The sequence below is a fragment of the Physcomitrium patens genome, chromosome 20, assembly GCF_059467195.1.
Source record: "Physcomitrium patens ecotype Gransden chromosome 20, ASM5946719v1, whole genome shotgun sequence".
In the NCBI taxonomy this organism is placed as follows: Eukaryota; Viridiplantae; Streptophyta; class Bryopsida; order Funariales; family Funariaceae; genus Physcomitrium; species Physcomitrium patens.
Window position 1 is genome coordinate 8,750,806 of NC_143429.1, and position 70,665 is coordinate 8,821,470.

Sequence of the window (70,665 nt, forward strand, 5' to 3'; positions counted from 1 at the left end):
TAGATAAGCTTTGTAGTTTGTAGAAGCTACTTGAGAAGCTTCTTAATTTATGGAAGTTAATTGAGAAGCTTCCTAGCTTATAGTATATATAGGAGCCAAGATTGAGGAGATCCTCAGTCTCGACAACACATCTCTTGGAGCTCTAGCTCACTTCTCTAGCGTTGTTGTTATACTCATCTGATTAATCTAGTTCTTGTCAATTCTTTTTGAGCTTCTTGTTTACATTTTCAGTCAGCATTCTAAATTTCTGACATTTAGTTGATCAAAAAGTCTTAAAATCAAAAGTAGAGGATATCTATTCTTGATGGTGATCTTATTAAATCCTTAATAATCCAAACATGTTTGCAAAGATTTGTCTTTTTTCTTCAAAAATAAGATAGGAGCATGGTATGTAGATTTAGAATGGCATATAAAGTTCTTAGCCAACTTCTTATCAATGTACTCTTTGAGTGCAATTAACTCATTTCGTGATAGGTTATAGATTGGTCCAAATAATAGTTGAGTTCTTTCTTGAAGATCAATGGTACAATCATAAAGATGATGTCCACAAAAAATATCTACATTATTCTTTTCAAAAATGTCTTGATAATCTTGATACTAGTGTCACGGACATACTCATGTAAGCTAGTAATTACATATATAAATACGGAGAAGTAAGAAAAAGTAGATAAAAGTAAGTTAATTCTATAGTATTTAATATAAAAGCTTCCTAGAAGCTTCATAGATGCTACTTTGACTTCATAGGTGTCTTTAATTGACTTTTTGGGTTAAAAACATGGTCAACAAGTTGGCCATGTACCACACATGTTGTTAGCTTGAAGATCAAGCTAACTATATGGCCCACACGTAGAAAAACTTGCCTTATAAGTCAAGGCATGTGTCCTATAAAGTCAACACATATTGGAGGTCCTATAGAACGTCGCCACGGAGCCTCTAGTTAGATAGTATATATAGAGACAAGAATGAAGCCTTCTTCACTCTTGTCAACTCCTTTCTTGCTTCCAATCTAGTCTCAAGGGTCTCTAATTTTCTTGTCTTTTGGCAATAGCCATTCCAGTTTCTCTTTCAATATATATACTTGTTTATTTATATTTTGTTACCTTTCATTAAGTGAAGGCTCACTTCTCTAAATTATTTTTTCATCAAGTTCTTATCCTTAACAAATTATATAGAGACAAGAGTGAAGCCTTCTTCACTCTTGTCAACTCCTTTCTTGCTTCCACCCTAGTTTCAAGGATCTCTAGTTTTTTTGTCTTTTGGCAATAGCCATTCCGATTTCTCTTCAATATATATACTTGTTTAATTAAATTTTATTACCATTCTTTGAGTGAAGGCTCACTTGTCTGAATTATTTTTTCATCGAGCTCTTGTCCTTGACAGATTGACAAGAATATACCTACAATATCAGAGCATTATCTAATCTTGATAAAGAGTGGATTATTCCTTTTTCTTAATAAGATATAATCATATTAGAAGGTGCCGATTACCCTCTTCTAAACTGATATTGTCCTTAGTATTTTCTTTCTTCTCAAGTCCTCTCTTCTATTTGTCTTGAGCGATATTAGACATCTTCCCTCTTCTAAGTGTTATCATGGCAGAACTTCTTGAAATGAAGAGTGCAATGGCACAAATGCAAGAGCAATTGAGAGAATTAATGCTTGCAATGCATCAACTCAATTTATCGCCACAAGGAGGAATAAGATTGGCAGGAAGTGAAGATATAGAAATGGTTGGAACTGCTTCAACATCTGCACCAAACCATGTCCTTTCTCCTATGGTGGAACGCCCTTCAAATGTTAGAGAACCAAGAATTACCCTACCCGAGAAGTTTGATGGTACTAGATCCAAGTTTCGAGGATTTATCAATCAAGTGCCAACTTGTACTTAAACTTCAACCCCAAAGCTATCCAACTCCAAGATCGCAAGTTAGATTCATTGGTACGCTTCTTTCAGATTCAGCACTATCGTGGTTTTTATCTTTTCTTGAACGACGAGATCCAATATTGGATAATCTAGAGGCTTTTTTGGTGGAGTTTCGATCCATGTATGGAGAACATGATGCAATTCGTGTTGCAACCAATAAGATCCGTATTTTACGACAAGGCAGTCGATCAGTAACGTTATATGCTTCACAATTTTGACAACTTGCAACTGATATCAAGTCAGATAATGCTGCACTTATTAGCCAATTTCTCTACGGATTACAATATGAGGTAAAAAAATTAATGCTCAACTTACCTGATCCTCAAACATTGAGTCAAGCAATTGACTTTGCTGTGAAGTGCGACAATCGCCTTTTTGAATTCCGATCTGAGAACCGTACAACTGAACCTCAACGTTACTATAATTCAATGGCAACACCAACACCTCTTCAACACATACATTCGAAAGTAGAGGATATGCAAATTGATGCAGTACGTTTCAAACCTCTTACTGAGCAAGAAAAGATTCATCGTCAACAAGAAGGATTATGTTTATATTATGAAGAATCAAAGCACACTGCTCAACATTGTTCAAAGAAACGACGTAATCATAAAATGAAGAGTATGGCTGTGAAAGAAGACAATATGTCGAAAAACGAGTTTGTCCAGCTACAATAGGAACCGTGCGGCTGGAACCTTGCACAACATCTAGTAAAGGTCCTATTCTCTCCTCAGAGCCCTCTCCTTGTTTTACATTAAATGTTATTTTAGGACCTAAACATTACAAAGTCTCTGCCTTGTTAGATTCAAGAGCCTCAACGTATTTTTTAGATGAAGAATTTACTAAAAGACATAACATATCTTTAGTAAAGAAAACTAAACCTGTTCATGTAGAAGTCATAGATGGTCGTCCATTGTCTTCTGGAGATATTACTCACAAAATCCTTCCTATAGAAGTAATAATCAATGGTCATAATAGTTTTGTAGTATTTAATATCATTAGATCTCCCTCTAATCCAGTCATTTTAGATTTATCGTGGTTAGAAAAATACAACCCTCAAATAGATTGGATTTTCCGAACTCTTACTTTCTCTAAAAGTATAACTAACAGTGTAGTTAATCAAGTAGAGAGTCATAAGTCCAGTTCAATTAAACCCGTATTTATAGGTGTAATGCATGCTGCTATGAAAGAATCACCATATATTATTTATGCCACAACCGTTTCTACTGGTGAAAACGCTTCAAGTGGCATTCCAAGCCAATATCAAGAATTTCAAGATGTATTCGAAAAAAAAATAGCGGATACACTCCTGGAACATCGTCCCTATGATTGCTCAATTGACCTTCAAGAAGGAGTACAACTGCCATTCAGACCAATTTACAATTTATCACAAAATGAGTTAGCTGAACTCAAGGAGTATATTGAAGAAAATCTAGCCAAGAATTTCATACACCATTCTAAATCTCCAACATGAGCTCCAATTCTATTTGTGAAGAAAAAAGATGGATCATTGCGGATGTGTATTGATTATCGAGGACTCAACAAGATTACCATTAAAAACAGGTATCCACTACCTTTAATATCCAGACTTCTTGATCAGCTGAATGAAGCTAAGATCTATACAAAAATAGATCTTCAGGGAGCATACAATCTAGTACGCATCAAAGAAGGAGATGAATGGAAGACTGCATTTCGAACTAGGTATGGACATTTTGAATACAACGTCATGCCTTTTGGACTTACAAATGCACCAGCAGCTTTTAAACATCTAATGAATGATGTTTTCTGAGAGTTTTTGGACGATTTTGTGGTATGTTATCTAGACGACATCTTGATCTATTCTAAGAATCCAAAAGAACATGAACTTCATGTTCGTCGTGTGTTACAAAAATTAAGAGATGCAGGATTCTATGCCAAGATAAAAAAGTGTATATTCCACACTACTCAAGTCGATTTCTTAGGTTACATCATTTCAAATGATGGACTTATGATGGATCCTAAGAAAGTTCAAACTATTATAGATTGGAAGATCCCAAAAACGGTAAGAGATGTTCAATGTTTTTTGAGATTTGCCAACTACTATCGGATCTTCATCAAAGACTTCTCTCGAGTTGCAGCTCCACTTACACGTTTGACTTGTAAAGACAAAATCCAATGGAATCAAGAAGCGGAAGTTGCTTTTGAATCTTTGAAGACAACATTTGTTTCTGCACCAATCTTGTATCGTGTTGATTTTTCCAAAGCATTCTTTATGGAAACAAATGCATCGAAATTTGCTCTGGGTGCGATTTTATCACAAATGGAAACAGATGATAAACTTCATCCAATAGCCTTTCATTCAAGAAAATTCTCAGAAGCAGAAATCAATTATGAGATCCACGACAAAGAACTTCTTGCAATTGTGGATTCTTTTCAAGAATGGCGTCATTATCTAGAAGGTGCTTCTAGTCCAGTCATCGTGTATACGGATCACAAGAACCTCAAATATTTTATGTCAACACGCGTATTAAATCGTCGCCAAGCTCATTGGAGCATGTCTTTATCAAGATTCGAGTTCATCATCACTTATCGGCCAGGAAAACAACAAGGTTTATCCGATGCCTTGTCTAGACGTTCTTATCTTGTACCAAAAGAAGGAGATGCAGCTTTTGAGCAACAAAGAACCGTTCTCTTGAAGCCGGAACAATTTCATCTTCGAGCAATAAAATCAACATTGACTGTTGATTTAACTTTTCTTAAGGAAGTCCAGTTAAGTATGTCTTCAGACCCTCTTGTTCATGATATCAAGAATAATTCTTCTAAATCTCATGATCCCTCTAAATTTAAATTCAAGAACAACCTACTCTATTTTGAAGGATGCCTATATGTTCCAGAAGAAGAAGCACGTTTACGTGTTCTTCAAGCTCGTCACAACTTTCCAACAACAGGACATTTTGGATATAATAAGACTTTAGAGCTGATATCTAGGGATTTTTGGTGGCCTCAAATGTGGAAGGCAGTTAAAGATTTTGTACAATCATGTGATGTTTGCTCAAGATCCAAAACTCCTCGTCATCGACCTTTTGGACTTCTTCAGCCATTACCCATTTCAGAACAACCATTGTCTTCTGTTTCTATGGACTTCATCACGGATCTTCCAATCTCAGGTTCTTATGACTCTATATTTGTGATAGTAGATCGTTTTACCAAGATGGCATATTTTGTACCATGTACAAAATCTATCACATGTGAAGAAACAGCTAAGCTCTTTCTTGACAATATCTATCGCTATCATGGATTATCCAAGGATATTATATCAGATAAGGAACTCAATTTGTATCAAGATTTTGGCGGACTCTTTTCAAGATTCTTAAAGTGGATATAAAACTATCTTCGACATTCCATCCTCAAACTAATGGACAAACGGAGCGTGTTAATCAAGTTTTGGAGCAATATTGAAGATGTACCATTAATTACCAACAAGATGATTGGACAACTCTTTTGTCATTGGCAGAGTTTGCTTATAATAGACAGTACACTCTTCTACAAAACAAACACCTTTCTTTGCTAATTATGGTTATCATCGACGACTTGATACTTTTGACTTTTCAAAAGTTGATAATCCTGTTGCGAAAGATTTGGCAATTCATTTATCAAAGCTACATGCAACGATGAAGGCGTAGTTAAAAGAGGCTCAAGAACAATAAAAGGTCAATGCGGATTTCTATCGAAAGGAACAACCATCATTCATCTTGGGTGATAAGGTATGGCTACTTTGTCGCAATATCAAGACCACTCATCCTTGTGACAAGTTGGACTATCAAAGGCTAGGACCATTTTCTATTTCTGCACAAATCAATCTCGTTGCATATTGTTTACATCTACTAGAGTCAATGAAAATCCATCCAATATTCCACATGTCTCTTCTTGATCCATACAAGACAATGGATATACCAAGAAGATGACAAGCTCCACCTCCTCCTATAGAAGTGGACAATAATGAAGAGTTGAAGTAGAAGAAGTCTTAGATTCAAGGCGACGCCAAAATAAATTAGAATATCTTATCCATTGGCGCGGATATGGTATTAGTGAACGCACATGGGAGCCAATAAAGAATCTTGCAAATGCAGCAAAGGCGGTGGAGGCTTTTCATCGACGACATCCATCAAAATCAAGATGAAAACCTTCTTTATAAAAGAAACAACATCTAGGCAAGATAACATTTTATTTTCAATTCTTGTTCGTAGCTTCGTTGTAGTAGTGGCGCTTAGGAGATGGAGAACCAACAACCAGCGGATTCAATTCAAGAGCCTTCATTTGCTGACTTGCTGGATGAGACATTACGATTGTCACAACCTCAAGACGATGCAATCGAGATGAAGACCTTCAAGAATGACATGTTCTTCCTGGAATAGATGGCGAGATACATCGCGTTTGATATTATGATTTGGAAAGGAACTCCCAATGTTTGCTGATTTTACTAAAGGTAGGAACAACTCCTGATGGTGTTCTAAATATTCTATTCGAAGGAAGTTATGAAGGCTCCAATAATGATCAAATAATTGAGTGGTCTTCCCGCCCTGGTATAGGACACTACGAATGGTTGAGAGGCCCTATGAATCATCTTTGAATAGAACAAAGATCAGAGTATGTGGTGAATATAATTTGTCGCATCATAGATTTCCTCAACATATGATGACTGCTCCTCGTGGAACTCGTCCTTAGAAGGGAGGATAATGTCATGGACATATTCATGTAAGCTAGTAATTACATATATAAATAGATAGAAGTAAGTAAAAGTAGGTAAAAGTAAGTTAATTCTATAGTATTTAATATGAAAGCTTCCTAGAAGCTTCATAGATGCTGCTTTGACTTCATAGGTATCTTTAATTGACTTTTTGGATTAAAAACATGGTCAACAAGTTGGCCATGTGCCACACATGTTGTTAGCTTGAAGATCAAGCTAACTATATGGCCCACACGTAGAAAAACTTGCCTTGTAAGTCAAGGCATGTGTCTTACAAAGTCAACACATATTGGAGGTCGTATAGAACGTCGCCACGGAGCCCCTAGTTAGATAGTATATATAGAGACAAGAGTGAAGCCCTCTTCACTCTTATCAACTCCTTTCTTGCTTCTAGTCTAGTTTCAAGGGTCTCTAGTTTTCTTGTCTTTTGGCAATAGCCATTCCAGTTTCTCTTTCAATATATATACTTGTTTATTTATATTTTGTTACCTCTCTTTGAATGAAGGTTCACTTGTCTGAATTATTTTTTCATTGAGTTCTTGTCCTTGATAGATTATATAGAGACAAGAGTGAAGCCCTCTTCACTCTTGTCAACTCCTTTCTTGCTTCCAGCCTAGTTTTAAGGGTCTCTAGTTTTCTTGTCTTTTGGCAATAGCCATTCCAATTTCTCTTTTAATATATATACTTATTTATTTATATTTTATTACCTTTCTTTGAGTGAAGGCTCACTTGTCTGAATTGTTTTTTCATCAAGTTCTTGTCCTTGACAACTAGCTAGGAATATGACTTCATATCTTCTCATCATCAAGAATGAGCATGGCATATATAGCAAAAGATGGCCCTTTATTTGTAGCATGCATGAAAGTTCTTGCACCCACAAATAAAAGTTTGGATATACTCAACTTATGGATTTCTACTCACTTAGCAAAACCTTGGGATTAATTATAGAAAAAATCAAAACTATAAGAAATTTAGTCTAATTAAGAGTTATATCTTTCTAACTACGAAAATCTTAAAATGATTTGATTAGAAGGAGATTTAATCACATTAAATATTATTAAACTATTATGACGACTAATTACTACTTCTATAGAAATAGTTTTATATATAATATCTCTAGAAGACAATGAACGTCCATCTATTACTTCTACATGCATAGGTTTGATTTTCTTAACTAAAAATATATCTTGTTTTATTGACAAAGTCTTCATCTATAAAACAAGGTGAGGCTCTTGAATCCAACAAGGCTAAGACTTTGTGATTTTTTGTTCTTAAATAAATTTCTATTGTAAAACAAGATGAGGGATCAAAGGAGAGAATAGGACCTTTATTAGATTTTGCATATGATTCTAACCGCACAATCCCTATTATAGTCGGAACAACTCATTTCTCGATACATTATTTTTTTTGGCAATTGTTCTTTTCATTTAGTAATTGCTTTGTTTCTTTGGATAATGTTGAGCAATATATTTAGCTTCTCGACAATATAAGCATAAGCTCTCTTCACATCGTCAACTCTTTTTTTGCTTTGTGAAGAATTTAAAACGTATCGTATCAATTTGCATTATTTTAGGCTTTGATAAATAAGTTTATGAAAACTTAAGAGTTGCTATCATTATTTGATTTGGTCCTCTCTAGCCATATCTTTGTTCTTAATATCTTTCAAATAATTGATTGTCACATACAATGGCTCGAGCAATAAATTTTTTTAAAGTTTCTATCTTTAGTATTATTAGTAAAAAGTCTTTGACATTATCCTTAAATCCATATCAAAATTGATTGATAAGGACTTTGACATTCCACTCCATATTACAAGCAAGGTTTTGGAATTCAGCAGTATTTATGGTAGTTGGCCGTGATTATTGCTATAAAGATAAGAGCTTGGTCTCTACTACTTTTTATCAATCACTTTCTCCGAAAGTGGCCATAAACACTTCTACGAATGAATTCAAATAACAAAGGAGTTACAAATATTTTTCTATTAAAAGTACAAATAAAAAAAGAGTGCTTCTTGATAGAAGTGTACCTATGAATCCAACTTCAATAAATCCATCGGGATATTGGAAAGGATGCAATCATAGATAGAACTTAACTTCTTGCAAAAATCCTAGAAATTTTGATCTTGTACGAAAGACATGAACTGGAAGAAGATGCATAAATCTGAAAAGTTTGTGATAAAAGAAAAGTGACAAAATAACAATAAAATAGTATGTATATTAAAAAATATTAAAATAGCTATTGCCTAATGACAAGGAAATTAGAGGCTCTTAAATGTAGACTAGAAGCAAGAAAGGAGTTGACAAGAGTGAAGAGGACTTCACTCTTGCTTCTATATATACTATCTAACTAGGAGCTACATGACAATGTTCTATATGACCTCTAATATGTGTTGACTTTGTAAGACACATGCCTTAGCTTACAAGGCAAATTTTTTATGTATAGGCCATGTAGTTAGCTTGTTCTTCAAGCTATCAACAAGTGTGGCACATGGCCAATTTATTGACCACGTTTCTAACCTAAAAAATCAATTATAGACACCTGTAATGTCAAAACAGTGTCTATAAAGCTTCTAAGAAGCTTCTATAGAAGATATTATAGAATTAATATATGTTTATGTATTTTTATTTTATTAAATAGGTAATTATTGATTTATATATATATGTCTATGATATTATCCCTCCTTCAAAGGACAAGTTCTATGAGGAGCAGTCATCATATGTTGAGAAAATCCAAGATGTGGCAAATTATATTTGTTACATACTCTAAACTTTGATTTCTTCAAAGATGGTTGATAGGGCCTTTCAATTATAGAAGACCATTCAATTATTTTATCATTGTTGGAGCCTTCATAACTTCCTTCAAATAAAAAATTTAGAATACTATCAAGAGTTGTTCCTATCTCTAGTAAAATCTCCAAACATTGGGAGTTCCTTCCAAGGTCAGGATATCAAATGCATTTTATCTCACTATCTATTCAAAGAACATATCATTCTTGAGGATCCTCATCTCGATTGCACCATCTTGAAGGTTAATACAATCACAATGTTTCATTTGGCAATTCAGCAAATAAGAGCTCTTAAATCAAATCCATTGATTGTTGATTCTCTATTTTTTTAATGTCACAAATATACAAAAACTACAAACAAAGATAAAAGATAGAATGTAATGTTCCATGGACCTTATTTCGTTTATAGCAAAGAATTTCTATTCTTGATTTTAGTTTTGATAGATGTCATCGATGAAAAGCCTCCACTGTCTTTGTTGTATTTTTAAGTTTTTTTTTGGCTCTCATGTGCATTCACTAATATCATATCCGCGCTAGTGGACAAGTTATTCCAATTTATTTTGGCATTGCCTTGAGTCTAAAATTTCTTATATTTCAAACTCTTCATTATTATCTACTTCTATTAGAGGATGTGGAACTTGTCTTTTTAATATGTTTTTAGTCTTGTATGATTCAAAAAAAGATACATAGAAGGCATGATGGATCTTCATTGACTTTGGTAGGTGTAATCAATAAGCAATTGAATTGATTTGTCTAAAAATAGGAAAAGGTCCAAACCTATGACAGTCCAACTTATCACAAAGACAAGTAATCTTGATATTATGATGAAGTAATCATACCTTGTCACTTACATTGAATTGTGGTTGTTCCTTTTGATATGCATCCACGTTGATCTTTTGTCGTTCTTGAGCTTCCTTTAATGGCACCTTCATTATTGTATGTAGCTGTGACAAACGATTTGTCAACCTTTTTGGCATAGGATTATTAACTTTTGAAAAGTCGAAAATATCAAGTCGTAGATGATAACCATAATTAGCAAAGAAAGATGCTTATTACATAGAAAAATGCATTGTATTATTATAAGTAAACTCTGCCAATGGCAAGAGAGTTCTGCAATCTTCTTGTTAATAATTGATAGTACACCTTAACTGTTACTCCAAAATTTAGTTTATGCATTTTATTTGTTCATTAATTTGAGGATGAAAGGCTAAAGAAAGCTTTATGTCCATCTTTAGAATCTTCAAAAAGAATTCTTCAAAATCTTGATATAAATTGAATCCCACTATCTGATATAATATCTTTTTGGCAATCCATGAGATTGATAGATATTGTCAAAGAAAAGCTTTCCAATTTCTTCACCTGTGATAGATTTTGTGCATGGTACAAAATGTGCCATTTTGATAAAATGATCTACTATCACAAATATAGAATCACACAATCTTGAGATTGAAAGATTCATAATAAAATCTATAGAAATGAAAGACCATGATTTTTCTAAAATAGATAATAGCTGAAAAAGTCCATAAGATTGATGCGAAGGAATTTTTGACCTTGAAAAAATATCACATGATTGAATAAAGTCTTTTATAGCCTTCTATATTTACAGCCACTAAAAATCTTTAGATATTAGCTCCAAAGACTTATTATACCTAAAATGTCCTGTTGCTGGAAAGTCATGATGTATTTGAAGAACACGTAAACATGCTTCTCCTTTTAGCATATGTAGGCATCCTTCAAAATAAAGTAGGTTGTTCTTGAATTCAAACTTACAAGTATCACAAGACTTAGAAGAAGTATTCTTGATATCATGAATAAGAGGATCAAATGATATACTTGATTGAATTTGTTTGAAAAAAGTTGAATCAATAGTTAATGTTGATTTCACTGCTCAAAGATAAAATTGTCCTCGTTTCAATAAAATTATCCTTTGTTAATCAAAAGCTGCATTTCTTTCTTTATATACAAGATAAGAACATCTAGAAAAGACATCAAATAAACTTTGTTTTTTTTATTGGTGGATAAGTGATATTGAATTAAAATCTTGACATAGACATACTCCAACGAGCCTAGCATCGATTCAAAATATGAGCTAACATGAAATACTCAAGATTCTTGTGATTTATAAATATGATGACTGAATTGAAAGGGCCTTCTAAATAATGATATCATTCTTGAAAAGAATCCACAATTGCAAAAAGTTCTTTGTCATTGATCTCATAATTAATCTCAACCACTAAAAATTTCCTAGAATGAAAAGCTACTTAGTGAAGTTTATCATCTATTTCTATTTGTGATAATACGTCATCCAAAGCAAAGTTTGATGCCTCCATTTTCATAAAGAATTCCTTAGAGAAGTCAATGCAATACAAGATTGGTGCGAAAACAAAAGTTGACTTTAAAGCTTTAAATATTACTTCTACTTCTTGATTCCATTGAAGTTTGTCTTTATAAGTCAAATGTATAAATGGAGTTGCAATTTAAGAGAAGTCCTTGATGAAGATCCGATAATAGTTGGCAAATTCTAAAAAACATTGGACATCTCAGACCATTTTTGAGATCTTTCAATTCATAATTATTTGAACTTTCTTAGGATCCATCATAAGTCCATCGTTTGAAATGATGTAACCTAAGAAGTCAACTTGAATAGTGTAAAATACGTGCTTCTCTATTTTGGCATAGAATCTCACATCTCTTAATTTTTGTAACACAAGACAAACATGAAGTTCATATTCTTCTATGTTCTTAGAATAGATCAAGATGTCATTTAGATAGCAGACAATAAAATCATCCAAAAACTCTCAAAAAAATATCATTCATAAGATGTTGAAAAGCTGCTAATACATTTGTAAGTCTAAAAGGCATGACATTATATTCAAAATGTCCATACTTGATTCGAAATGCAGTCTTCCATTCATCCCCTTCTTTGATGCATACCAAATTATATGCTTTTCATAGATCTATTTTTATATAGATCTTAACTTAATTCAATTGATTAAGGAGTCTAGATATTAAAGGTAGTGGGTACGTGTTTTTGATGGTGATCTTGTTGAGACTTCGATAATCAAAACACATCTGCAATGATCCATCTTTTTTCTTTACAAATAGAATTGGAATTCTAACTAGAGATTTGGAATGGCATATGAAGTTCTTGGCTAGATTTTCTTCAATATATTCCTTGAGTTTGTCTAATTTATTTTGTAATAAATTGTAAATTGGTCCAAATAGCAATTGTGATCCTTCTTAAAGATCAATTGAGCACATATAAGGACAATGTTCTAGAAGAGTATCCACATTCTTTTTCTAAAATACATTTTGAAATTCTTGATATTGGCTTGGAATGCCACTTGAAGGCTTTGTATCATTAGAAAATGGTATAGCATAAATGACACAAGGTGATCGTTCTTTTCTAACATGCAAGAAAGCTCTCTCATCTACAAACATAGGTTTAATTGTACTAGACTTGTGATTTTGTACTTGATTAACTACACTCTTAGTTATACTTTTTAAAAAGTCGAGAGTACGAGAAATCCAATATACTCAAGGGTTGTATTTTTCTAACCACAATAAGCCTAAAATGATTGGATTAGAGCGAGATCTAATGATATTAAATACCACAAAGTTATTATGACCATTGATTATTACTTCTATAAGAAGGATTTTGTAAGTAACATCTCTAGAAGATAATGGACGACCATCTGACTTCTACATAAACACGTTTAGTTTTTCTTACTAAAGATATGCTAAGTCTTACAGCAAACTGTTCATCTAAGAAATAATTACAATCTTTAAAATTGTGGTATCAAATTCTTCTAGATTAGTTAATGCCAAATTAGACCACTTGTGTCTTTTGAAAAATACTCTTTTTATTTTTTTTTTTCCCTTGAGTTTTGCTTACTATGTCTAAAACATATATGAGTTTTTAGAACCAACAAGCACATTTTAGCATTCTTATTTAGAATCTATGCCACTTCTCTTTTTTGGTTATTGATTGCTTGGTGAATGTGAATTTGTAGATTGCAACTTGGCTTATAGTTACTAATTATGGATATTTTAAATTATAAATGATTACAATAAAATCTTGTAAAATAATATAAAATGATAAATTAAGTAATAGAAAAATATAATAATATCAATCAAAGACTGATTATAGATTGAAATTTAATACATTTATTGCACAATTAAAATATGATAAGTCATATTAAGTGAAAGGATGTTATGTCCTCATGACATGAAGAATGTCCTCTCAGAAATATGGAGATGAGGAAAGGATTTAAACAATTTCAATTCTTTCCTCATTGAAACAATTGAAACTGTGTCAACAGTTCCCTAAATTGAGCAAATGTTCAAAGGTCAACCTCAAAGTATGTCATTCAAATGAATGAAAGATGCAAAAATAGCATGATAGGAGGTACAGTGTCAATAAAGACAATATAATTTCGAATATGTCCCTCTTGTGCATGTGTGAAAGAGGTGATGCAAGGCTGCTCAGTGCTGTGAACTTTAATAGCTAGGCCTCACCAATCATAGGTATACAAGATGGCAAGAGAAAAAAAATTGACTTTACTGGCAGCCTGCAATGGCTTGTCCTTCACAATTGAAAGACTGCTGGAAGACAAGATTGACAAGATAATTTTTCAAATTATTATCAACAGCTAAGAATTTATCTCAGAATTCTATTAATTAAAGGAATGATATTGAGCCACTTCAGCATCAATGTAGCATCATGTCCTATTGGATGTTGACTTTATGGGTCACATGTGCATGACGATGAATAATAACTTGAAAGTCGAATGAACTCGATTATAAAGTAGTCTCGACTAGTTTCTGTAAAAGCTGACAATGACTACATGAATTCAAGCCAGTATTCAGCTTGAAACTCGAGTGTCAACGGTGTACAGAAGGATCACGCAAAATATGAAGCCGATGAAGTCAAATCAGAAAGAACCTACAAAATTGCAAGAGTTTAGGTTTAGAAATCTTATCAAAACTATATTCACAACCAAGATGATGTTCACAACAAAATCCTTACGTTCAAATAACAGGTGTCATCGTGGAAGCAAAAACCTGCTATCCCTTGGCAAAACAAAGTCTAAGATCTCCGTGCATGTACTCTTCAACTCAACATTGTTAGCTGCATAGTAGAGATCCACGCTGGTTTGGACATACCTCTAGCTGGTCATCACTGAAAGCAGCTTTTTGAAAACTCCAAGTGTCCGAGTGTGTACGTCGGAATTCAGCGATAGTCTTGGACACAGTGCTACGAACTGGTGCCGGTTCACGACTAAATGCAACTAGTTGTGTGACCATCTCTGGTAACCAACTGAGAAACAAGCAAAGAAGAATTTCAGTTCTTAACATTCCATATCATCTCAAACACTTGAATTCTTCAAATACGAGAATTGACTACAAATCTTGACAACAAAAGACAGACAATACCCACCTGGGCATATCATATGGAACAGACAATATACATGCTGCAAGGCCCAAGACAATTCTATGGAGAGCATTGATGCTCAAGCCAGTTTCACCTACTCCTCGTTTTCTGCAAACGCGTACCCTTATGTGAGTTTCAAAGGGTTAAAGAAATAGTTGAGCCATACAAATAACACAGTTCTGGGAAAAGATCGAGATGATTATTCAAAACACGTAGGCTACTATCAACTTAAAGTTTGACCTGCAGTTTAAAAATAAAGAAAAAATAAGTTTTTATCAAAGGCATGCTTCTAGTAAAAGAAAGTGCCTAAATCGATTACCTGGGCTTTTTCCCTCCAGGTGAACCTTGAAGGCTAGATACGGTACTCGTGACTTGCTCACGGAAGGCCTTGGCCTGCTTGCTATCTGTTCCTTTGAGCATGCCTGATAGGGTTGTTGCTGCTGACTCCCTCACCTGTTCAACCCGACGTAAGTAACTGCGTAAACAAGAAGCCTATCATGCATTAGAGACCTTGATATGAACCATTTTAAACATTAAGTACCTCAAGTTGCGGATCCGAGAGTAAATCCTGAACTTGTCTCCACAAGGCCTCCGTTGCATCACCTCCCAAGATGAAAGTATGCCTGCATGGATAGAAGCATGGCGATTTCATTGGGACCAGAAGTTACTGAGGAACTATTCATTCTATAGTATTATATGCACCAGGAAGTAGAAAAAAATTACTCGTCATGTAAACTTCGATGTTTCTGGACATATGAGAAAAATGAAACCACAAAAACCAGACTACTGACCGATGAATGCTCGATAAATAACGAACCATTCTGGTAACAACAAGGTCAACGTCGATACCTGTAGACCAGAGATTGTAGGAAAGTCAAAGCGGAAACACGAGTATGCCAGTTCGCATCCGTTGCAGCGCCAAGTACCGCTATCACAGCACCATCTATATGGTCAATGTCAAATGGTGCTGCGGAATTCAATAGTTGCAACGCCCTCTTCGCCAGACTAGACAGCTCCTTATCTGAACATTCCTGTACCTCAAAAAGACGACCACTATTCACAACCTCATCCAAAAGCAAAATGGGTTTAACAAAAACAACAGATAAAAAAATGTAACTCATTGCGCAGAACTTTATTTGAAACTATTATTCTTCGCTTGAAATACTGGTCACCATTAAAAACTGGTACACTGAATTCTTCTCCCAAGCTCTGAAATGTAACCTACGAATATGTAGGTGTATATGCAGCTAAGATGGGCGAAGCCTGTCTTATTACCTGTATGGAGAGAATTGGTCGAAGAAGTCCAACGATGATGCCGTTGAGTGGAACTGCTCTGCCCGACTTCAGACTAGCAATCACAAAGTAGAGAGTCTGGTTTGTTGCCATGTAAAAGTATGATCAGTACAAGTAGAAGCCAATTGAGGTTGATAATAGCAGGCAGACCCCCAAACCAGGGAAAAGTAGTTTCATAGGTACTTACGGTTTCCATCCACTTTGAAGCAGCCTCCACTTCAGTACCTTCATCATCTTCATTGGCACTACTTGATGGACCAACACCACCTAGAGCTGCCAAGGCTGTACCTCCGAGGGATAGTCCTGTACCCGCCTGAATCTTAACTGCTGCAGCTGTTGCACCTTCAACCATCTCAAAGCTCCATTTTTTAACACTTTCGTCCACTACTAGTGTTTCCTCCATAGTGGCGCCTGCCTCAATGACTCCTTTGTGCAACGCAAACAGGTGTTCGAGGTTGCTAGCCACAACGCACATCAGGTTTCCAACCCCTTCTCGAACCTGATACACAGCAAGTTAGACCATGGTAAAAAAACATAAGAAAAAGGAAAAAAAAAAAAAGAAAAAAAAAAAGGAAAAAAGATACAGATAGTGCTGGATTTATTATCTCTACACGCAAAAAATAGAAGTTGGAAGAAGTTCCATAAACTATCTTAAGCATAATATCAATGAATCAATGACCCGAAATAGGTCATGTACTCGCAACGCTTGTTGTAATAGCTACAACATGCTGACGTTTAAGAAAGGAACTACACCTGAGCTGCTGGATGGGTCATGCACGACATTAACTCGGAAAGAATAGTTGACTGATAAAGCACGTTACTAGTAGACCATGAGGCTGATGATACTTCAACAAGTGCTGCTCGCAAAAACATCAGGCGTTTGGTAACTAAGCTAGTCGATGCCGAGGATTGTGCCAGCGGTTCGACTAAACTTTCCAAAACCTGAGAGCGCAGCAGAGGAGCATTTCGGCCCAAGCGCCCCTTTCCAGTCACAGCAAAACGTACACATGCAGCCCATTCTGGCGCAGACTCCACTGTAGACTGCAAGAGCGCCTTTCGCAGAAGTGGGCGAATCCATACTGACCACGCATCCAGCACAGATTGGACATCCGAATGTAGCACACCAGCAACTAATTCTGCAGCAACGCACTGCTTCCCTCGCTCCTCTATTGACTGAACAGCCACTTCAAGAGGTCCACGAACTGCGATCAACACAGTTTCTCCACCTTCTTGAACCAAACGTTTAAAAAACTTTGCATGGTTTGAGGAGAACGCTTCACCACTCATGCCAGCATTCCAAGTCCTTGTCCGAGGCCATTCTCGAACAAATGATGGCAGCAGAGCTGTTAACCCCAGTTCTGGCATGGATAGTAGCATTGATCTGGAGCTTCTTCCTGACTCTCCCGCAAATATATGATCAAAACCAAGGTTATTTACCACTGTTTCGGCGTACTTTTCCTCTTGGAATATAGTTGCAACACTCTGCTTAGCCAATTGCAGTGCTGCTCTATGCTTAGGAGGCCCCTGTGCTGCAGGCACTTTGTAAGGACCAGGTTGTAGGAGCAGCAATAATGCTGCTACTGACAAAGGTCGAAGAGGTGGAAGTTCACTTTTAAGATTATTAAGAAATTGACCTGCAATATAACACAAAAGTCTAAGTTCACTATGTACCAAAAATAAAAGCGGCGGATAAAGTTCTAAAATTTCACAGTATTTTTCATACTCTTTTAATAAATCAGATTACACTTTTATTAGTGGTGATTGTTGACCAAGTTTTTTACATTTTCACAGCATTTTTCATACTCTTTTAATAAAAGGGTAATTAATAAAAGCGGCGGATAAAGTTCTTAAATCTCAGCCTCAATTGAAATGCGAACTCAGCAATTACCCTTTTATTAAAAGAGTATGAAAAATCATAAGCAAAATCAAAATCAAAATAGTGTAGAATTTGTCAAGATTAAGAATACCAGTGATAAGTTGTCTTGTTTCCAAAGCTGTATTTGATGGCTCGAATGAGTCTGTAGATGATTGGCCAGGTGCCGCCAGCAGTAGCAGCATAGCTTGGGCCATGATGGTATATCTATATACAAACGCTGGATTAGACGAAGTTGTAATGACCTAAAAAATTACAAGAAATGCACAAAAGATTATGGAGCAGTAATAAACACACGTAGGCAATACAAATAGCAAAATGGGCTTCAGAATAACAAAATACCTCCAGTGCATATTCCCAGCTCCATCTCCAAGACTTTTGATATGTGACACGAAATCAGCAAGGGATACATCCCCAGTATTCCCTTTTTGAGATGACCAAGCACGTGCAGGGAGGCCCCCAAATCGCACATTGAAAACAATAAAAATCTGTCATGTTTAAAAAAGTTGTCGAACTGTAATTAATACCATTAAATATGGACTCAAACCAGATCTATAGAGAACTCTGACCTCGGTAATTTCATTACATCTATTTGAAGTGAGTCAACTTGCCTCATTGATGGCGGCTTGAGCTTTGACAGAATCATGATGGGAACTGTTTCGAGCACCACAAGTTCACAATGTTAAATTCCGGCACCAAAGTCCCAAGAAAATATCGCACCCGGAATCTATTACATAATATGAAAATTAAACAATCAACCAAGACTAGTTAGCACCAGCACACCTGTTAAGAATAGCCATCAAGAATTCAACCAAGTCGTTCCAATCCTGCGCGACAAACAAGCGTATTAAAATACAAATAACCCATTAAGAAAAGGTGCACGAACATAATGGAGCACCCAAGTTCTTGAATTTTACATAAATAGAAAAAATATGCAATATAAAATCATGTCACCTGCATCAAATGTCTGATTATGGATCTAGATGATAAGATCTGGCAAGCTCCCAAAGCAGAATCCTCAATGGCTGCAGGATCTTGCAGACTCGAAGTTAGCATTGGCATGCACTCCTTTACTAAACTGGGAAAGCGCTTCATCACCTTCAACAGTGACCCTGCCGCGGCGCTGGAACATAACAAAATCATTTGAGAGCACATCTCCAAAAGGAACTTAGAATTATCATTGTAATAAATTGTCAAGCACACCGTTCAATTGTCTTAAGAGTAAAGGAAAGTGATAAATGATTACGTTCTGACTGCATCATAGCGATGCAATGACAATCGGAGAAGGTCATTCGTCAAAGCCGTAACATGAGAAGGAACAATATGAGTTGTAGTGTCACGACTGTAATGTCGGTAACCAGCTTGTGAAGCCCTCAATGCACTCTGTGCATATACTATTTCCACCACCAACCAGCGTGGCCTGCAAGCCATTTCAATGCAAATGTTTAGATTAGTTGCGCCACCTGATGAACACATAAAAGGTGGTGAGGATTAATTGTGAGGCTCTGAGGGCCAAATCCTGTAATCTACCTGCGCTTGCCCTTGCCATCAGCATTCGTTATATAATTAACTTTTGGTTCAGAAAATCTCTTTGATACTGAGCGCCACAACTGTCGCTCTTGCGACCAGTGACCGTATTCGCTCCAACCTACACCATTCCACCCAAATGCCTCTTTCAATCTGACATTGCTTACGATTAATAGCCCAACCAAGTGAAATTACCATGACAGTTGGAAATAAACCAACGATCATTTGACGTTTTCACCATTAAAACTTCCTCTCAAACTTCCTTCTTAGACCCAATTCCGATATAATATATATATAAGTAATACACATTGCATGAATTGAGTTAGTAACAATTCAATATGATTAAGTTGTACATGAAAATTTACCAAAGTTGACCACGGTGTCTATAATTCGAACCAGCAACATAAGCAAAGCAGTATCATCGGCTCTCTTCTCGAACAAGTACCTGCATACAAACAAAGAAATATGATCAGTAAGAGAATCAACATGCTTCTGAGAACAACACTTAGATTCCAAATCAACACCAATATGCGAACCTCCGGCAAAGCATCCAACCCACTACATCAAATCAGTTGCAAAAATTACATGAATACTGTGTGCAGCGTGTCAGCTGCATCTTCTCGTAATGCTCTGCTTCCAACAGAAGCACCAGCAGCCCCTGCCACTGTCAAAGAGCGACCCTTTTCATCCTCTGAAAGTAATTGAAAGTCAGGCAAGCTTGACTGTACGCCATGTAGTGAAGCATCCACTCGAAGTAGAAGAACACGCAATTGCTCTTTGATCTGACCTGTTGATGCAAAACACGACAATGACTTCAATTATACTGAACTTGTTTCCACTTATATTGTATGAAACCAACAAAGAAACACTAAGGAACATACCTGGATTTTCTTCCAGTTTCTTTTCTTGGCAAATGAAGCGAAGGTCTGCCAATGACCTCTCCAGATGCAAATTGAGCAACTGATTTGCAAACGACAGTTCAGCTGCTTCAGGAAGATGCCAAACTGGACACTCTAAAGTGTCCTTGTTACTCACCCAGTCCTCAACACCATCAATCCCAGTTATGATCCTGCATGAACAATTACATTCGCTATAGTATTAAAATAAAAGCCATTGATTCATATATCGATTATTAGCTGTGTGTTTTTGAGTCTAAGTTAAAAAAATTCTTAGAAAATAGAGTATGAATACGATGATTTGAAATCAAAATTACAACCAATTACAAGCATCATGCAGTCTGACATCACAGTACGCACAAAAACCTCTCCAACTAGTAATCGACTAAAGACGGATGCCTCAAAAGTACCATTATGATTTCCCTAAAAAAAAGAAACAAAGGAAGCGGGGGAAAGGAAAAAAACTTACTTAAATTGATCAAGAGGATAAAATGAAACCATGCCTGAAAGCACACTTGTCAACACCCTGCCACCAGCCTCGTTGACCTTCAAGTGCAACCAAGAAAAATAAAATGAGCATAACCGACAGAGCCCACAGAACTACAAGGACTCAAAGTGTTCCCTTCGAAACTTTATGAAGCGCATCGCCTCAATTAGAAAAGAAAAAGTTAACGCGCCAAATTAAACCACATGACGAGACAAAATAGCTGTAACACAGTGAAAAAGCCTTTTAAGCGGAAATAACTATTCCGTTGTCATTCAAAATAATCACCGACAAACCTAGTCATAACTTCAGGATGTATTAAATCCAAGGACAGTATCATTACCTTCTTGGATGGAGCATCGAAGGCAGCCGAAATAAGTTCAATGAGCAGATCATTGTACCGAAGAAGCACAGCACCACTAAAAGTTAAAGCAATCCCTAAGACATTGAGCTGGTAACGAACCGATAACTCCAATCCTGGTGATAGTCCCACCTGTAAAACCCACGCAAACATGATAACCAGGCCATATATTAGAGGGTATACAAATCAAAATATGGAGCTAACTAATAGTAAGTGATCGTGACACAAAGTAAAAAGCATCTAATATCACAAAATATAGGGGAAATACTGAGAATCACAAGGTACTTAGCAATATCACATGCACATAATCATATCAAATAAGCTGAATGTGTGAATAAGCCCAACATGAAAACCTGTCCATGAGTGGAATCCCATCGAAGAGGTCACAAAGTTCAGAATAAAGGATTTGTGAGTGTTTGGCAACCTTAAATTCCGCTGAAGAACCTCGAGACCCGTGTCCACTGAATCCTGTCGAGGGTGTATCAGCCAAAGCTGAAAGCACTGAATTTATTAGAGGTTCTAGCAACTGTGGCACGGCGTATTGTGGATTTGCATAGACAGCAGCTGAGCATAAAAACCCAATTTCTGCTACAGCACCAGGCAGCACTTGTCCATGAAGGAACTCGGCTACCTTGCGTACAGCCTGTAGCCGAAAACAAAACTCTTCGAAGTCAGTAGTTGCTGTTGGATATATAATATAGCTTCAATAGACTACGAAAATGAGGTAATTGAAAATTAACTATCAAAACCATACCTGCTGGTACAGAGATTTTGTTAATCTTCCAAAAAGCAGCTCAAGCACATGACGGTAATATGAATCTCCTTCCAACAGGAAAGTTTTTGAAGAAAGTTGAGAACTGTCCTCGATCTCCGGCCCTCTACATCCAAGTTCACAAAGCCCTGTTTCAGATGATATGTCCGAAGAAGTGTGGACAAGGAACAGCACTAGGAAAGCAACATAATCCCAATGCTGAGTCAGATTGACCAGCACGTAGATATGATTCATCATGCAGTTCATGAACCATGCTAAAAACTGTAAATACATTCAACATATACATTCTTCAATTGAGAAACGACCTACACTGGATCATCCACACATGTTCAAGAATGCACAAATTAATAGACAGCATGGATCAGAAAACAAAAACTACCAAGGGATGGACGTCAGAGCTAGTGTTACAGAACATGGCAAATCTCAGATTGAAAAACTTACGATTGGTTACTTGGCTCCAGGTGCATCAAGAGAGTAAAAAGACGAGAGAGAAATTCGTTCAGCCATTGAGACCAATCCAATGACAAAGCAGTAGATCCCCCATCTGACTCATCTCCCAATGCGCCAATCTGTTTGTAAACCACTATTACTTGTGGAACTCATCGGAGCAAAGAACTCAATTTATATAATACATAGTATCTAAAATATTCGACCGATATGCAAGTTGAAGTATAGATAACGACGGAATGAAGACTCACGCTTGAGAGAACTGAACAATAAAATTGCATAGTAGCCAGGGTTTTAGGTGGATCATTTGCATCCAACCCCATTAACGTGCTGAACATCGCCATCACAAGTGTATCTTTCAAAGTTGTGGCAGACTCGGTATCCAACATGTGAGAGTGCTCAGTACCCTCTTCTTTTGCTGATGCCAGTATAATGGCTCGAGATACAAGAGCTAAACTCGTCACTGCCGTTTGCAACTGATGCGTTGCAGTTATCTGCAAAGATCACAAATCAAAAAATCGTCCTAGTAAACCTCTTCAAAATTCACTAACATTTGTTTTCAGTGTGTACGATTTGCCAGACAAGTTTTATAACATGTAAACAATCAGAAGTTCTCTGGGAGTTCGCTAGAAGTGCCATGGGATTGATAACAAATCACTTTCGAAGTGCAGAATCCGACTCACTGTGTCCATTGCCGAGTAAAAACGTGACACTATAAGAGGCAAGACCGCATATGGCTCTATGAATGCCAAGGTTGAAGCAGTACTGGCCGCCGTAGAAGCCAGAGCAGGAGTTTTGCTGTACTGACCCCTATCAATCAGCCGCAACATTGCCTTCACAAAAGTGGATCTCTCCATCTCCCCCAACTGATTTATGCTCCCTCTGCTCCTTCATATTCCATACAAATATCTCGATGAGAAAAGAATCAGTATTTTCATTACACAGATGAACTTTAGATTTAAGATAGATAACTCACTAACCGTTGTTTTGAGAGACGCTTCAGAAAATATCGCACAAGGTGCTGCAAAAATTGCTCCAGAGAAGATGTCCAATGACCACCATTAGATGGATGAAAGTATCTGCAATAAGAAACGTTCCTGGGTCATACATCGAATATCGTAGCCATATATCAACCTACACGTAAGAATTGAAAGGAAATTGCAATTAGCAGCTACCATAGTTATTCAATCAGATAGGGTACAGGACGGAACTGTTCAAGAAGATCGACCAAAACGTCAAGTGACGGCAATGCTGCACCATTTGGCTTGATCAGATAAACCTACACAAATGACAATCAATCCAAGACAATTTACTAGGAGGCACTGGTATTTCCATTCAAGATTGTCCATGAAGGTCATTGAGAAATACTTTAAAAATAACGATTACAAGTACACTACCACGCACTACAAAAGCATAAAGAAAGATCACTTATGTGACTACAGACATAGATGAAGTGCACATTCTTACCATTGACTTGGCATGAACTTTGGAAGCGGAAAATGACCAGCCCTGGTTAAATGCAACCATAACCTCTCTGGGTATTTCCCTTTGAATTGGTGATGACGCACTAGCTCGACCCACAGGCACCTGAAAGTACAATACAAAAAGAGTCCCAAAACTTCAGATTTAAGCATGACTTCGACGAGAATTTCTTCGAACTTATATCTGAAATGCCCTACTCCCACAAAGCTAAATAACCACGGTTTTCAGCAATTACAGCAATAGCATAGTATACCAGGTGGTATGAACACAGCTGAACCTACCTCGAAAGACTGCAAGTAGAATGTGAACAAAGTAGGCACAAAGTCCTCCCAATGATCAAAAGTGTCGTGCGAATGCTTTAAAACTCGACTCATAAGAGTAGCCCACTGAAAAGTCCAAAAACGACAGTTTGGCATTGCCGCCCATATACGCATGACCTCAATAAGCCAATCTCTGTCATAGCATAGTGTATTGTTCAATCAGTGACCCACAGGCGCATTAACTCAAATATAATGACCGAGGTGTAATAATCACAATAACAACACCATGCCATTTGTTGCAGCAACATTGCTCTACCTCGTTAAAAAGCTCGACGTTGCATCACGACCGTCAAGATTACTGGGAAGAAACAGGCAAGTAAAACCAGCAGCCTCCAAAGCAGAATTGTGTGAAAGGTCGTCAAATGCAGGTCTGTAAGAAAGAAATTCCTCAGTATATTCATTTGGGTTACTACTCCATTATATACGTTGTTTAAATGAAACCAAGTCACATTATAAAATAATCCATGATCAGAAAGAGGGGATAAATGAAAGGATTAATACCTGAATTCATTCCAAATCTCAACAGCAGCAGTAGAGGGGAAAAAACGGCGACAACGCCGAATGAGTGATGTGATCTGCTCAAGATGAATTTGCTTCAATGCTAACCCTTCATAACTTTGACGCCTGATCAAAAGCATGCAGTCATCATTGATACCATCCGTTTTACAATCATGGAACAAACTTGCAAAAATTCTAAAACATCTGGATTCCAAAATCGATTCTTGCAAATACATTCTAGATGTTCAATCATATGACAAAATGAGTGTCCATTGCTCAACAAAACCTCAAAATCTGCTGCACTACCTTTTGAAGTGAGTCTCAGACACAATTTTGTACAGCGGACGCCATTCCACTGTCAGGTTCAATTTGCTACGAAACTTCTTGAGGATCTTTGATAGAAGTTGAGCCCATCGAATCTGAAATGTTTCGATGATAGTTATGAAAATAAAGTTGAACTAAATGTTCAAGTCAAATATAATTCAAGAATAATAATAACTTCCCATAACTTGAGCATCACCATGAACCAAAAAACACAGACCTGGATAAACAGATTATCTGATGTTTGCAAGATGACATCCAGTCCTATTCGCACTACAGTCTCAAGATCTGCAAAAGCGACTGGTGCTTTCGCTCTCAAATATCTGTAGTACAAAATCTGGTAAGAAAACTCAAGCACCTCACTGACGAACATATCTAACGCTTACACTGTGATCTTACATCATTAAATCAATCAAACCGTCTAGAGCAACCTCAACTTCATTTACTAATAGAACTAAAGAAAAGGCATAGGTAAAACCCATTCATAAAAAAAGCAGTAGTATGTCAAGTGAATGACAACCATGGTATTTGGCCCTCACGGGAGATCAGTTCTAGATGCAAACTTCAGCTATCTCTAACAACCTTACACAATAACTACGATATAACGTAGCTGGCTAAAATAACCGGTGATTTTCAACTGGTTTTTCTTCTTGCATTGAAATATCCTTCAAGAATAGTATGACATGAACAAAAAAGTATGAGAATAAACTACAAAAATCTGCAACTTTTGCAACGATGTGACTTTACAGCTTCAGTGCACAGATGTTCGCACAAGAACGACAACTCACGTGGATATGAGGGAAATCCACTTTAATGCGGAATATTTCGTTTCCGGATTCTGGTCCTTCCATGTAGACTGCAGCAAGCCAACTACATCATTGAACCTTCGTGTTTCGGTCTTTATCTCCTCAGATACGGGAAGCCATGAGTTGCAGATGTGTCCAACCAAGGTACCACTTTCGTCGTGCTCCATCTGCACATCCATAGGCTGCACTCTTGCACTGTTACTAAAGTATCAGTGCAAGTTTTTAAAAGATTCAACACGTCCATAGTTTTGCTGACTATATACAAAGTACGAATCAGAACTCAAATTGGCTTATTAATTGGCCTCTAATTCAAAGACGACGGTATGCAGCATGAAGTTGCGTCAATGTCTTCGAACCAACGATCCTCTCAATTTTGCAAGAAAACGGTAGAAATTAAGCACTGAGACAGTTTCGAAGTCTTTGAAATGAACGACACATAAAGAACATGGTCACAGGCAAGGGTAGACAAGAACATGAGGTGGTGCAACAACATTGCTAATACATACTGACAACCCCGTACGTCATCCTTTCTTCAGCCTAATCCCGACGCTATGTCAACTAGCTGAGCAAATTCGAGTAAATACGGAATGTCGGTACTATCGTTCACAGCAACATGACAAGGGAAGTCTAGTGAAGTAATCCTACTCAAGGACTTTGTACATGTATAAGTCAACATATATTCGATACTATTGACTGTTGACAGGGCTCGCTGCATGGCAGCGTTTCCTGATAGGAGATATGAATTCATAAAGCGACCAATGAAAAATTTACTATATAGAATCCACGAGTTCAACCTCTTTAAAGATGTGATTGACACGGAACAAGAGAAAAACCCTAAAGAGCTTCTACACTACAATTTGATTCAGCAATACTTATTAAGTAAATGTACTAAACGAAATCGAAGAGGAAATGTTCAATTCATTGCAAGGTTACGGAGAAATGCAAAAATCGATCAAAGATTGATGAGGAACACTGTGAGTTACCTGTAAACAGTGAATTGTACTCGCGAGCCGAATGAGAGTGCAACTGCTGTAGCGTGCTGAGAAGAGACCTAACCGGAAAAAAATGGAAACCTTCAAAGAGGTAGTAACGTCAGTTCTGTGATGCTCCTACACGATTTACACCATTCAATCTTCTTACACTTAAGAGCAGCGAGGATAATGCCTTGCCTCCCTACCGCTGACAGCTTCAGATGTGGAGCAATGAGCACCTCCAAGAACGCGGTTACGGAACGAAATGCGTCTCTCACCCCTGCTACTCGTGGTTATTAGTAGAAGCTTAATCTCTATTCAACATATTAGTGGAGTGAAGGTATCAAAGGGAGGGAGAAGGGGAAGGTCGGTGTCAATTACGGACCTCTAGAGGATCCCGAACCTTCACCCGCACGCCCGCCCCTCCGAGCATACACCGATTAATCAATTTCCAGTTAACAGTGCCACGACGGGATCAGCGGCTAACGTGCGGAGCACGACAGGAGAACGCCAGCAGCGTGAGCGAGAAATTCCATAGTCATTGAGGATTGGAGAATCGAAGTGGGAGGGGGAATGATGAGGGCTGGAAACAGAATCGTGGAGAACAAGGAAAGAGCGTGAGGAAGCCTGGACGTAGGGGGTGGTGCAGGAACTCACTCACTCACTCACTCGAAGGAACGAATGGGAGGAATCGCGGTGGAGAGTTGAGTGCCGGGAACATGGGAAGTTCCAAATGATCTCTCCCTGCTTCCCTCCCCCGCGTGCTTCCTTCGTCTTCGTCGTCCACTGGTGGCGGCTTGGGCTTGTCCGGGAGGACTCGTGATCAAAAGTGTTTTGTTGTAGCCAGTGAGAGCTTGACAATTGGAAAGTCCAATCAGTAATTGCCAAATGGAATATGAAAATGAATGTGGGAGCAACCATCACCGTGAATGTCCATTCCGGCAGCTCCCAATTCCCTTCACCGTGCCGCTCAGTTCCCTCCCCTAATTGCCAATAAAAACCCTAATTATCCTCTCCCTATCAGTTATTTGCTACTTCCATGATTCTCGTGCAAATTTGCATTCTCTTCAGAGGAAACAAGCTCTTTCTTGTATGCTATTAGGGTATCTCACAAAAGATATTGTCATCCTTCAACTTACACAAAACAAAGTCCATCATAAAATTATTTTTAATTAAATCTCTCAACTATGAAGACTTATCATATATCTAAAGAATACATTTTTTTTTTTTAGAAATTATATAGTAGGATTTTACAATGTTATTATTGCAATTGTAGTCATCATGGTTACACTCAAATATTACATCTAGTATTTAAAATTATTCTCTAAGATATATATATATACATATATATATATATATACAAATATTCAAATATTATAACTTCTAATAATTTAAAATGTATCAATTTTTTATTTACATATAAAAAAAAATCTTATGGTTTTTCTATTTGATAGTTAAATTTATCTTTCCTCTTGCTAATATTACTGCAAAATTTTACAAATTCTTATCCATCATCAATTTTACAAACACTATATATATACATTGTGTATACACCAACTTAATGGCCAATCAAGTCACTTTTGTTTATATATATGTATGTATGTATGTATGTATGTATGTATATTATATATAAGAATAGAAGACCCTTGAAATATATTATAAATAACATATTAAAATAAATCATTGAAGTATAATAAAAAGTAATACAATCTAGATGGATCAATGGACATGTAATGGATCTATGAAAATTTGGGTGAATGAATATAAGCTTATATAAATATTTTTATTTAATAATAATAATAATAAATATATAAGAATTATATTCACATCAATAATTTAAAATATTAAATTATATAAACTTAAGAATAAAACTTATAAAAATATATTTTCAATTTCATATTGCTTGTTATGAACATTTGCAAATCAGAGACTGGAAGACCAGACAAATTTGTCCTTTGACTTTGGCCAAATTGGTAGAATTTGCAATGCCACTTTATCATAAGTTCTTCTTTGCGATTTTGATTTCCAATACTTACTATAATCTTTAGACACATTTTACATGTTTCTTGCAATAGTAAAGTTTGTTTTAAGCTATTGTTGTAATATATATATTTTAAAAAGTCATTAAATGAACAAAAATTCACAAAAAAAAAAAACTTTAGCAAAGAAATAACAACATCTATAATAAACTAAGCAAAACAATAAAGCAATGAAATAAATAAATAAGATGATTTTATTTACTTATAAGTGTAATAATAATAAAGAAAAAATATTTAAAGATAAAATTAGAAAAACAAAGGTAGAAGCAACAAGATGATTTTTTTGTTAAAAAATAACATAAAAATCAACAAAATCAGCAAAGCAAAAAAAATAACAAGAAGTGAAAACAAAGATAGTCTCAAGGATATGAATCTTTAAAAAACAAAATCCGTAATTGTCACGGCCATAATCATGTAAGCTAATAATTACATATAGAAATACGTAGAAGTAAGTAAAAGTAGATAAAAGTAAGTTAATTCTATAATATTTAATAGAAAATCTTCCTAGAAATTTCATAGACGCTGCTTTGACTTCATAGGTGTCTTTAATTAACTTTTTGGATTAGAAACGTGGTCAACAAGTTGGCCATGTACCACACATGTTGTTAGCTTGAAGATCAAGCTAACTATGTGGCCCACACGTAGAAAAACTTACCTTCTAAGTCAAGGCATGTGTCCTACAAAGTCAACACATACTGGAGGTCCAATAGAACGTCGCCACGTAGCCCCTAGTTAGATAGTATATATAGAGACAAGAGTGAAGCCTTCTTCACTCTTGTCAACTCCTTTCTTGCTTCCAATCTAGTTTCAAGGGTCTCTAATTTTCTTGTCTTTTGGCAATAGCCATTCCAGTTTCTCTTTCAATATATATACTTGTTTATTTATATTTTGTAACCTCTCTTTGAGTGAAAGCTCATTTGTCTGAATTGTATATTCATCGAGTTCTTATCCTTGACAGATTGACAAGAATACACCTACAATATCAAAGCATTGTGTAATCTTGATTAAGAGTGGATTATCCCTTTTTTCTTGATAAGATATAAGCGTATTAGAAGTTGCGGATTACCCTCTTCTAAACTGATATTGTCCTTAGTATTTTCTTTCTTCTCAAGTCCTCTCTTCTATTTGTCTTGAGCGATATTAGACATCTTCCCTCTTCTAAGTGTTATCATGGCAGAACTTCTTGAAATGAAGAGTGCAATGGCACAAATGCAAGAGCAATTGAGAGAATTAATGCTTGCAATGCATCAACTCAATTTATCGCCACAAGGAGGAATAAGATTGGCAGGAAGTGAAGATATAGAAATGGTTGGAACTGCTTCAACATCTGCACCAAACCATGTCCTTTCTCCTATGGTGGAACGCCCTTCAAATGTTAGAGAACCAAGAATTACCCTACCCGAGAAGTTTGATGGTACTAGATCCAAGTTTCGAGGATTTATCAATCAAGTGCCAACTTGTACTTAAACTTCAACCCCAAAGCTATCCAACTCCAAGATCGCAAGTTAGATTCATTGGTACGCTTCTTTCAGATTCAGCACTATCGTGGTTTTTATCTTTTCTTGAACGACGAGATCCAATATTGGATAATCTAGAGGCTTTTTTGGCGGAGTTTCGATCCATGTATGGAGAACATGATGCAATTCGTGTTGCAACCAATAAGATCCGTATTTTACGACAAGGCAGTCGATCAGTAACGTTATATGCTTCACAATTTTGACAACTTACAACTGATATCAAGTCAGATAATGCTGCACTTATTAGCCAATTTCTCTACGGATTACAATATGAAGTAAAAAAATTAATGCTCAACTTACCTGATCCTCAAACATTGAGTCAAGCAATTGACTTTGCTGTGAAGTGCGACAATCACCTTTTTGAATTCCGATCTGAGAACCGTACAACTGGACCTCAACGTTACTATAATTCAATGGCAACACCAACACCTCTTCAACACATACATTCGAAAGTAGAGGATATGCAAATTGATGCAGTACGTTTCAAACCTCTTACTGAGCAAGAAAAGACTCGTCGTCAACAAGAAGGATTATGTTTATATTATGAAGAATCAAAGCACACTGCTCAACATTGTTCAAAGAAACGACGTAATCACAAAATGAAGAGTATGGCTGTGAAAGAAGACAATATGTCGAAAAACGAATTTGTCCAGCTACAATAGGAACCGTGCGGCTGGAACCTTGCACAACATCTAGTAAAGGTCCTATTCTCTCCTCAGAGCCCTCTCCTTGTTTTACATTAAATGTTATTTTAGGACCTAAACATTACAAAGTCTCTGCCTTGTTAGATTCAAGAGCCTCAACGTATTTTTTAGATGAAGAATTTACTAAAAGACATAACATATCTTTAGTAAAGAAAACTAAACCTGTTCATGTAGAAGTCATAGATGGTCGTCCATTGTCTTCTGGAGATATTACTCACAAAATCCTTCCTATAGAAGTAATAATCAATGGTCATAATAGTTTTGTAGTATTTAATATCATTAGATCTCCCTCTAATCCAGTCATTTTAGGTTTATCGTGGTTAGAAAAATACAACCCTCAAATAGATTGGATTTTCCGAACTCTTACTTTCTCTAAAAGTATAACTAACAGTGTAGTTAATCAAGTAGAGAGTCATAAGTCCAGTTCAATTAAACCCGTATTTATAGGTGTAATGCATGCTGCTATGAAAGAATCACCATATATTATTTATGCCACAACCGTTTCTACTGGTGAAAACGCTTCAAGTGGCATTCCAAGCCAATATCAAGAATTTCAAGATGTATTCGAAAAAAAAATAGCGGATACACTCCTGGAACATCGTCCCTATGATTGCTCAATTGACCTTCAAGAAGGAGTACAACTGCCATTCAGACCAATTTACAATTTATCACAAAATGAGTTAGCTGAACTCAAGGAGTATATTGAAGAAAATCTAGCCAAGAATTTCATACACCATTCTAAATCTCCAACATGAGCTCCAATTCTATTTGTGAAGAAAAAAGATGGATCATTGCGGATGTGTATTGATTATCGAGGACTCAACAAGATTACCATTAAAAACAGGTATCCACTACCTTTAATATCCAGACTTCTTGATCAGCTGAATGAAGCTAAGATCTATACAAAAATAGATCTTCAGGGAGCATACAATCTAGTACGCATCAAAGAAGGAGATGAATGGAAGACTGCATTTCGAACTAGGTATGGACATTTTGAATACAACGTCATGCCTTTTGGACTTACAAATGCACCAGCAGCTTTTAAACATCTAATGAATGATGTTTTCTGAGAGTTTTTGGACGATTTTGTGGTATGTTATCTAGACGACATCTTGATCTATTCTAAGAATCCAAAAGAACATGAACTTCATGTTCGTCGTGTGTTACAAAAATTAAGAGATGCAGGATTCTATGCCAAGATAAAAAAGTGTATATTCCACACTACTCAAGTCGATTTCTTAGGTTACATCATTTCAAATGATGGACTTATGATGGATCCTAAGAAAGTTCAAACTATTATAGATTGGAAGATCCCAAAAACGGTAAGAGATGTTCAATGTTTTTTGAGATTTGCCAACTACTATCGGATCTTCATCAAAGACTTCTCTCGAGTTGCAGCTCCACTTACACGTTTGACTTGTAAAGACAAAATCCAATGGAATCAAGAAGCGGAAGTTGCTTTTGAATCTTTGAAGACAACATTTGTTTCTGCACCAATCTTGTATCGTGTTGATTTTTCCAAAGCATTCTTTATGGAAACAAATGCATCGAAATTTGCTCTGGGTGCGATTTTATCACAAATGGAAACAGATGATAAACTTCATCCAATAGCCTTTCATTCAAGAAAATTCTCAGAAGCAGAAATCAATTATGAGATCCACGACAAAGAACTTCTTGCAATTGTGGATTCTTTTCAAGAATGGCGTCATTATCTAGAAGGTGCTTCTAGTCCAGTCATCGTGTATACGGATCACAAGAACCTCAAATATTTTATGTCAACACGCGTATTAAATCGTCGCCAAGCTCATTGGAGCATGTCTTTATCAAGATTCGAGTTCATCATCACTTATCGGCCAGGAAAACAACAAGGTTTATCCGATGCCTTGTCTAGACGTTCTTATCTTGTACCAAAAGAAGGAGATGCAGCTTTTGAGCAACAAAGAACCGTTCTCTTGAAGCCGGAACAATTTCATCTTCGAGCAATAAAATCAACATTGACTGTTGATTTAACTTTTCTTAAGGAAGTCCAGTTAAGTATGTCTTCAGACCCTCTTGTTCATGATATCAAGAATAATTCTTCTAAATCTCATGATCCCTCTAAATTTAAATTCAAGAACAACCTACTCTATTTTGAAGGATGCCTATATGTTCCAGAAGAAGAAGCACGTTTACGTGTTCTTCAAGCTCGTCACAACTTTCCAACAACAGGACATTTTGGATATAATAAGACTTTAGAGCTGATATCTAGGGATTTTTGGTGGCCTCAAATGTGGAAGGCAGTTAAAGATTTTGTACAATCATGTGATGTTTGCTCAAGATCCAAAACTCCTCGTCATCGACCTTTTGGACTTCTTCAGCCATTACCCATTTCAGAACAACCATTGTCTTCTGTTTCTATGGACTTCATCACGGATCTTCCAATCTCAGGTTCTTATGACTCTATATTTGTGATAGTAGATCGTTTTACCAAGATGGCATATTTTGTACCATGTACAAAATCTATCACATGTGAAGAAACAGCTAAGCTCTTTCTTGACAATATCTATCGCTATCATGGATTATCCAAGGATATTATATCAGATAAGGAACTCAATTTGTATCAAGATTTTGGCGGACTCTTTTCAAGATTCTTAAAGTGGATATAAAACTATCTTCGACATTCCATCCTCAAACTAATGGACAAACGGAGCATGTTAATCAAGTTTTGGAGCAATATTGAAGATGTACCATTAATTACCAACAAGATGATTGGACAACTCTTTTGCCATTGGCAGAGTTTGCTTATAATAGATAGTACACTCTTCTACAAAACAAACACCTTTCTTTGCTAATTATGGTTATCATTGACGACTTGATACTTTTGACTTTTCAAAAGTTGATAATCCTGTTGCGAAAGATTTGGCAATTCATTTATCAAAGCTACATGCAACGATGAAGGCATAGTTAAAAGAGGCTCAAGAACAATAAAAGGTCAATGCGGATTTCTATCGAAAGGAACAACCATCATTCATCTTGGGTGATAAGGTATGGCTACTTTGTCGCAATATCAAGACCACTCATCCTTGTGACAAGTTGGACTATCAAAGGCTAGGACCATTTTCTATTTCTGCACAAATCAATCTCGTTGCATATTGTTTACATCTACTAGAGTCAATGAAAATCCATCCAATATTCCACATGTCTCTTCTTGATCCATACAAGACAATGGATATACCAAGAAGATGACAAGCTCCACCTCCTCCTATAGAAGTGGACAATAATGAAGAGTTGAAGTAGAAGAAGTCTTAGATTCAAGGCGACGCCGAAATAAATTAGAATATCTTGTCTATTGGCGCGGATATGGTATTAGTGAACGCACATGGGAGCCAATAAAGAATCTTGCAAATGCAGCAAAGGCGGTGGAGGCTTTTCATCGACGACATCCATCAAAATCAAGTTGAAAACCTTCTTTATAAAAGAAACAACATCTAGGCAAGATAACATTTTATTTTCAATTCTTGTTCGTAGCTTCGTTGTAGTAGTGGCGCTTAGGAGATGGAGAACCAACAACCAGCGGATTCAATTCAAGAGCCTTCATTTGCTGACTTGCTGGATGAGACATTACGATTGTCACAACCTCAAGACGATGCAATCGAGATGAAGACCTTCAAGAACGACATGTTCTTCCTCGAATAGATGGTGAGATACAACGCGTTTGGTATCACGATTTGGGAAGTTACATGATATGATGATTGTGCTTGAGGTAGAAACAACTCCTGATGGTGTTTCAAATATTCTATTCGAAGGAAGTTACGTAGGCCTCAACAATGATCGAATAACTGGGTGGTCTTCCCGCCCTGGTATGGGATACTACCGATGGTTGAGAGGCCCTATCAATCATCTTCGAAGAGAACAGAGATCAGAGTATGTGGCGAATACAATTTGTCGCATCATAGATTTCCTCAACATATGATGACCACTCCTCGTGGAACTCGTCCCTAGAAGGGGCGGTAATGTCACGGCCATAATCATGTAAGCTAATAATTACATATAGAAATACGTAGAAGTAAGTAAAAGTAGATAAAAGTAAATTAATTCTATAATATTTAATAGAAAAACTTCCTAGAAATTTCATAGACGCTGCTTTGACTTCATAGGTGTCTTTAATTAACTTTTTGGATTAGAAACGTGGTCAACAAGTTGGCCATGTGCCACACATATTGTTAGCTTGAAGATCAAGCTAACTATGTGGCCCACACGTAGAAAAACTTGCCTTGTAAGTCAAGGCATGTGTCCTACAAAGTCAATACATATTGGAGGTCGTATAGAACGTCGCCACGGAGCCCCTAGTTAGATAGTATATATAGAGACAAGAGTGAAGGCTTCTTCACTCTTGTCAACTCCTTTCTTGCTTCTAGTCTAGTTTCAAGGGTCTCTAGTTTTCTTGTCTTTTGGCAATAGCCATTCCAGTTTCTCTTTCAATATATATACTTGTTTATATATATTTTGTTACCTCTCTTTGAGTGAAGACTCACTTGTCTGAATAATTTTTTCATCGAGTTCTTATCCTTTACAGTAATACACTCTTGTATCATTAAAAAAAACTAGAAAGTCACTCAAAGATGATATAATATAAAATTAGAATGGCTATTGCCAAAAAGAATAAAACTATAAAGTCTTGAAATAAGACTAAGGACTAGAAAGGTGTTAACAAGAATGAAGAAGGCTTCATGCTTGCTTCCATATATACTCTTAACTAGGAGCTATGTAACAATGTCCTTCAGGACCTCTAAAACATGTTAACTTTGCAAGATACATATCTTAACTTGTAAGGTAAGTTTTCTATATGTGTGCCACATAGTTAGCTTGTTTCATAAGATATCAATATGTGGTTAACTTGTTGACCAAGTTTCTAACCTATTAATCAATTACAAATACATATAAAGTCACAATAGTGTGTATATAGCTTCTAGGAAGCTTCTTTAGAAGGTATTATGAAATTAATCTACTTTTATCTATTATTACTTACTTCTACTTAATTATATAGGTATTTACTAAAGTACGTATTTATATCCATGATACACAGTAAGATACAAAAGCTATGATAAAATCTACTACTTGTGAAAATAAAAGTCTTACAAAGTGATTTTCTAAGAAAATAAAAATAAATAAAACTAATACAAATTTAAAAAATTATATTGTAAATAAAATAAATCCCTTTATTTGAAAATATATTATTTAAATAATTAAAAGTATACCTAAAAGAGTAGGTTCAAATAGATTAGCATGTGGAGTTTTTAAAAGTGATATTAATTTATATTTTTACTATAAGAAGAAGTTTCATTACTAAGTATGAATTAAAAGTAAATTTTTGATGATTTTCTTGTTCATTAAAACATATAAGTTGTTGCTAATAACTCTATATTAATCAAAGATATTTATTTTTATAACAACAATTAAAATACAAAAAGTTATTGTTTGTGATTTAAATAAAGTTGTCTAGGCATTTATAAGCACAAATAGATTGATGAATGGATGATCTTTAGGAAAGATGAAAATTATACAAAAACATACTTCTAATTTAATTTGTATTAACACATATATATGTATATATACGTGCTTTAATATAGATTAAAGTGAGAAGTATATTTTTGTATATATATATATATATATATATATATGTTTGTAAAATTTTAATTTATTTTATGAATTATTAAATTATATTTTATTATTTCTGAATATATATATATTTATATTTATATTTATATTTTAAAATAAAATTTTAATAATATCTTTAATATTATATTTTAAGTTTAAATTATTTCATATTTTTCTATTATGAGATATAATAGAATTTTTATAATTAATTATATATTTTTTGAAACATTTTTTAATTATTTTATTTTATTTTTTAAATACTTTAGTAAAGAAAAATCAATAATTATTTAAAAAATTATATCATTTAGCCATATCTTCTTAAAAATTATCTTTTACTTAGAAGTTTAAGAAAATTTGGGTTGCTTTATCATTTTCTTATATTTAAAATTATATATATATATATATATATATATATATATCTAGAATGTTATCAGATAATTGTATTCACAAATTTGTTGATTAATAATTTTAATCTTAATTTTGTAACTTGCTTCAATTTTGATTGTTCTGTTTTTAGTCAAAATAATTCATATATTTTGTTACAATTAAAATATTTCTTCATGATGGTACTCTTTACTACAAAGTATTGATTTATGAAGGTTCAAAACCTAGATACCTACCCATCAATTTGTATTTGTTTTTTTTTCTTTGTTCCTTTATTTGTTTTTGAATACATATATATATATATATATATATATATATTTAATAAGAAGAAGAGATTGTCGTTCCATCTTGTGAATTTCATGACACAATACAATCAAATGCAAGAAACTAAGAAGTAAAGAGTAGGCGCATAGACTACATTAAAAAGGCCTCATACTACTTTCAATCTTTCTTCTTTATTTTTATTTTTCTCCCTATTCTTACAATGGTTACAATGGAAGGTACATGAGATAACCCAAACAATTATTTTTCCGCTTGTCATTTGTATCCAGCCTCACATATTAAAATAAGCAACTGAGATCTGCAATAAGCTTGAGGGAGGGGAGAGTGGGATATTTTTAAAATTAGGGCTTAAGAGAGGAGGTGAGTGAGTTCATGAGAGAGAGCACGATGTGCTTGAATCTTGCAGCAGGTTCATTGAATGGGGACCACATGATTGATTGGGCTTCATTGGTGAGGTCATGGGATGGGGGGAGAAATGACATCAGTCAGAACCAACGCAAGTTTTCACACGTTCAGTCTGGAAACTAACTCATGCGCGTCCTTACCCAACATCTTTCATTACGCAACAATTGTAACTTTCAGTTGAAAGTGAAGATGGCTGAAACAAAGAGCGAGAGAGATAGAGGGAGGGAGAGAGAGGGAGGGAGAGAGGGAGAGGTAGAGAGAGGGAGGGAGAGAGGGAGAGGTAGAGAGAGGGAGAGAGAGAGAGAGAGAGAGAGAGAAGAATCTTCGTTGGCGTTTGATTTTGGAGGAAGATGTTCGGGAGTTATGGAAGTGCAAATGGTAAAAGGGGGACAATGAAGGTGAACAGAAGGGGGTGGGAGGGATGGAGGAAAAGAGCAATTTGTCGAAACATCTCTCGCATGTTCATGGGGGGAATATGCGCGTTGTCGATAGATCGCTATGTCATAGAAAGTGGGGAGCAGGCATAGGGAATTAATTTCACACGGCGCAGGCAGGCAGGGTGATATGGGACATGGAGTAAGGGTTTCCGTAATTGTAGTTCACCGAGAGAGAGAGTGTGTGCGGGAGGAGGACATGAGTGAAAGGGAAGCGCTGGTCACAGCATCAGCACAGGAATCGGTGACGCGGGGGAGAGAGTGACATCTGGAGCGATCTGTGTGGCGTCGCATGTCCATACCTCGCAGCGTCCCATTGCGAATGTGGGCACCTCGGTCTCGTTTCGTCGTGTCTTTCTTACTCCCACATCGTCAACTTCTTCCGAATTGCCGGGTGGGTGTTCTTCAACCTCGCGCCTTCCCCTCTGTTGTAGCCCTGTTTTTTTAATCGTGGTTTCGATTCTGGTGTAGGTGTTTGATGGTTTGTGGCGAGCACTTTAGGGTAAAGTATATTCTGGGTTTGGAGCGTGGGTTTTGCTGTGGAATGTCTTTGTTTGAGCTACCGAGGCAGGGATTTGTTGGGGGTTGGCAGTAGAGTAGTCAGTTGTAAGGGAGACGGTTCTTTGAATGTCTGTTTGGGACTGACTGAGTGGGTTTTGGGTACGGATTTGGACACAGTCAGCCAAGAAGTGATTGAGCGGGCTGAGTGAGGAGAGTGGGGCAGGGAACGAGGCGATTATTGTGATGGATGCAACAGCGGCATCATTTGTGAGAGCTGCTCCTGTAGCTACCACACCCACGAAGCAGTCTGCTGTTTCAAGTGACAAGCGTCTGAGTGCCGCCCCCTCGCTGACAACTCCTTTCTTCATCTCGCCTTTGTCGACCAAGTCGCAGAGCCGGCAGCGCTTTGCTTCTGCCAAGCTCGCCATCAACTCTTCTGCTGCTACCAGTGCGGCCTCCATGGCGACCGCCCCCCGCACCGGTGGACTCATCGAGCCTGATGGTGGCGTCCTGGTCGACTTGCATGTGTCGGAGCAGGAGAAGGATAGCAAGAAGGCTGAAGCTGCGACATTGCCCAAAATTCAGCTGGTATTGGTGGACTTGCAGTGGGTGCACACTGTCGCAGAGGGATGGGCATCGCCTCTCACCGGTTTCATGCGTCAGAATGAGTACCTTCAATCTCTACATTTCAACTGCCTTCGCCTACCTGATGGTACCTTCACCAATATGTCCCTCCCCATTGTCCTGGCCATCGACGACGAGAAGAAACAGAGCTTGTCCGGCGTCAACGCTGTCACTCTTGTTGGCCCGGATGGCAATGATGTTGCTATCCTTCGCAAGTATGTCACTGGATTGAATTTTCTTGTTTGTCCTTGGATTTCAACATTCTGGATACCCTTCGATCGGTATGGTTTGGCAAGTAACGAGAACTTGAGAGCGAAGGTGATGTTTAGAAGCTTGAGAGCTCTTTTCGTAGCTTTGACTTTGCGATCTATGCCAGTGTAGGTTGCAGCATTTGGCATGACTTTCTTTGAGTGCTAAATTTGGCTAGCTGATTTGAAAACTTTCCTTATAGCTAATTGAGGCGGTTCGCTGTAATCAGTATTGAGATTTACAAGCACAACAAGGAAGAGCGGATTGCTCGCACTTGGGGAACCACAGCTCCAGGTCTACCTTACGTGGATGAAGCAATTGCAAATGCTGGGAACTGGCTCATTGGTGGGGATCTGGAGGTTCTGGAGAGAATTAAGTACAATGACGGACTTGATCACTACAGATTGTCGCCAGCAGAGCTGCGTGCTGAGTTTGAAAGGCGGGAGGTAGTTTCAACGAGTCTGCTGCCCGCTAAAATGAGTTTTTTGCACATTATTATGGATCAAAACTTTCATACTGAATAGCTGAATTATTTATTCTTGACGGTGTTTTCCTTCGAGTACTTGCATACTTGTAGTGGTTCGAATTTGTTCGTTTTTAGTCATCGTTTATATGCTTAATTTGCTTCTCGGAACCAGATGATTGACATCTACTTTGCGGGAGCAGGCCGATGCTGTGTTTGCATTCCAGCTGCGTAACCCTGTTCACAACGGACACGCATTACTGATGACTGACACAAGACGCCGGTTGCTAGAAATGGGCTACAAAAACCCTATTCTGCTGCTGCACCCTCTGGGGGGTTACACGAAGGCTGACGACGTTCCTCTAGAATGGAGAATGAAGCAACACGATGAGGTTTTTAATCCATCTACTAGGTCTTATGATTATCCTTTAGTTCTACGTGTGTTACGATACCTTACTCAGCGAAATTGAGCTTGCGAATTTTAAGTCATAACTGCTGTAATGCTTTCCTGAGCTGGGTACAACACTGTTCTGACGCAGCAATCATATTGCAGGTCCTTGCAGCCGGAGTGCTAGACCCTGCGACCACTGTGGTGGCTATCTTCCCGTCTCCTATGCACTACGCTGGACCAACGGAGGTGCAATGGCACGCCAAGGCTCGCATCAATGCAGGCGCTGACTTCTACATTGTTGGGAGGGATCCCGCTGGCATGGGCCATCCCACTGCTGGGCGCGACTTGTACGACGCAAACCATGGGAAGATGGTGCTCAGCATGGCGCCTGGCCTTGAGAAGCTCAACATCTTGCCCTTCAGGGTACTTCCAGACTGACAACCTGCACCTGATGAATGTTCTCGTGGTTAAGTACCTATGGGCGGTCGGAGGAGTACTTGGTCCACCTGAAAGCAATGGTTTACGGACACTTTCTCGTGTTATTGCTCTCAAGCTCTCGGCAATGCCCTTAAGTCGTTCGCAGAATGTGTAGTCGTGGCAGCAACTGTACATAATTATTTTCTTCTCATTGGTGTTGGACTTTCTATTCATTCAAAGAATCAAAACAAGTACTCATCCTTGCGCACCCCTTCCTGCACGAATACATCTCTGTCTCGAGGGCTACGCCCTGGATGGGAAGCGTGACTATCAGCTGCTAGTGGAATCCTATAAGTGGTTTGAGTTTCTGACACGCTTTGACTGAACAGGTTGCAGCTTACGATAAGACACAGAGTCAGATGGCATTCTTCGATCCATCTAGGGCGCAAGATTTTCTCTTTATTTCTGGAACTAAGGTGTGTGGTACTTGCTTCAAGTATTTTCTCTGCTCCGTGTCTTTATTCCCTTCTTTCTTTGGAAGTTAAAAGTTCTAAACATTTTCCTTCGGCTTGTGCAATGCCTACGTAGATGCGCAACTTCGCAAAGAGCAACGAGTTGCCACCAGATGGGTTCATGTGCCCAGGAGGGTGGCAAGTGTTGGTGGACTACTACCAAGGACTGCAAAAACTGGAATGAGCGTAGAGCATCTCATTGTTTAGAAGTCTTCAATATAAGATTTGGGATCGCTGCATATTTCCAAATTGAAGATTTTCACTTGAGCATACGTGTTGACTGCATGAGCAGTGGTTGTGAAGCATAGTAGGAAGAGTCGGTCATTGCAGTGGCGTTAACAGAGAGATCTGTTGCGGCACATTTTTTTCCACGAGTTTGGACGAGTTGGAAGAACGGGGCTTGGAAGAGCAAGCTCACACCTAGCTAAATTATGAGTGTATGGAAAGTCTCTCGCTGCCCAGAAATCGGTCGCAAAGAAGTATCGTCTTTTCTTCGGGCTGGATGAAGATGTCGTGAGGATCTTTTTCTTAGTGCTTTATGTTTTGTGCACCAGTTAGAATGTATGAACACCTAGTTCCTGATGTTGAAGAGTCTGTTACTGCAGCTTTGCTTCAATGGCTTTCCTTGGCGTTCGGCACCCCCCTGAGTAGAGGGATTTACTAGTGTCATGACGATCACTGGTTAGCTCCTTATATTACCCCGCTTTTGATTACTGGTTGTTACTATCTGGTCTATTCAGTACCACTTGAATAAAATTCCAGGGTTATGGAAGATTTTTCTTATTTCAAGCAACAGTTAGCTTTTCAGGTAACATTTTACGATGTTGGAGGATAAAGCAATTATGTGTTGCGCATGGAATCCTGTCTTCGTCACAGGATGTATGTGTTTAATATATACATATACATATACATATATACATCTATAATTTTGAGAGATATAAAATTGTCTCTGTAATAATAACAAACATGCTACATCACGAACAACAATTGTCTCTTTATTCTATTCTCAAAATGCTGCCTGAATATCTTTCTTGCTATGTCCTTGTTTTTTCCCAAAGTCAGTTAATTGCAATATTTTTGGAATCTTCCAACATAATGCATTTCCTTGGGAAGATGAACAGACAGTGTCTTGCGTTAAACGCACACATTTTTTAAACAATCTTTTTAATTTTTAATTTTTAGACATATATGATTAGTACCCAATAAAAAATCACATGTGACTTTTCGTCAATGTATGGTTTTTCTTTTTCTTTAAAAATGCTTTTAGTACTTTAAAGTTTTATATATATTTACATGTATTGCAAAAGATAATTAGAATGTAGGGTTGGTCAATTCAATTCCTGAATAAGACAATCTCTTTTAAAAACATTGTTTACCATGATTTTATGTGATGCTTTCCACTTGTAACCCATTTAAAGTCAGTTTGTGATTCTTAGTAGAAACCTAAGATTATGTTTCTGTGCAGATTTAATGTAATAATTATTGCATTTTCAATTTCAACAATTAAAATGTATTGCTTATAGAATTGTAATAATAATTTATTAAAACTGTAACACTTATTGAATTATAGAATTATTTAGTATGTATTGCTTATAGAATTCTACAAGTAATTGCTGCAGTACCTTTCTGTAAAAACAGAATTTCATCCTGAATGGCAGGAGAACAGTCAGCGGTGATGATGCTGTCAAGGCTGCAAACTGCATCCCAGGACGCACTGCGCATAAAAGCTTCACTTGGTAAAGGTCAAGTTCTGGGACCTTGAAGAGCTTGAGATCGATCAAATACTTCAATGAATCACAATTCTACAAAAGCCTCATACGTTTGCTACACAAGACATGCTCAAGCTCAATTTTATTTCTTTTCGCTGACAAAAATGTGTAGTTTGGAAGAAGTATGATCCACATTGACTAGAAATCTGAAACAATATCCACACACATTCCATAGTGAGTCAAGAAAGCTAAACCACGACGGAAGTGAATTATTCTACTTAATCCATGTGTCTATGGTGCGCTGCCTTCCTCCTGGTCGATATTTTCTTGGACAGGAAAACTTCCGTTCTACCTCATGATTCTTCGCACTTTCTGGTTGCCAGAAACTCTTCATATCTTTAGAACATGAATAAGTTAATCTTCTTTGGGAAAGGCTTGAATCACAACAGTCATCTGTGAGAATCCCATCGGTATTACCATCAATGTCCTCTTCGGTTGTCTCAGAGTCGCTGCCGGGAGCGAGCACATCTGGAAGCGGTCCATCACATTCATCCCCTAATATACTACAGTTCTCCTGTTCAATTATTGTGGAAGACTCCATAGGCTGATCTTGAAGCTGTCTTAGTTCTAACGTACCCAATTCAACTGTTTTCTCTGATGTCGGTTTCAGCTTCTTATGGATACCGGTGTCCGGAGAAGACCTTGGGTCAGTGACTGCAGGTAGAGATATCCTTTTCCTGTTATGCCACCTCTGCACTATATCATCAAACAAAACTGCTTCAGAGGGCTTCTGCTTAGTTGCCGTTAAAGGGTCTGCATTCCCTGACTCCAATGGATCTATATATGCAGTACTTGGCTCCACGGATTCTTGTTTTATCTCTAGGGGAGACCCAATCGTTGAAGAGCTCAAACTAAAGGCCGACTTTTTCCTGCTATGCCATCTCTGGATAATATCACCAAAATCTCGAACTGTTTTACAACATTCTTGCTTTATTACAACTAATAGTGGCTCACTCTTATCGTGTTGCTGAGAAGCTGTCTGTGAATATAGAATGTGAGACAGTCGATGTGAATCTTGCTGCGCTGACACTAACTCAGCGAAATCTGATACCTGTGTCTCCTCTTCAAGGAGACGAGGATCACAATAAATGCGCCGACGGTTGCTTTCCCATGCTTTCGAGTCACGAGGCTCATCAAAGAGAGGAAGTCCAAGGCTCCCAGAGCAAGTTGATTCAGGTTGTTCATGTCCGTCACAGTTTAAGGCGTATCTCTCGCCCTCGTCAAGTTGATCCACATTCTTCATTGAACAGGGCAAGTCTGTAGAGGCTTCTCTGACAAAACCATCATTCAGCTCGAGATTAGGGCCTTGAGATTCCAGAAGAGGTGACACCGCCAAGGATTCGGACAAGTGGAACTGCGACGGAAGGCATTCTGGCTCTGCAATTTGAGATGTATTCGTAGATACAGTTAGTGCTCGATGCGTCCGCAAGGAACAAAAGTTGTAACAACCGTTGCCACTTACGCACAAAAGATTCGCAGGAGTGATGAGTATTGGCTCAAGCCACTCTAATCCTTGTCTCAGTCTAAACCGGAGTGTTAATACTGCGCCAGTTGCAGTACTAGCACTATCTACAACCAAACTATGATAATCCGTGCGCTAAGCAGTGACATTGACATAATATCACTTCGTCTATCACTAAGGAAGAACAAATTGAAATTGAGGCTCAACATTGTCGAATTCTTACCCAAGCTTCGGACAGAAATGCTAAGGGCTAACTCCCGGTTTGTGCTCACTAAATGGTCCTCTACCTACAAAATGTCACTGCAAGAAGTAACAAACGACAAAAAGTACAACAACTACTAATCACAAAGAAAAGACTCACGGGACTCACCTGCGGTATTGCAAGGAGGGCTGGCACACTCCGAAAACTCCGAGTATCGAAATACTCGAAGATCACCATCTTGGGAGATGGTATGGCCCTTCGCCAGATCCCACGAGTCCAGCTCCGGCATATCCACGCTGCAAACCTCCACCCGCAACGAATACTCTTCACCGCAGGGGCAAAGCTCTGCAATCTATACCACAGTCTCGTAAGAAACCAGCACCTTCCACTACATCGACGCCCACATGGAATGCCGCCTATCAGCACAAACCCATTTCAACAAATCAGAATGCTGTCCTGGCGAGCCCTTTGTGGTGAGGGAAGGCTGCCATAGCTTCCGACGCTACATCGAAATTAGCATCGACAAGAAAGGCGGGAAAACGGTCTTCTGAGACCCCAATGACCACGTCGGATTGAGTTGCCTTACCAATGTCGAGCTGGACCGATATACGTGGAAAGTCAATTCCAGGACTCCCGCCTCCATCTTTTCTCACTTTCTCGCCACATTTTCTCAAGTCTTCTGTGTGTTGTCGTTGCTGAATTCTTCGCCCAGGCAGGGAGCGGATTGTGGTGGAGATCAGATCGGCAATCATGGGCTACAACAGCACCGCCGTGGAGCAGATCCGCGAGAATAAGCCGGACCAAGTGCAGGAGCATCTGGTAAATTTGATCTCTTACCTCAAGGCTGTGTCTCGGTTTCGAGTGAGATGGTCAGATTTAGGGCTGTGGCTGAGATTCTGGCCTGCACTTACTTTATTACAATGACCGTGGAGTCGGTATGGGGTTTTGAAATGATGGATCTGAAGATCAGGTTGATGAGGAGCAAAATTAGAGACGGACAGCATCAAATTCAAGGTGGAAACTATTCTTGTGTCTCTGTGTTGTTTGCTCTACGGCTTTTGACAATGGGTTTCACGGTCATTATTCAGCAACATGATCGCCGTTTTGTTCCAGCTCGAATTGAAGTGTTCTTGTACTTCTGTCCGCTTAAGGAGAGAAATGGGCTGCAGTTATTAATTTCGTCGTTCGAAATTTGTGTCTCATTTCTTTTGCTTGGAACATCTTGGTCTCACATAGCTGTGTCTCTTCAGGTTCTCGTGGAAATTAGAGTTTCGTGATCCGATCTACTGTAGTCAGACCCTCGTGTACGTGTGGTGCCAGGATAGTTGTCCTTGAATGTGTTATAATCATGTTAAGTGACTGTTTTTTTTTTTTTTTTTTTTTTTTTTTTTGTTGAGACATCCCTATATGTATTTTTCTTTGTGAGAGTTTTCATTGCATGATTTTTGTCAATTTCAGTCTCCAGGGTTTGTTTTATTGATGCAAAATAGAATGTTTTACAATCTAGCCGTTAGCAAAAAAATTCCCTTTTTGTTCATGAGAGAGTTTCATCAATCTTTTACTTCTGCGAATCCTTTTAAGAGTGCTTAGTCAATAATATACTAATGTATGAATCAGTAGGAGAAGTTATACTTACTATTTTCTGCCTGCTGGCCAGTATTTTGGTGTTCGTGTTGCCTTTCAAATCAACAAAGTTCGGGCGACTAAAGTATCGTGATTTGTGGTTGCAGGAAGGGACAGAAGAAGCTGACGAACAGGAAGAGAAGTTGAAGATCACAGTAAATTCTACTGCTCTTGAATGCCCTGAATGATGTATAAGCGAAGAGAATCCGCTCTTTCAATTATTATGGATGATGTTTCTGGGTGCCCTGCTACTGTTCATATTCAATTGCACTTCAATCTTAATTGGGAGCCATATGGAATTTATCAGGGTAGATGACATCAAGACAGCTCCGATGGATTTTCGATTCCCAACCGAAAATAGCACTCCAAGATAGCTATTCAATCGCCGTGAGTTGGCACGATTGAATAGCTATCTTGAAGGACCACTGTCTTTTTCTTTTCTAAAAATCTTCTTGCAGGTGTTGGATAGAGACAATTTGGATGAAATATTGAGCAATCGAGGAAGGTTGGGTCCGGAAGCTTGACAAACCCTCCTCTTTTCTTCTGAGCAAATGTATGCTTCTCCTGTCCGTATGATCCTTTGCCAGCCTGAGAGTATTGTAATTGGAATCTGGGGTCACCAGATGTAGTGATCTGAAACTCGTCCTAACTTACAGAGGCTTGGTAGTCTTGTTAAGGATGAACTGTTTTCTAATGGCATGGTTTCAACCATTTGGTCACTACGCATCATTTTATTTATTTTGCCAACATGGTTGTGTTCATTCCCATAACTTGTGAATGAAAGGTGTGATGATGGTGATGTAACAGGTACTTCGCCCCCCTAGAACACAAACAACCCTTATTGGAGGACTTGATGTAAAGCCGAAGCCAGCCCGCACGTGCATGACAGGTAGGTTGTCTTGGTCACTCTGCTACTCAGCATGCACACAACTGTGCGATACTCAGTAGATTGTACAGCTTGCTCAATTCTCCTTTTTCCATATTATAGATCAATTATTATAGTTGCCTCCCCTTTCACAGTGGGCACCAAGATGCATTCTTACAACCATGATGCAATGTTTCTGTTAATCCTTCGCGTAAGTTTTTGAGACTTAGTACCCAGTGGGAAACATTGGCAACTTGGCATAATGTAAAGTTCAATAAAAAGTTTCATCTTTTATTGCTGCCACTGGGCGCCATAGCATGAGTAATAACATTATTGAAGGCTTAGTGTAGATCCATCCAAGATTCAGCGTGGTCTTTTGTGGCATCAGTGGCTGATGGAATGAAAAAAAAGCTTTTAGAGCATGGTGTATTGAAGGACTGAAATAGTTTGACGTACCTTTCTAAAAACACGTCCTCACATCACATGGATAGCAATACTGTTTCTACTAATTTTATGCTACTAATTTGAGGCGAAAAATTAGAGGCATCAATTTGAGGCTATATTGAAGGCTTAGTTTTTCGCCTCAAATTAGTCTTCAATTATACTACCAATTTGATGCTAAATATTCCTTTAATTTCATGCCTGTCAAATTTCGATTTGTGATCAGATGTGTGGTATGCATGCTGTGCACTGCTTGAGTTGTGTTCCATCTCTATTTGATTGCTTCTCAAATAGTTGCATCTCATGGGACGCAAAATCTGAGCGGTTACAACCGTAATCTTATTCATGTAGAATGAGCTAAATACCGATACCCACTTCTAATGATCGATTGTAACAAGCACCTGCTAATCAGAAATTATCTGTGCTGTATCAATCCAGCGCTACGGTGTCATCGATGTTGCAAATTACAGCTGTGCGCAGCGGAAAAAAAATCTATTGTAAACGTCACGGACTGACAGTCGGGCACGGCACCTAGTTAAATATATCGAATGGGAGTGCGCAACTAAGTGTCCATCAAGGTCCCTCAAGTCGGCCCTGGCAGCTATTGAATTTGCCAGCATTTGCTCTTACAAACATCTACAAATCCTCGAATAATCACATGTTCGCGTCTAGAAAGTTGCATCTAAATCAGCAAGTGATTTCAATTGCAAGTGTCGGATTAAAACGCTGTTTCTGAAGGCTCACCAGTTTATGTTCCAGAAAAGTTCTCTGACTGTTAGTGCTTTAGTCGCATGATCACCTGAATTTTGTTCCTATCTGCAGACAAAACGCATACACCTCTTGTCACGGGCGCGGCGTTGCGTCTGTACTCGCCTGGATGGCGTACCATTCGTGTTCAAGGCTGGGAAGTCTTTGTATAGAACTGGGTACTTACATTCTTTGGTCACGATGTGTTACAATTAAATGATAAATTCGTTGTTTGGTCCGGGAGATGATGCAGATGGGTTTGAATGATCGTCAGGTTCTTAGAAGTTACTGTCTTGGATTCTCTCTTTACATCAGGTGCAGACAGTACTCCGTGAAACAGGTATATTAATCCAGTGCATCATTAGACGTGGTCACCTGGAAAATTCTCACTACTTGCATAGTGTATCGTGGATCAGGCTAGTATTTATTTGAGTCTGCAGTGCAGTACTGATCTTACCGAATATACTTTCACCCAAGGATATCATTTCCATTCATACTGCAACCCAAACAGAATGAAAGCTATCCACGCAAACAAAACCAGTTTCCATCACAAGTAGCTGTTGGTAGTGAAGCCAGTCCAGACCCAGAAGTGATATGAAGAAGATCTGAGAGATTCAGTGCAAACGAACCTAATGGCAGTTGATGACTCTTGGCAGAAAACATTCAAGACTTGGGCTCTGACATCATCCCCTGCACACCACATGAGCCTCTAGGTCCCCAGTGGACTTGTCCACTCGCATTCATCTCACATGAATGGTATGACAATCTTTCCTTGCCCTAAGCGTGCCTCCTTAAATGTACTCTTCATTTTCATTCATTCTGCAGCCATTCAAGGTTTGAAACCGCCACCACAGTCCAAATAACTTCCAACAAACTTCTCAATGCGCAGTGAAGAGATCTCAATTGCACACATAAAAACTCAATGCAAGTGCCAGTCCGTTCGATTTTTCCAGCTGTTCTATATAAGATCCCATTACAGGTGCTACCACTTCGATATTCAGTGCCTTTCAGTTATTTTATGTCCACTCTCAGACAGCTGAAGTAAAACTCGAGTTAACAGGATATTGTTAATCCTGTCACTGTAGATACATTTTTTTTAATTTTTTAATTTTTTTTTGTGATAATTCAAGTTGGCTCTTGACTGCAAATTTCTACAGTGAGATGATTATTGCATATCGGATGATGTGGAATCCTTCATAACCTTTTGCGAGTAAAAATTATAAGTTTCCAAACTGCTTCAGAAAGGAGTTTTAAAACTTTGTTTTCTCATTAAAGAACGTGATAGTGTGTCCATTCTTTTGCTCAGGTACTTGGTATGTTTGTTGCCCGTACTAAAATGCAATTTCACTCGCATTCCTTGATAATCCTCTGAAAACCACATGAAGACATGAGTTTCAGTGTAGAAAGCAATAGCGGTAAGACACAAGCATAGGTGAGCCATCTTCAAGGGCGCTGCTAATGAGGCACCAACTTTGCCAGACTCTTCAACAACTAAGAGACTTGCAAGAGAGGAGACTTTCACAAATTTCGTGAAAGCCTTTCGTTGACTTGGCCGAACAGCACAGGATGTACAATCCTCATGATGTGCAGGACAGGAACACAATTGACAGCATGGGACAGACTGCTCTATCTATCACTAGTCTTGTTTCAGGGAACTGGTGGGTGTAAAGCTTGAGGATTGCTAGTATAATTTCGTCACTGGCAGAGGAAATATATATATAAATGTAGAGAGAGAGAGAGAGAGCTGGCAAGATGAGGGCGAAGCCTACATTGTCCTGATGTCGTTGTTGTCTACTGATCCACCGTTACAGCGTCATTTCTTACCCTATTTTGCGTCTTTTCATTTTAGCATTTTCCATTTTTACAACTTCGTCTTTCTGCATTTAGGAAGTTGGTGTCAGTGCGTTTCGAGCTGTCCACCTACATGCAGGTGCGAGTCTTTGTAACTAGGCGGAGCACTAATGTCTCCTGGTCTTAAAAGTGTAGTTTGCATGTTCCGTGGCGGCAGAGTAGACAATATCGCACTCTACACCCGTTGCTGCTTGCATCAATTCCTAGGCCTTGAGTCTGCTTAGGTTCGGTGTTGATGTGCGCGTAATGATGTTATTGCTCTAAGGGGCAGGGTTTGCTTTTGAGAAAAATAGGTAGAGGTTAAACTCTGAGGAGACGGAAGTAGTGGCGATAGCTTAGTGGGTGTGGGGGGAACAGTGTCTTTGCATGACTTTGGGGGCGAGTGTCGAATTCGGTGGGACTGTCTACGGGGGAAATAAGAGTGAAAGTGGGGATAATGGCTGTGATATGATGCTTCGATGTTTTTTGTCGGAGCGGAGGGTCGAGGAGAGTCAACTCATGCCGTCCTGTCAGTTTTCTTCCTTTCTTCCCTCTTTGAAGACAGTAGGGGCTTCCATGGTGGGCGCCGAATTTCGTGACGAATAGTGAGAAGTCAATTTTTGAGCTTCCAGGTCATTGCGATTGCCGTCAGACGTTTTTTTTTTTGTTTTTTTGGATGCTTTTAGACTTGCTGTGGCTGTAGCAGCTATTGCGGCGCAGGAAAAGGATGGGGAATGCTAACCCGATGTGGGCAGCGGACGGAAGGCGGGCGGACTTGAGGGAAAGGCACTCGATTAGGGCGTTTGGGGTGAAATAATTGATAATTAGAGTTGAAGGTTAAGGGGCAATGTAGTTTTACGGGAGAATAATGGCTGTGGGCAGGTTGGACATCGTCGGTAGAGTATCTTCAGGACACAGAGAGGTGGGCGATGAGCTTAGTAGACGAGGGGACTTACACAGTTCTATGGACGTGCGAAAGAGCATATTGGGAGCCATTGCGAGCATGAGGGATGCGAGGCTGGGTATCAGTTCGTAAGTCTGCCGCGCAATTGCAATTGCAGGATGAGACACTCGATGCTTGGGACTTTGCTTGCTGTGCAGATTTTATTTATCCATTTTCCCTCTACGCAGGAGAACATTGTGAAGATTAAACTATAGGTTAGAGTGCTGCGTCTTCTTCTGCAGATATACTCGTACTCTTGATCTCAAGTCTCCTCTTCCTCTCACGTACCTACTTCTACATACTGACGTTTTCAGTATCCGCAACTTTGTGTCTCATATCGAGAGCATTAATCGCATCGTTCTAAATTAGGGCCGAACTAGCAAGAGGTGAGGATGTCTGCTCTGTATTTAGGGGTTGCACGAGAACAATCCTTTCCTCCTTCGCCCCTACTAAGTCATCATCCTCCCCCTTCGCAGATGCGACAATTGCAACAACTAAGCCCTAGCAAACCCCACATCAACCCTAGTGTCCTAGTGATAGTCATTATCTTAAGTGTTGTATTCTTTTGCTCCGGTGTACTCCATATTCTCGCTCGATGCTTGGGAAGGCGACGGACGAGGGCGCCCGCAGGCGAACTCCATAGTCCCGGCAACTCCATCCGCGGTCAGCTGCAGCATCTCTTTTCCATGCATGATTCTGGCGTGGAGCAGGTTTTCATCGACACACTCCCCGTATTCTTGTATGGGTCTATCAGAGGTCTCAAAGATAGCGCAGATTGTGCAGTTTGCTTAAACGAATTCGCCAATGAGGATAAGCTGCGACTCCTACCCAAATGCAAACATGCGTTCCACATGGAGTGCATTGACACATGGCTGTTGTCGAATTCGACATGTCCTTTATGTCGAAGGAGCCTTCTTCCTGAAGCGGAACCCGTTTCTCCACCCTCAGAGAGTAACAGGGAGTGCACTGCCGTAGGCTTGCACGAAGAGCAAGGAAACAGTCAGCCGCAACCCTCCCATGGTAGTTTTCGAGGGAGTTTCCGAGCGAGTCTTCGAGGCAGTTTTCGCTTCATCACGGATGTCGTTGCACCGCTGCCACCGGCGCCACCCCCACCATCTGTGAGGGAAGTTGCACCATCTGTGCCAAACCCTTCAGTGACAGAGATTCAAACACCCCCAATGACTCCTGGACCCACTGTCTCCGTTACTGAACCAGACGGCTCTGAGAAATTGTTGAGGGTAGAGTTGGGAAAGGTGAACACCGATTCCAGGAGAATCACTCGTGATGTGGGCACTTCTAGAATGCCGAGATCCTACTCTATGGGTTCGTATGAGTACGTGGTGGATTTCTCCAGTTTGGAGCTTGCAATGGAGCTAACGCCTGTGTCAGGCCACGCTCAAGACTGGCCACCTGCCAAACCAACCCACAGAAGCGCTCATTCGGACAATATACCTGAGCTTGTAAATGGAAGCCACACGCCAGGCAAGGAAGATACGTTCTGGGCGAGTCGAGGGTTAGACACTCCTACTAGCTTGTCCAGAGTTAGGGAGATTATGACTCCGAGTCCAGAATGGCGTTCGTCGCCGTTGACATTTGGATTCCAAAGTGTCTCCCCTAACTCTCAACAGGAGGAGGTTACTGGGACCAACTCGCAGCAGGTTGTTACCATTGACCATGAGGATTGTGAAGAGCATGAAGAAATACAGGTTTTATCCAAGGTCAAATGTTCAGGTTCATATGCCTACGCTCCGGCTGAGCAGAAGGAAATGGAGATTTCTGGAGCCGATGATCGGGCGCTGGATGGAGGGGCTGAAGCTTCGCAAGAAGGATCACTTTCTCTCAGGCTATTTCCCAGCGAGGAAAGAGTGGAGGCTTCTTCATTGCAATCGACTCCTGTGTCGGGGAATGCTGGAATACAGGAATTTGTAGCTGCATCGAGAAAGGATAAGGTGTGGGAAGTCTCGGTAGATGTGACCGTCCCTCCGACCTCCTCTGATGGCAGCTCCGTCGGTAAGTCACCGCATTCAAAGAAATCATCCCCACTGAATTGGCTGAGAGGCAGAGGCAGGCGGTTAGTGTACTCTGCAGCTAGTCCATCTGCTGGCACGCAATCCACAGAAAATGAAGTACAATAGCTTGTGTTGTCTCCCAATTATGAACAGTTTCAGAAGATTTGAGATGCAAGTATCTGGTCGCTGGAAGTTGTAATGATAACTCGCCGTTTTAGAGACTCGCCCACCGATCTTGCCATATGAATTTTTATTTTTTTACTGAATACATAAATTGTGATCTTAGATAGATAGAGACTATAAGCTTCAAAATAGGATCGTGTACATGATACTGCAGATGTAATTCCCGCCAAGTTGGGCAAGTCCAGAAGGAATTCGCTGTATTGTAAAGCACGTGTGTTCTGGTTTGTTCTTATTCGATCGATGCTTGTACCTTTCTGAGTGTTCAGTTAGTACAGGTACCTATTTAGGCAGGTGAGCTGGTTTCTTATCTAGATATATTTTGGTGAACGAGCATGGTCAGTGGGTGATATGACGAAGAACGTCGTTGTACAACCTTTGAGTTCTCAAGCCGTACCATGTTCTTAAGCAAAATTGTCTGACGAACTATGTGGCAATTGGAATGTTAATCTTAGCGTCCTTTCTCACGATTGCTGAATTATGTAGGTGTGGTAGCCAAAACCGTTTTCATATGTAACATCAATTACAGTGATAAAAAATGTTGAAATTGGTTGCGGTTCAAGTCGGAAGTGCTTACTTATGTAGAGCTCATATTTCTTTCGGTAAATGAAAATCCGTATCGCACGTGTATTAGGTGAAGGCTACCTATCGCTTACCAGCTTCAGATGTGATTGCCCAGGAAGTCGGTTGTATATTTTCACTCTACAGGGTAATTGATGATCATCACCGGTTCGTTTGTGGTGGAAAATGATAAGATGATTTGGAAAGTTGGCTGAACGTGCCCTCATCTTTCCAAATAGTGTACATTAAGGCAGCTTTCGTTTTCGTTGGAGCATGTTACCGCAAATGCCTTTTCGCCGTTTTGAAACTAAGTTTCATGTCTTGGTCAGCAGTCAATAATTACGACCACTTTCATCGTATATGGACTTCTAGTGGATGAGTACTTTATTTACGATTCTCTACTATTAAGCCGTGTGCAGGCTGCTTTTGCACGGATCCAGCTCTACGGCTTTTTATCATCTTGGAAGCCCTGTTTGCGAACAAAATGCTGTGCATCATTTCGACCAACTTTTTAAAACTTCAACCATTAAATTAACATTAACATGGTGTTTACAAGTGGAAAGAAAAGGGGAGTGCTCAATGAGTCGATTGTTCTACCTTTACGCATCCTTCAACCTTGTCGTCAAAAATCTGGTATCCCTTGGGTGCTTCTCCAAGTGGCAGTGTGTGAGTGATGACGAAGGATGGATCAATCTCTCCAGATTCAATCTTGGATAACAAAGTCGGCCTGCGTAGATGCAGTCACAAATTCTCAGCGCTCTAAAGTAAATAGCGTTCAAATGAATAATAAACCTGCCGAAACTGAATTGGATGATGCGATCTAAGCTTCTTACCAGTACTTATGGATGTACACTTGACCAGCAGCCATGGTGAGGCCCTTCTCCATGAAAGCTCCCAGGTTGAAGTGACTACAGGTTAATCATGTAATTGTGTTATTTTATCGCCATGCAATTCGAAACCAGAAGAACAAAACAGCGAATGCTAAACGAGAAAAGCCAGAAGGTTCTACACTCACTTGCAATAGGTAATGTAGTCGCCTACAATACCAATACGACCTCCCTTACGAACGCAGTAAATGAGCTCGTTGATGATCTCTGAGGTGTAGGTCTCCATCCCGACAGCAACCTCCACTTTGTGAAGAGGGTTTGGCACGTAATGGAACCCAGCAGCTTCAATAGCAACGTCTGGGCCATGGGGGAACAAGTCCCGCAAAGCAGAATAGACCTTCTTGTCGTTGCGATTGATGGTCTCCACTTTGGGAAGATTCGACTTCAGGAAGTCGAGTCGATATTGCTGACTGTCGATTACGACTACGCGATTCGCACCTCTGTTAAATGCGCTGGTAGCTGCCATCATTCCAACTGAATTGCAACAAAATCCATCAGTTTTGTGAAATTCCAGTGTAAGATTAAGAGTAAACATTTTTGTCAGGAAACGGGGTTAACTGGATAGATACTGACATAGTAGGGCGGGCAGTGCTGCGAACCTGGACCACAACCCCAGATGGCCACGTTGTCTCCTTCACCCACGCGGGCCAGTTCGTTGGCGTGCCACCCAGTGGGCAGAATATCGGAGAGGAAAATGACTTGCTCGTCTTTAAGACCGTCTGGTACCAGTAGCAGGTTATTATCGGCTGTAACAAGCAAGTCAAATGTGCGTCGTCAGTAATCACTGAAGAGATCGGTAAGATTGTGACTAAGGAATCATCTGAAATAATTCCTCTCAAAAAAGAAAGCCATAAAAGATTTCAAGGTTATCTCTTGCGCTTCTCACCCATCGGAACTCGAACGTATTCCGCTTGACCACCATCGTAGCCACCGGTGAGGTGACAATATCCGTAAATCCCTCCAGTCCTGTGAATAGCCACAGTTGACACAAAAGATGTGAATTAGTAGCTAGCGACTGAAAACTGTTGAGCCACAAATATGACCAGGAAATTGATGAATAGAAAGGGTTTCCAAACGCCGCCATTCTTTGTACCTGTCCCCACATGCCACACTAGTTTCCTTACTAGGATTGGTCGTCTCGCAAAGAGAGAAGCTCTGTTCCTTGCAGGCCCAGCAATTAAAGCAGGCAATCAGGGCCGACGCTACAACGCGATCACCTACGCAAACGCTCCACATATGTATACAGATTAGCGGATATGGCTTTTGTAATTAATGGAACCAATTTTCATACGCTTCCCTAAAATTAGAGGGTTAAGTTCCTACCTTTCTTAAAATTCTTCACTCCCGGACCGACCTCATCAATAATTCCCATAAACTCATGGCCAACAACGTCCCCACTCTTCATGCCGGGCATATACCCGCAGTACATGTGAAGGTCCGAGCCACAAATGAAGGTGGTTGTCACTTTGAGGACCACATCCGCCTGAGAAGATGGAGTAAAAAGCATTGTAAATGTTCAAATTTTTGTTCTGATGAGGCTGCTCTCTAAAATCGCACATCATGGCGAGGTTCGAAAACAATGATAGAATTCCAAGCAGATTCGGGGCTACCGAAAATGAACATAGAAATGCATGGAAGCCTACAAATTAAATGGAGACCAAAACCCACTTTGCAAAACAGAATGAAGTAAACTTACAGGATCTGTGACGCTGCACTTGGGTCGCTCGAAAACCCGCATGTCTTTCTGCATGAAGAAAAATTGAAAATCCTCAATTAAGCACAATTGAGCTCGTTGAAGGTAAATCATTCATGGTTGACTGGTAATCGCAGTATCTCGCTGAATTGTAGCTCCAGGCAACCACGGTAAAGCAGTGATACAGATTGTTGAACAGAGTCACCGAAATGTAAGAGAAGGAAGAGCGAATGTTTGCATCTTGGCGTGGAACTCTACAGCGCGCATCGTGAGATTCTCATCCTGACGAGGTTTAACATCGACAGTGGGCGTCTCCAGCTGCTCTGGATTCTTCAGCAGTGTGAATTCGGTAGGAACGTCCTGCGGCTGGAACACACCGCCTGATTGATCCGATGCCATCTTTGTCACAACCACTCCCCGTCTTCACGACATACACCCCCTTTACTCCTCCAGCGGAACACAGTCACGCTGCAATTTAGACCACAATACGAAAACGATCTACAGCAGCAATCGACGACGCACACAATGCAAGCTCAATCACCTGGACAACACCCATCAACCAGGACTCACAGTTTATAGCTTTCCTCGGTTTCTGATACCGAGCAAAAGAGCGGCTCGTGAAGTGGAGTTCGTGCAAAAGCATTCGGATCAAGGCGGGGGGCTTCGTAGGGGCTGACCGGAAGGCGAGGTGGCGACCTAGAGATAAAAAAGAACAGCAAGGTGGCTGGATGCCGAGGATGCAGTACGAATTGGCGCCATGCTGAGCAGCACGTTGCAGAGGGAAACAGAAAGCAGGAGGAGGGAGGCGACGAGGTGTTGATTGGAGGGAGAGTGCTGCGGAGGGGAGAAGAAGAAGGAGGAGGCCAGGAGAGGAGCTACGTTGCAGCAGAACCGCATCGCAGGCGCTGCCCCGTCGTCACCGTGGCTACTCACTCTGCAAAGGCCCGTGGCATGGAATGGGACGAAGGGGCATAGGGAAGGGAACGGGATCGGGAACGGAGAACGAGAAGACGGTGCCCCGCCCGCTGCCCGCAGCTGCTGCATGGGCTCCCAAGACTGTTTTGACTCTCGTCATCATCTAGCTCATGGATGGATGAACTCGTGGATGGGGGGATGCCGATGGGGGACGCGGGTGGGAACTTGCAATGCGTCGCGCGTTCCCATGCCTGCCACTTGGACGCACCGCCTGGCCACCATTCTCTGTTTCTCCTCAGTGCTGGTTCGGGAGCAGCCTCCAAGGCACACTCGGTGCGCTTTTCGTTATGGCTGCCCCGCACATCCATCCGATGAATGTGGTCTGTTGTCCTTTGTCATTCTATATTTTTGACAATTTTTTACTTATAACTGTTAATGAATTCAGTCTTTAGTTGCCACATTGGAATAAAATTAACTGGTTTGTACCAACATGAGTTGTGATGAAACATCATCTTTCGGTTACTAGCATGGAAGTAGCATATTGTTTAGTAGGTGCTGGAACACAAATGAAATAGTGGGTAGACTCCACTGTCGTATATTGGATATATTTGTGCCTGAAATTGATGAATTGACCATCATTTCAACCTCCTCTTTTAATCCATGTTTACGCCTTTTCTAAGCATTTCAATGAGAAACAGTTCGTGCATCTTCTACATTGTGCATGAAATGGTATGTTTGTTTGTAATATTTAATTACTTTTCAACAATTCCATAATAATTTCTGATTCATTGCACAACATGCCTTCAACTAAAATATATTTTAAGTGTAAAAATATTCTTTTGAAAATGTGTCTGAAAAATATTCATTTTTACTAGTGTATCATTAAGTATAAAATACTAAAAACTGCATACAATTTACCTTTTATAATCATTTTTATATTATTTCATTTAATTCTTTCTTTAATTCAAAAAATACACAAACACCTAATTAAAATATATATTTCTTTTTTATTCCATGTCAACTATATCTTTTTATATGATATTTTTTTGTTTTATTTTATATTATTTTATGGTTTAATTTCATGAAATTCCAATTTTGTATACATTTACTTTTTAAGACCTTAAACAAACATTCAAATTACTTCTACTTGATGGCTGACCTAATCCAACATGACACCTTTGCAAGAAATACTACATGATATACCATTTTTCAAAGTACACATCCATCCATATGATTGATAGTTGGAATATGGCTTGAAGGATATTGAAGGATATTGAGAGCCTCCAACTTTCTTCAAGGACAAAGGGTATCATTTGCAAGAGCTTCTTTATTAAGGTGATTTCTACAAATTAGCATTATTATGAATTTGTAAGCTAAAGCATAGAATTCAGTTGTAGTTGATGATTTGAGCAGAGGAGTAGATTTAAGAATTACTAATAAGATTGTGAAAAGTAGGTGGTATCTATAGCTAAAGAAAAGCAGTGAGGGAGATGAATTGGATTAGAATAAGAAAGAATTATTATGATAATGGGCAGGTATAGACTTGACACAAGCTCATTTTAGTAATACATGATTCATGTATTAGAGTCACCTTTAGTAAAAGCATCATTTTAGAAGCTATTGAAAAATTGAGTTCATAAGTGTTGAATGCCTCATATTTTATTTATCAAAAGCTATGACTTATCTAGCTCTTATGTAAAACACAAAAAGTACCATTTTCTTGGCTTTTTATATATTTTGTTTGCAATAAATGATATCTACCATGTTTTTATAATACATCCTATTTTTATTACATGGTATCAAAGTTGAATAAAGAGTGCTCTGAATGAATATCATTGGATAAAGTTTGGATAAAAAATAGATATTTTTAGTAGATGAAAACTTAAATGATCTACTTGCTGCCAAAACTCTATTGCCATTGGAACATTGTTGAAGCCGAGGAGCTATTAGAACTATACAAGAGCCATTGGAGCCTTATTAGAGCTACTAGAGATTTTTGATCTTAGAGATCAATATATTGAAGTTAGTAGTGAAATGGGAAAATAGAGCATGATATTTCTTATACCTATTGCATTACCAAAATTGTAGAATCTCCTTATTCTATCAATTTTATATAAAAAATAAAAAATAAAAAAAATAGAAGAAGTAATAGAATTTGTTCTTATTGAAGAAGAGATGCAAAGAAAGGAAAAGACTAATTCTCTATTTTTTGCTTTAGCAGTGCATGTAAGTGAAATGCAAGTCTTAAAGAAGTACCATCAATAATGAAAAAAAAACCTAAGATTAATAAGTCTAGTACTTGTAGGATTTATAAATAGAAAGAACATTGAGGAGATAATGCAGAATGTTCTAAAACAAATAGAAATAGTATTACAAATGCTAGAATTGTATCATAGATATATATCTACTATAATTATTATTTAGATAATATAAATAAATAGAAGTAAGTAAAAGTAGATTAATTTTATAATATCTTTTAGAAAAGCTTCTTAAAAGCTTTTTAGATGTTGTTTTGACTTTATATTTGTTTGTAATTGATTGATAGGTTAAAAACTTGGTCAATAAGCTAACCATATACCATACGTGTTAGTAGTTTGTGGAATAAGTTAACTTTGTGGCTTCCATATAGAAAACTTACCTTGCAAGTTAAGATATGTGTTATTTAAAGTCAACACATTTTTGGAGGTCCTATAGAATGTCACTACATAGATCATAGGTAGATAATATCTGTAGAAGTAAGAACAAAGCCTTCTCCACTCTTATCAATTCCTTTTTTGCTTCTAGTCTAGTTTTAAGAGTCTCTAGCTTCCTTGTCTTTTGGCAATAGCCATTCTAATTTTCTTTTTAATATACATACTTCTCTATTTCTATTTTGTCATATTTTTTTGAAAGAATGTCACTTGTTTATTTGCTTTCATTAAGTTCTTGTCTTTAATAAATTCACAAGAGTATACTTACAATATCAAAGCTTTGTCTTTTCTTAATTTAGAATGGATTATCATTTTTTCTTAATAAGACTTAAGCGTATTAGGAGTTGTGGATTATTCTCTTTTAAATTGATATTATCTTTAGTATTTTTTCTTTGTTTTTAAGTCTTTTCTTCTATTTGTCTTGAGTAATATTAGACATCTTCCCTTCTTTAAGTGTTATCATAGCATAGCTTCTTGAAATAAAGTGTGCAATGATACAAATGAAAAAGCAATTGAGAGAGTTAATGCTCGTGATGTATCAATTCAATTTATTACCACCAAAAGCAACAAGAATAGTAGAAAGTGAAGACATAGAGATGATTGGAGTTGCTTCAACATCTACACCAAATCATGTCTCTTTTTCTATAATAGAACATCCTTCTAATATTAAAGAATCAAAGATTGTATTGTTCAAGAAGTTTGATGGCACAAGATCTAAGTTTTGAGGATTTATTAATCAAGTATAATTTGTGATTGAAATTCAACTTCAAAGCTATAAAATTATAGGATTGCAAGTTAGATTTATTGATACACTTCTTTTACTTTAGCATTATCATAATTTTTATCTTTTTTTAAATGACAAGATCTAATATTGGATAATCTAGAGGCTTTTTTAATAAAGTTTTGATCCATGTATGGAGAACATGATGCAATTCATGTTGCAACTAATATGATCTATATTTTGTGATAAGGCAATTGATTGGTAACGTCATATGCTTCATAATTTTAGCAACTTGTAATTAATATTAAGTAAAATGATGGTGCTCTTATTATCCAATTTCTCTACAGATTACAATATGAGGTAAAAAAATTGATTTTCAACTTACTTGATCCTCAAACATTGAGTCAAGTAATTGACTTTACTATAAGATGTCTTAATTAAATTTTTGAATTTTTATTTGAGAGTCATACAAGTGCACCTCAAGGTTATTATAATTCAATGAAAATACTAATGTCTTTTTAATACATATATTTCGAAGTAGAAAATATGCAAATTGATATGATATGTTTCAAATTTCTTACTGAATAAGAAAAGACTTGTCATTATGAAGAAGGATTATGCTTATATTATGGAGAACTTAAGTACACTATTTTACATTATCCAAAGAAGTGATGCAAATATAATAGGAGGTGTAAAACTATCAAAGAAGATAATATGTTAAAAAATAAGTTTATCTAGCTACAATAGGGATTGTGTAACTAGAACCTTTTATAATACCTAGTGAAGGTCCTATTTTCTCCTCAAAATCTTGACTTTGTTTTACAATAAATATTATTTTAGGACCTAAACATCACAAAGCCTCTACATTATTAGATTTAGGACCGTAGTATGTTTCTTAGATGAAGAATTTGCTAAAAGACATAGCATATCTTTAATAAAAAAAAATAAACAAGTTTAGGTGGAAGTCATAGATAGACATCTATTGACTTAAAAAAATGTTACTCATAAAATCTTTCTTATATAAATAATAACTAATGGTCATAGTAGCTTTGTAATATTTAATGTTATTAGATCTCTTTCTAATCCAATCATTTTAGGTTTATTTTGGCTAGAAAAATATAATCCAAAAATAAATTGAATTTCTTATAGTCTTCACTTTTTTGAAAGTATAACTAAGAGTATAATTGATCAAATAAAAAGTCATAAGTCTAATATAATTAAACTTATATTTGTAGGTAGAAGAGCTTTTTTATATGCTACAAACAAAGGATTATTTTATGTCATTTATAATACACTTGTTTCTAATCCTGGAAAGACTTCAAGTAGCAAATTAAGCCAATATCAAGATTTTCAAGATGTATTTGAGAAAGAAAATACAAATATTCTATCAAAACATCATGCCTATGATTGTTCAATTGATCTTCAAGAAAGAACTCAACTGCCATTTTGACCAATTTATAGTTTATTACAAAATGAGTTACTTGAATTCAAGGAATTTATTAAAAAAAATCTTGCCAAGAACTTCATATGACATTTCAAATCTCCAATAGCAGCTCCAATTTTATTTGTAAAGAAAAATAATGGATCATTACAGATGTATATCAATTATTGAAGATTCAACAAAATTACCATAAAGATATACGCTACTTTAGATATTTGGACTTCTTGATCAATTGAATCAAGTTAAGATTTATATAAAAATATATCTATGAGGAGCATACAATCTAATATATATCAAAGAAAGAGATAAATAAAAGACTATGTTTTGAATGCAATATGAATATTTTGAATATAACATCATGCCTTTTGGACTTACAAATGCACCAGTAGCTTTTTAACATCTAATGAATGATAGTTTTTGAGAGTTTTTAAATAACTTTGTTATTTTTTATCTAGACAATATTTTAATTTATTCTAAAAACATAAAAGAATATGAACTTCATATTTGTCATGTATTGCAAAAATTAAGAGATGCAAGATTTTATGCCAAAATAAAAAAGTGTGTATTCCACACTATTCAAGTCAACTTTTTAAGATACATCATTTCAAATGATGGACTTTTGATAAATCCTAAAAAAATTCAAACTATTATGGATTAGAAGGTTTCAAAAATGTTAAAAGATGTTGAATATTTTTGAGATTTTTCAACTACTATCTGATTTTCATCAAAAAATTCTTTCAAATTGTAGCCCTACTTAGAAATTTGACTTATAAAAATAAAATTCAATGGAATCAAGAAGTAAAAGTAGCATTTGAAGCTTTGAAGTCAATCTTTATTTTTGCACCAATCTTATATTGTATCAACTTTTTTAAGTCATTTTTTTATAAAAATAGATGCATCAAACTTTACTTTGAGTGCTGTATTATCACAAATGGGAACAAATGATAAACTTCATCTAATAGCTTTTCATTCAAGAAAATTTTGAATAGCCAAAATCAACTACAAAATTCATGATAAAATAATTCTTGCAATTGTAGATTCATTTCAAGAATGGTGCTCTTATGTAGAAGGTAATTTTAATCTAATCATTATTTATACCAACCACAAAATATTAAACACTTGATGTCAACATGTATTCTGAATTGTTGCCAAGCCGATTGGAGCATGGTTTTGAAAAAATTTGATTTTAAGATCACTTACCAATCCAAAAAACAACAAGATTTATCACATGCCCTTTTTAAACATTCTTATTTTGTATTAAAAGAAGAAGATACATCTTTTGATCAATAAAGAATGGTTTTCTTGAAGCCAGAGCATTTTCATCTTTGAATAATAAAATATCACAAATATATATCTATTATAATTTTTATTTAGATAATATAAATAGATAGAATTAGATAAAAGAAGGTTAATTTCATAATATCTTCTAAAAAAGCTTCTTAAAAGCTTCTTAGAGGCTGTTTTGACTTTACATTTATTTGTAGTTGATTGATAGGTTAAAAACTTGGTCAACAAGCTATCCATATGCCATATATATTGGTAGCTACAGAACAAGCTAACTATATAGAATCCATATGAGAAACTTATCTTACAAGTTAAGATACATATCATACAAAATCAACATATTTTTGGAGGTCCTATAGAATGTTACCATATAGATCCTATGTAGATAGTATATATAAAGGCAAGAATGAAGCTTTCTTCATTCTTATCAAATCATTTTTTTTCTAATCTAATTTCAAAAAAATCTAATTTCAATTTCTTTTTAATATACATACTTTTTTATTTTTATTTTTGTCCATTTTTTTATATACATTTCTTGAATTTATGCATCTTTTTTTAGTTCATGTCTTTAATAAAAATATACTTATAATATTAGAGCTTTATCTTTTCTTGATTAAGAATGAATTACTCTTTTTTCTTAATGAAACATAAGCATATTAAAAGTCACAAATTACCCTCTTCTGAACTAATATTGTTCTTAGTATTTTTTTTATTCTTAAGTCCTATTTTTTGTTCATCTTAAGCAATATTAGACATTTTTTTTTTCTAACTGTTATCATGGCAAAGCTTCTTGAAATGAAGAGTACAATGGCACAAATATAAGAGCACTTAAAAAAGTTGATGCTTGGAATGCATCAACTTAGTTTATTACCACAAGAAAAAAACAAAAATAGTAAGAAGTGAAGATACAGACATGATTGAAGCTGCTTCAACATCTACACCAAATTACATTCTTTCTTTTATAGTAGAACACTCTTCTAGTATTAGAGAACCTAGAGTTGCCTTACTTGAAAAGTTTGATGGCAGAAGATTTAAGTTTTGAGGATTTATTAATTAAATACAACTTGTGATTGAACTTCAATCTCAAAGTTATCCAATCCTAGGATTGCAAATTAGATTCATTGGTACATTTCTTTCAAGTTCAGCATTATCATAGTTTTTATATTTTTTTGAATGACAAAATTTAATATTAGATAATTTATAGACTTTTTTGATAGAATTTAAATCTATGTATAGAAAATATAATGCAATTTGAGTTACAATTAATAAGATCCATATCTTACGACAAGGTAATTGATTAGTGACATCATAGGCTTTACAATTTTGATAATTAGAAATTGATGCCAATTGAGATGATGCTGCCCTTATCTACGGATTATAATATGAAGTAAAGAAATTTATGTTCAACTTACGTGATTTTTAGACATTGAGTCAAGCAATTGACTTTGTTGTAAAATATGACAATCAACATTTTGAGTTTCAATTTGAGAGTCATGCAAGAAAATGTCCATATTATTACAATTCAATGATAATGTCAATAACTTTTGAAATTAAATATTTGAAAGTAAAAGACATGCAAATTAGTGCAGTATATTTTAAACCTCTTACTGAACAAGAAAAGACTTGTTGTTATCAGTATGAAAAAATTATAGGACCTAAATGTTTAGTATGAAGCCTTGAGAGGAGATTAGAGCCTAAAGATAAAAATCTTAACTAATAGGAGGCTTATTGGGAGGAATGAAAGCAAAACATGGATGGATGAAGGCAAAGAATAGAGATCTTTACTCCTATTGGTCAAAGGCCATGCCCAATGGACTTCAAGAGGGCTGCCCAAGGCCATATAAGGAATTAGGGTTTTTTTTTCGAAGTCTTTCAAGCTTTGGAGGCTAGAATCATCAAGTTTAGGTTTTTGGCTATAGATTAGATGTAAATTTTGTGTGATTTGGAATTTTTATGAAGGAATTATTAGTACTCAATATTAAGGTATCAATTTCATATCTACTGTAACTCTTTGAGGCATAACATATGTTTATAAAGAGCAACAAAAGATCAACGATTAAGATTGAAAAGGATACTTTTTTGACTACACTTTTCATATATTATTTGATGAATTTGGAATTTAGATGAAGAAGATATAGAGGGTTGAAGTCAGTGCATCAAAATCAAAGGTAGTATGTAAGTGATTTTATTCATAGTAATGGTTGGAGCCATATCTTGATTTTTTAAATGAATTTTGAGCTCAAACCTTTTGAAGAAGATAGATAATTGTGTTAAAAAACTATATATACAAACTTTGTGGCATTTGAATGTTTAGTTTGTGAGATATAAAGAAAATTGCACACAGATGTATAAAAATTAGAATTTGAAGCTACTATTAGAGGTTTGATGATATCTTAAGATCCGCAATGAGTTTGTAGTTGAAATTTGTTGTGGTTGTTGTTAGAAATACATCAATACTTCATGTAAAATTTGAGTTTATTTAAATGATTCAATTGAAAGATGTGAGTTTTTGAAGTTTGGAAATAATATCCTATAAGGATATATAAGGATTTAGAGTTTTTTTTTTATCATATTTTGGATGTTTTTGGGAACTTAAGACTTATATATTTGGTATAATAGCACCTAAAAGTATTATATATATATATATATATATATATATTTGGTCTTTTTTTATCTCAAGACTTGATTGAGCAATTAGTCGCAGCTAGGAGTCCAGTGCTTTCTTGAGAAAAATTCTCTCTACCACGACAACATTTCTATTGCAACAAACAATAGTTGTTTGGACATATATGTGGTGTGTCAATTCAAGCCTAAGTACTTTTGAATGAAATGCATCCACTCTATAAGCTTTGATATAAGTACCTCTGCCATTCATCAACCTTGACTCTTCTCAAATGACGACATGCCACTTTTGAAATAGCTTCTTAGTCTAAAATTACTAGACATTTAAGCATCCACTACAAGCTCACCAATTGAGAGGTGCAGTATCTTTTATAAAGTAGTCTCATTGATCCCAATAATACTTTCTTTGATAATATCCAAACCATTTTTTATGTTATAATTGATTATATATTCTTTCAACAATTCTATATCAATTGGTGGTAAGTCATCAAACTCTCACAAAAATTGATATAATTACAAATTTTTAAAATCTCTCTGCCTTTCCGCATTCCAGCATAATTCCAACTTCTTTGGTTCTATATTAGTGAGAACCACTGAGGATGGCAATTCCAAATTTCTCGTATTTCTTACACTTTGGTATCTTTTTCCTTTATTTGTAGCTCTCTTCACTCTTTATATCGACATTATGGAATACTTGCTTTTGACTCCATGCTCGTATTAACAGTAAGTTCTTACTTACTAAAGTAAATCCTATACTCTAAAATGGTACGTTGTCGTATGGCATGATTTGCTATCTGGGAATACACTGGGTATCTAACTATAGATAATTTAGCTTAAACTTTTACATGAATCTTGTCTTAGCTTTCAAAAATCCTTTATTTGCATAAAATTTAAAATATAGCAAAATCCCTTCAAAACATATCTTTCCAACAAAGGGCTTTCTCTTGTCAAACTTTAGAAATTCATAACTTTTGATCTAACCATTCAGTTTGTCTCAAATTTGTAGGATAGGTAGAATTTATCCTTGAATTTTACTACAAAAAAAATCAACTGCAAATTCACTTCCGACCTTTTGGCATCTAAGAAATCCTAGCAGATGCTCTAAACCCTAATTTATAAGCATTCGAGCACTATTTTCTTAATATCTCAAGAATCCAATACCCAAATATTATCAAATTTTTGTAAAAATTTTATTAATATAAATTTATATATTTCTTGAAATTTTGAGCCAAAACCTTATCAAATTTCTCAAGATATAGCTCAAGACACAACCACTAGTAAATCGGGTCACTTACTACCCTTAGATTGCATGCATTGACTTCAAAATCTAGTAACTCCTTTATTTCAACTTGAAATCCAATAAGCAATATACAAAAAATATATCCGCAAAAGTACTCTCTCCAATCGTAGTCACCAATCCTCAATTGCCCTTCATACGCGTGCGTTATGTCAAAAAGAGTGCTCTCAAATCAATACCTTAACTTTGAGCACCTATATTTCCATATAAATTCCAAACTATACAAAATTTGCACCAAAACCATAGCCAAAAATCTAAATATGCTCATCTTAGCCTTCAAAGCTTGAATGGGCTTGAAAAACTAACCCTAAGCTATAATATGGCTTTGGGCAACCTCTTCAAAGTCCATTGGTCATGATTTTTGACCAATACGAATGGAGATTTTTATCATCCATCTCCATTCATCTATATAGATGCTGTAAACTCTCTTTGCTACTAAAATCCTTCTTCAACCCTTTTTCTTATAAGATTTATATAATTTATGCTCTAAATACCAAATAAGAGAACCAAAATATTTTTTCAAAGGTCACCAATGTCTAATAAAGGTGATTCTAAATATTTAGAAGTTACTATTAATCAAAACCAATCTTAAAAGCCACTATCAAAAAGAAATTAAAGTTATACAAATTCTATAGTAATCTTTTTAAACAACCTCTTCTCAAGGTAATAATCAAATTATATTCTTCAATCAACTAAAATCTACTAACATGGCTTTCACCATGTTACTTAATAAATTATATATTAAGTATATAATTACATTATTTTCATATAGTAGCTTAATCACAATACGAAAATGCTCCAAACCTTAATGTACAAAATGCTGAAGACATCTGCCACTGTATGCCTTGCTCCTAACCTTATATTCAGGGTATGAATCAAGAATCTTTAATCTTATTGACCATAATCTCATTTTTAATTTTCCTTACTAATTGATATTAGGATCCAAAACTAACCATTAGCTATCTTTACTATTCATAATACACTTATGATTATAGACAATCTATCATTAAAAAATAAATCTTCTTCGTTTCAATTTTTAAAATCTATCTCGGATTTATGTATAATAAAGTCGCAATTGATTTTTATTCATACATGTGGTAAATTAGGTAGCCATAAAATCTTCCAATTGAACTGAACCATTAGAAAAATCTTCTACAATATAATACGGTGTCGTGTTGTAACACGAGTATACCGTGAAAATATAAAGAAAGGGGACTTTTATTAATGTTCAGTTACCTCGAATATTCGGAGCAACGACCAACTCCAGTGCAAATACTGAGAGGCCAAGTTCAGTCATCCCGTTACAGTCAGCCGGGGCATACTAAAATGCTCCATTTGATTCCAATAACGAGAGTCAACAGAAAGGGAAGGGACCAATTCAACGATGGGTGAGCTTGGTTCGAAGAGCCAATTGGATCCAATTTCAAGACATCCAATCCGGGTCCTCTTACCCTATATGAGACCTGACTTGGTCGGGCAACCCAATGCGGTCCAATTACGAGAACATCCAGGTCTTACTACGGACCTCTTATCCAATATGAGACCTGAATTGGTCGGACGACTCAATGTGGTCCCGATTACGGGGTTCCGATTCCGTTTCAGGCTGTTCCGTCCTTTGTGCCGTTTCGAGAACGTCCTTTCGGTAAAAGGATCTCTTAAAGATAAAAACGGAGGAGAAAGCTCTGACGGCGGGAGCCAATTCCGGATCCAAGATGGAAGATTGAAGAAATTCAGAGGCTAGGGTTTGAAAGAGGAGAGAATTAGGATTAAAGGAGAGGATAGGTTAAGAAATGAAGGAGAGAGAAGAAGTTTTGGGGAGAAGGATCGGAGAGTTAGCTTCATGCTTCGGGGCGGGGAAAAAAGACAGAGAATTGGGTTTTTTTTTTTTTATAGGATTTTGAGAAGACTAAGGCAATCGTTGCTGAAGTCGAAGTGTTGTAATGGTGAATCGGGATTTTTAATGAAAAAAGTTTGATTACTCTTGACTGTTTTGTGAAATCGAAATTACGTCTGTGATTGAAGAATTAAAAGGGTGTCTGTAGGATTGAGTATGCGGAGTGAATGAAATTTATTGGGTTAATCTAACGAGACAGTCAATGGATACAAGATCGTGAGTATAAAGCGGTATTGAAGATTAGCAGTTTGGATTGTTCGGAGTTCTCTGTAACGTTTAGAGACCTTCTAGTTGGGGCAAAAAGGATTTCGGCGAGTAGTCGAAGGACATCCATATAGATTTACAATATATTCTTATAGTTGTTTATATTCCAACAGTCAAAAATCGATAAACTGCTTGAATATTAGCGAATCTCCATACTACCTTCTACAGCCAGACGCCCTATGCATTCTCGAGTAGGAAAGCATGTAATACAACATAAAGTGGTGAACCCGACGTGAAAGCTTGAGGTGGAAGGTATTGGATTTTTTTTGATTTTATTTTTATTTTTATGGAAAATAAAAATAAAAATTTTGAAGGATTTTTGGGAGGAGTTTCTGGTGGGGATTCTTCTAAAGGACAAGGTATGCACATGGATCTGTCTATTGCTAATATGTTTCAAGTCTTCTCATTATCAATGCAGCAACAGCAAAGTAATGATCGAAAGGAAGCTTTGGCAACCAAAGCATTGCAAGCAGTGGTCAATAAAATTGATCAATTTGATGGAAGAAATATTTCAAGATATTTAAGATGTTATGTTCATGAAATGGAATTAAATCAGGTTTCTGAGAAGAAAATGGTTGAATTATTTGGACTTGCCACGATGCCGGAGATAAGAGACCATATTACATCGATTACGGATCATTATGGGAATTCATGGGAGGTTTTTTCACATGCATTGAAAGACGAATATTTCTTGGAAGATGCTGATCACGTTATTAAGAAGTTGTTTCTGGAATGGATTGGACGGCCTAATAAGAATTTACAAGCAACAGAGCTACTAAAGGAATTTGAGAGGCAGTACTCTCAATTATCGAAGGTAGAAAAATTGACATTGGAGCCGAACAAAGTT

At 37.2% G+C, this 70,665-nt stretch overlaps 5 protein-coding genes and 2 long non-coding RNA genes across 17 annotated transcripts; 4 read left to right on the forward strand and 3 right to left on the reverse strand.

Moving 5' to 3' along the window:
- Window positions 1-13,973: 13,973 nt before the first annotated feature.
- LOC112273304 (proteasome activator subunit 4) lies at window positions 13,974-27,508 on the reverse strand. 7 transcript variants are annotated; one of them, XM_090245024.1, is made up of 37 exons: window positions 27,305-27,508; window positions 26,932-27,199; window positions 25,931-26,130; window positions 25,363-25,465; window positions 25,128-25,240; window positions 24,825-24,947; window positions 24,580-24,693; window positions 24,285-24,456; window positions 23,989-24,108; window positions 23,733-23,800; window positions 23,502-23,600; window positions 23,205-23,403; window positions 22,773-23,015; window positions 22,516-22,643; window positions 22,057-22,180; window positions 21,727-21,945; window positions 21,285-21,434; window positions 20,927-21,003; window positions 20,443-20,630; window positions 20,147-20,348; window positions 19,927-20,006; window positions 19,565-19,682; window positions 19,281-19,454; window positions 18,989-19,157; window positions 18,818-18,861; window positions 18,646-18,688; window positions 18,377-18,522; window positions 18,129-18,241; window positions 16,915-17,795; window positions 16,349-16,660; window positions 16,144-16,239; window positions 15,718-15,899; window positions 15,410-15,491; window positions 15,188-15,321; window positions 14,875-14,976; window positions 14,601-14,754; window positions 13,974-14,379 (listed from the first exon to the last, which is right to left on the reverse strand). In XM_090245024.1, the coding sequence occupies exons 3-37, from the start codon at window positions 26,125-26,127 to the stop codon at window positions 14,338-14,340; spliced, it is 5,511 nt and encodes a 1,836-aa protein (XP_090101150.1). In that variant the 5' UTR covers window positions 26,128-26,130; window positions 26,932-27,199; window positions 27,305-27,508; the 3' UTR covers window positions 13,974-14,337. The 7 variants fall into 7 exon arrangements, with proteins under 7 accessions (XP_090101150.1, XP_073385539.1, XP_073385538.1 ...); XM_073529438.1 differs by having other exon boundaries at window positions 26,932-27,021; window positions 27,305-27,504; XM_073529437.1 differs by having other exon boundaries at window positions 23,205-23,409; window positions 26,932-27,021; window positions 27,305-27,504.
- Window positions 27,509-38,427: 10,919 nt separating this feature from the next.
- LOC112273519 (ATP sulfurylase 1, chloroplastic) lies at window positions 38,428-42,261 on the forward strand. Its single transcript, XM_024502412.3, has 7 exons — window positions 38,428-38,715; window positions 39,000-39,661; window positions 39,925-40,141; window positions 40,362-40,550; window positions 40,712-40,972; window positions 41,356-41,442; window positions 41,555-42,261. The coding sequence occupies exons 2-7, from the start codon at window positions 39,066-39,068 to the stop codon at window positions 41,660-41,662; spliced, it is 1,458 nt and encodes a 485-aa protein (XP_024358180.1). The 5' UTR covers window positions 38,428-38,715; window positions 39,000-39,065; the 3' UTR covers window positions 41,663-42,261.
- Window positions 42,262-43,314: 1,053 nt separating this feature from the next.
- LOC112273174 (uncharacterized) lies at window positions 43,315-45,417 on the reverse strand. Its single transcript, XM_024501648.3, has 2 exons — window positions 45,080-45,417; window positions 43,315-44,624 (listed from the first exon to the last, which is right to left on the reverse strand). The coding sequence occupies exons 1-2, from the start codon at window positions 45,198-45,200 to the stop codon at window positions 43,462-43,464; spliced, it is 1,284 nt and encodes a 427-aa protein (XP_024357416.1). The 5' UTR covers window positions 45,201-45,417; the 3' UTR covers window positions 43,315-43,461.
- Window positions 45,418-45,541: 124 nt separating this feature from the next.
- LOC141044638 (uncharacterized) lies at window positions 45,542-47,702 on the forward strand. 3 transcript variants are annotated; one of them, XR_012216271.2, is made up of 5 exons: window positions 45,593-45,730; window positions 45,877-45,925; window positions 46,642-46,689; window positions 46,993-47,087; window positions 47,342-47,564. It is a non-coding gene; the product is annotated as an uncharacterized LOC141044638 (long non-coding RNA). The 3 variants fall into 3 exon arrangements; XR_012216269.2 differs by lacking the exon at window positions 45,877-45,925 and having other exon boundaries at window positions 45,542-45,730; window positions 46,993-47,039; window positions 47,342-47,702; XR_012216270.2 differs by lacking the exon at window positions 45,877-45,925 and having other exon boundaries at window positions 45,545-45,730; window positions 47,342-47,702.
- Window positions 47,703-48,284: 582 nt separating this feature from the next.
- On the forward strand, window positions 48,285-49,343 carry LOC149987286 (uncharacterized). Its single transcript, XR_016499065.1, has 3 exons — window positions 48,285-48,418; window positions 48,663-48,766; window positions 49,244-49,343. It is a non-coding gene; the product is annotated as an uncharacterized LOC149987286 (long non-coding RNA).
- Window positions 49,344-50,581: 1,238 nt separating this feature from the next.
- LOC112273173 (uncharacterized) lies at window positions 50,582-53,759 on the forward strand. The gene has a single exon (XM_024501647.3). It carries the CDS (start codon window positions 51,753-51,755, stop codon window positions 53,493-53,495), a length of 1,743 nt encoding a protein of 580 aa, XP_024357415.1. The 5' UTR covers window positions 50,582-51,752; the 3' UTR covers window positions 53,496-53,759.
- Window positions 53,760-54,262: 503 nt separating this feature from the next.
- Window positions 54,263-57,366, reverse strand: LOC112273175 (uncharacterized). Of its 3 annotated transcripts, XM_024501655.3 has the most exons (10): window positions 57,261-57,366; window positions 56,694-56,741; window positions 56,321-56,480; window positions 56,091-56,214; window positions 55,884-55,963; window positions 55,597-55,743; window positions 55,126-55,471; window positions 54,944-55,018; window positions 54,708-54,837; window positions 54,263-54,579 (listed from the first exon to the last, which is right to left on the reverse strand). In XM_024501655.3, the coding sequence occupies exons 2-10, from the start codon at window positions 56,733-56,735 to the stop codon at window positions 54,553-54,555; spliced, it is 1,131 nt and encodes a 376-aa protein (XP_024357423.1). In that variant the 5' UTR covers window positions 56,736-56,741; window positions 57,261-57,366; the 3' UTR covers window positions 54,263-54,552. The 3 variants fall into 3 exon arrangements, with proteins under 3 accessions (XP_024357423.1, XP_024357418.1, XP_073385673.1); XM_024501650.3 differs by lacking the exon at window positions 57,261-57,366 and having other exon boundaries at window positions 56,694-56,835; XM_073529572.2 differs by lacking the exons at window positions 54,263-54,579; window positions 57,261-57,366 and having other exon boundaries at window positions 54,608-54,837; window positions 56,694-56,835.
- Between the last annotated feature and the right edge of the window lie 13,299 nt (window positions 57,367-70,665).

Coding starts and splice junctions, on each gene's coding strand:
- LOC112273304 (XM_073529437.1), bottom strand. CDS start 27,352: ATGCTCGGAGGGGCGGGCGTGCGGGTGAAGGTTCGGGATCCTCTAGAG. Junction 20,007..20,146: donor ACGCTGCACACAGTATTCAT/GTAATTTTTGCA, acceptor GTTTGTATGCAG/GTACTTGTTCGAGAAGAGAG. Junction 19,158..19,280: donor CGCTATGATGCAGTCAGAAC/GTAATCATTTAT, acceptor GTTATGTTCCAG/CGCCGCGGCAGGGTCACTGT.
- LOC112273519 (XM_024502412.3), top strand. CDS start 39,066: ATGGATGCAACAGCGGCATCATTTGTGAGAGCTGCTCCTGTAGCTACC. Junction 39,662..39,924: donor GATGTTGCTATCCTTCGCAA/GTATGTCACTGG, acceptor CGCTGTAATCAG/TATTGAGATTTACAAGCACA. Junction 40,973..41,355: donor TCAACATCTTGCCCTTCAGG/GTACTTCCAGAC, acceptor TTGACTGAACAG/GTTGCAGCTTACGATAAGAC.
- LOC112273174 (XM_024501648.3), bottom strand. CDS start 45,200: ATGCCGGAGCTGGACTCGTGGGATCTGGCGAAGGGCCATACCATCTCC. Junction 44,625..45,079: donor CCCTCCTTGCAATACCGCAG/GTGAGTCCCGTG, acceptor CTCAAATTGCAG/AGCCAGAATGCCTTCCGTCG.
- LOC112273173 (XM_024501647.3), top strand. CDS start 51,753: ATGTCTGCTCTGTATTTAGGGGTTGCACGAGAACAATCCTTTCCTCCT.
- LOC112273175 (XM_024501650.3), bottom strand. CDS start 56,804: ATGATTTACCTTCAACGAGCTCAATTGTGCTTAATTGAGGATTTTCAA. Junction 56,215..56,320: donor AGTGAAGAATTTTAAGAAAG/GTAGGAACTTAA, acceptor GCGTTTGCGTAG/GTGATCGCGTTGTAGCGTCG. Junction 55,472..55,596: donor CATCTGGGGTTGTGGTCCAG/GTTCGCAGCACT, acceptor GTTGCAATTCAG/TTGGAATGATGGCAGCTACC.